The 60,948-nt window shown below is 45.5% G+C and overlaps 4 protein-coding genes, 1 long non-coding RNA gene and 2 pseudogenes across 5 annotated transcripts in view; 5 read left to right on the top strand and 2 right to left on the bottom strand.

The window, feature by feature from the left end:
* Positions 1-5,379: 5,379 nt before the first annotated feature.
* On the bottom strand, positions 5,380-6,676 carry LOC120654400 (F-box protein At1g67340-like). The gene is made up of 3 exons (XM_039931927.1): positions 6,492-6,676; positions 6,213-6,375; positions 5,380-6,129 (listed from the first exon to the last, which is right to left on the bottom strand). The coding sequence occupies exons 1-3, from the start codon at positions 6,674-6,676 to the stop codon at positions 5,380-5,382; spliced, it is 1,098 nt and encodes a 365-aa protein (XP_039787861.1).
* A 9,699-nt stretch (positions 6,677-16,375) lies between these two features.
* Positions 16,376-26,120, top strand: LOC120654394 (annotated as a pseudogene).
* A 1,653-nt stretch (positions 26,121-27,773) lies between these two features.
* LOC120654384 (cyclin-L1-1-like) lies at positions 27,774-28,879 on the top strand. The gene is made up of 5 exons (XM_039931907.1): positions 27,774-27,798; positions 27,873-27,992; positions 28,062-28,121; positions 28,221-28,346; positions 28,442-28,879. The coding sequence occupies exons 1-5, from the start codon at positions 27,774-27,776 to the stop codon at positions 28,588-28,590; spliced, it is 480 nt and encodes a 159-aa protein (XP_039787841.1). The 3' UTR covers positions 28,591-28,879.
* Positions 28,880-32,301: 3,422 nt separating this feature from the next.
* On the top strand, positions 32,302-32,697 carry LOC120653703. Its single transcript, XR_005666845.1, has 2 exons — positions 32,302-32,372; positions 32,474-32,697. It is a non-coding gene; the product is annotated as an uncharacterized LOC120653703 (long non-coding RNA).
* A 3,987-nt stretch (positions 32,698-36,684) lies between these two features.
* LOC120653693 lies at positions 36,685-39,866 on the top strand (annotated as a pseudogene).
* Positions 39,867-53,726: 13,860 nt separating this feature from the next.
* On the bottom strand, positions 53,727-55,541 carry LOC120653624 (ankyrin repeat and SOCS box protein 5-like). Its single transcript, XM_039931327.1, has 3 exons — positions 55,075-55,541; positions 54,610-54,699; positions 53,727-54,381 (listed from the first exon to the last, which is right to left on the bottom strand). Exons 1-3 carry the CDS (start codon positions 55,201-55,203, stop codon positions 54,169-54,171), a joined length of 432 nt encoding a protein of 143 aa, XP_039787261.1. The 5' UTR covers positions 55,204-55,541; the 3' UTR covers positions 53,727-54,168.
* A 3,841-nt stretch (positions 55,542-59,382) lies between these two features.
* Positions 59,383-60,948, top strand: part of LOC120654376 (protein STIP1 homolog) — a 3,025-nt gene continuing 1,459 nt past the window's right edge. Inside the window, exons 1-2 of the mRNA XM_039931897.1 lie at positions 59,383-59,493; positions 59,635-59,736. Coding sequence (XP_039787831.1) covers positions 59,383-59,493; positions 59,635-59,736 — 213 coding nt within the window. The remainder of the gene's footprint in view (positions 59,494-59,634; positions 59,737-60,948) is intronic.

Here is a 60,948-nt window from a genome sequence, read left to right as displayed (position 1 = left end):
TGGGAGAGAAGGGGATTTATGGGGGAGTGCTCGGTTAGTGCCGGCTAGCCTTACCAGCCGGCACTAACGTGCCCTCTGTGACGTCACCTGGCCAAGTTAGTGTCGGCTGGTAATTTTAGCCGGCACTAACGTGTGTCGGCTGGTAATTCTAGCCAGCACTAACGTGTGTATGTTACTGCCGGCTAGAATTACCAGTCGGCACTAACTTGTCCCACTTGGCGGGAACCAAAATTTGCCCGCCCCAATTCTCTTTTACACAAAATTTTTAATATTAGTAAATTTATTCGTAATAGGCTTAATAATTAGATTAATAAAACAAAAATTGATATCTTAATTTTTTAAGTATATTGTTAATTATATCTACACAATAATAATAGTAATTGAAGTAAATGAACGAATATGCTTGCATTATCAATTATGTGTAGTTTATAGGGTTTATATGTATATATGCTTCTGTTATTCGTAATAAATCGAAAACATTTCATTTTTATCCATGCAAAAATATTCAAAAAACTTTTCAATAATAGCCTATACAATGATGTAATCAATTAGCAAATTACTTGATTATTTGTTTGTAATTTAATGTTTCAACGCTTCTAGTAATGCAAAATTAGTGAAAGTAAATAATATTTATACCATGAAAAAATATAATATTATCTGAAGATGATATTGTGTCCTAATTGCACGAATAGTATCGAGAATTGAGATAAATACGACACGGTGTGTTACATTACATCACTTAATGAGAAAAATACAATATACAATTTATATAAAACTACTACTCATTATTATTATCTACTGCAACATTGATAATCTTCCTTTTGACGAAAGTGCCTTGCGCGTGATCACGGCGTAAGTAAAGCGTGTCCTCTTTGGATAAGAGGATGCTGGGGTCAACGTCAACTGAGAATGGAGGAAGGTCATCAATCTGGTCATAATCTTCCGAATTGTCCGAAATATCCTCAACTCCAACAACTTTTCTTTTTCCTGGATGAACAATGTGCCGTTTCGGCTCATTTCCAGCCTTGTCTGCTTTAGGCGTCTTATTCGACTTCTTCTTCAGTTTGCTCGATATGTCCTTCACATAGAACACTTGTGTCACATCCTTGGCTAGAACGAATGGTTCATCTTTATATCCAATCTTTTTAAAGTCAATTATGGTCATCCCATACCGGTCCTTCGTTACGCCTCCTCCAGCCACCCATTCGCAACGAAACAGAGCGACAACTATGGGTCCATATTCAAGTTCCCATATCTCCTCTATGACACCATAGTAATTGTTCTTTTCTCCATTATTGTTTACTATACACATACGGACACCACTGTTTTGGTTGGTGCTTTTTTTGTCTTGAGCTCTTGTGTAAAATGTATACCCATTGATTTCGTACCCTTGGTATTGCTGGACGGTGATTGATGGTCCCCTAGCAAGCCATTGAAGTTCTTGATCAACTGTGTTGTTGCCCAATAATTTTCGTCTAGACCTGCCGTCAAAAGTTTTTATATGTTGGCGTGTAATCCAAACAAGATTCTTCTATGGATTTTCAAATTGTATAATATTCATGTGCTCGTCAATATATGGAGCCACCTTGGATGAATTCTGAAGAACCGTGAAGTTCGCTTGGCTGAATTCACTACAAGGGATGTTCACATTACATTTCTTTCCTAGTGTGCCTTTTCCCTTTAGTCGCCCCTCATGGTGTGACACAGGGAGCCCAATCGGATTGAGATCAGGAAGATAGTCAACGCAAAACTCAATGACCTCCTCTGTTCCATAGCCCTTAGCAATGCATCCTTCTGGCCAAGAATGTTTACACACGTACTTCTTCAATACTGCCATGAATCTCTCGAAAGGAAACATATTGTGTAGAAAAACAGGACCTAGGATAGTTATTTCTGTCACAATATGAACTAGAAGGTGTGTCATAATGTTGAAGAAGGAAGGTGGGAAGACCATCTCGAAGCTGACAAGACATTCGACAATGTCTTTCTGCAGCTTTATTAGATTATTTGGATTAATTACTTTTTGTGAAACTTCATTCATGAACGCACAAAGCTTTACAACTGTCAATCTCACATTTTCCGGTAGAACACCCCTCAGTATAACCGGAAGTAATTGTGTCATCAGGATGTGGCAGTCATGGGACTTTAAGTTTTGGATTTTCTTCTCTTTCACATTTATTATGCCCTGTATATTTGAGGAGTATCCAGACGGGACCTTGATACTGTTTAAGCAATCGAACATATTTTCCTTCTCCTCTTTGCTCAGGTTATAGCTGGCAGGTTTTAAATAGTGGCATCCTTTGTCTCTCTTCTCGGGTTGCAAGCCTTGACGTCCAGCTAGCTGCTGCATGTTGCGCCTTGCTTCCAATGTGTCTTTTGACTTACCATACACTCCTAGGAAGCTTAGTAGGTTCACGCAAAGATTCTTCGACAGATGCATCACATCAATTGCGTTGCGAACCTGTAAGACTTGCCAATAAGGTAGGTTCCACAATATAGACTTCTTCTTCCACATTGGAACATATCCCTAGTCATCCTTGGGAACAGGTTGGCTACCGGGACCCTTTCCAAATACTACCTTCACATCCTTGATCATCGAGCACACACGCTTTCCATTACGGAACAGAGGCTTAGGACGAGTTTTGGGCTCTCCTTTGAAATGATTCCCTTCGGTTCTTAGGGGGTGATCGGTAGGAAGGAATTGGCGATGGCCCATGTATATGCACTTCTTACAATGTTTCAAATAAATGCTATCGGTCTCATCATAACAGTGGGTGCAGGCCATGTATCCCATGTTCGACTATCCCGAAAGTTTTGCAAGTGCAGGCCAATCATTGATGCATACAAAAAGCAAAGCTCGGAGGTTGAAGGACTCCTGTTTATACTCATCCCACACACGTACACCTTCTTCTTTCTAGAGTAGTAAGAGATCATCCATCAAGGGTTGCAGGAACACATCAATGTCGTTGCCAGGTTCTTTTGGCCCTTCTATAAGCACCGGCATCGTGATGAACTTACGCTTCAGGCACAACCAAGGAGGAAGGTTGAACATACATAGGGTCATGGGCCATGTACTATGAGCGCTGCCAAACTCACCGTACGGATTCATTCCATCCGCACTTAGAGCAAATCTTATATTCCTTGGGTCGTTGTCAAATTGAGGATACTCTCGGTTAAGGTTTCTCCACTGGGACCCATCTGCTGGGTGTCTGATCTTGTGATCCTCCTTACGGTCTTCTTTGGGCCACCGCATCAACTTAGCGTTATCCTTGTTTTTGAAAAAGCGCTTCAGACGTGGTATTATAGGGAAGTACCACACCAACTTTGCGGGAACTCTCTTCTTTACCGGCTGCCCATCAATATCACCTAGATCATCTCGCCTAATCTTATACCGCAATGCGCTGCAAACAGGACAAGCTTCCAAGTTCTCGTATTCGCCACGATACAGGATGCAGTCGTTAGGACATGCGTGAATCTTTTGCACGTCCAATCCAAGAGGGCAAACCATCTTTTTAGCTTCGTATGTTGTTGACAGCAGTTCATTACCCTCAGGAAGCATGTTCTTTACAATCTTTAATAGCTCACCAAAACCCTTATCGGTGACACCATTAGTTGCCTTCTATTTTAGCATCTCCAGCATGGTACCCAACTTCTTTTGCTCCGGTTTGCAGCTAGGGAACAACGGTCTTTTGTGATCCTCCAACATCTTCTCGAACTTTAATGCCTCCTTCACAGTCTCACTGTCTTTCTGTGCATCAAGCAATGCCTGACCTAGCTCGTCAGGTGGCTCCTCTTGTGCAACATTTGCTTTACCCTCGTCCATTGGTTCATCTTCAAAGCCACATGCTTCATGAACCCATGCCCAATCTGGAAGGTTATTATCATCATCGGCATCTTCTTCATTATCTTCCATCATAACTCTAACTTCGCCGTGCTTGGTCCAAAGGGTATAGTTACTCAAGAATCTATTCAAGGCCAGGTGATTCCATAGAGTATCTCTTTTTTGGAATTCCTTTTTATTTTCGCAAACACTGCATGGACAACACATTAAACTCTTTGGCGACCTATTTGCCATTGCCGCCTTGAGAAAAGAATCTAAACCCTGAATCCACGCCGAGGTGCTCCGGCTGCCGTGCATCCATTGCTGGTCCATCTGTAATTAATTACCGCATAAAAACAAAAATCAATTATACATATCTCAAAACAAGTTACTATGAAGTAATTCGAAAAAAAAATTGTAAATGTGTCATAGGCCAGCTATCTAGTAAACCTAAAGTAAATAGCAAAATAAATTGGCACAATAATATATACACATGTCACCATGAAATAATTCGAAAAAAATCATTCTAAATGTGTGATAGTCAAACTATATAGTAAACCTTCTTTAAAAAACAACAAATAATTCTACCTTGCTCAAATTAATGAACAAATTGATAAATCATGTTCATTTTCCCTCATCCTTAAAATCCTTAAAATTTTGCATAATAACATATAGACATGTCCCCGTGAAATAATTCAAAAAAATTAATCTAAATGTGTCATACTCAAACTATCTAGTAATCCTTCTCTAAAACACAACAAATCAATTCTATTTTGCTCAAATTAATGAACAAATTGAAAAATTATGCTCATTGTTCCTCAACCTTAAAATTACTATTTTCTTTACCTAGAAAGCATGAAACGAAAGAAAAAACACCGTGAAAGAAGAGTGGAAGAATCTGCTAACCTTTGGTGCACTTGGATGGGTGAAATCCTCACAAATTTTGGAGAAAATGGGCAGCACCTCCCCTCTAACACGCCATGGGAGAGAGGAGAAGCTCGGCCAAATGGATGGGTCGGGCTGGGGAAGAAGAGAGGAGCCAGTATATATGGGGCAACTTAGTGCCGGCCAGTATTTTGAGCCGGCACAAACTGTCGACGATTAGTGCCGGCTGGAACCTTAAGCCGGCACTAACCTGCACCGTGCCAAGTTACTGCCGGCTGGGAAGTCCAGCCGGCACCACTACTACAAAATAGGCCTTTCTTCCAGGCCATTTGTGCCGTTGGGGGGTGACACTTTAGTGCCGGCTGTGGAGTCTAGCCGGTACTAATGTGACCGTCGTGTAATGTACATGCATGTTAGTGCCGGCTCCTGTGTGACCGGCACTAAACTGCTGGTACCGATAAGCGTTTCTCCAACAGTGAACATAGTGCAAAGCAAAACAGCGAATTCTTGAGCGGGCTGAAAGAACCAGTTCCTTTAAGACCCAGATGCACACATATATATGTTCAAACTTCAAACGCAACCACAATATAAGTAATTAAACAAAAAACCACAAATAGCCATTACAGGAACGAAAGCACAACAGAAAATGACCCATATATATATGGCTCCTGCCTCTAGATAGGAAAGCCGGCGACATCGCCAGGCGCGGCAGCAGCAGCAAGCGCGCCGTTGACGTGGGCGGCGGCCTGGTTGGCCATGGCGGCCAGCAGCCACTGGTGCACGGGGACGCACTCCGCCCGGTGCCCCATCCTCCAGTGCAGCGCCTGGCACGCGCGGGAGCAGTAGCGCGCCACGGCGCACGCGGTGCAGCGCCGGAACTCGAACTGCCGCGTCTCGGGCCGCCCGCAGGTGGGCAGCGAGCACAGCAGTCTCAGGCGCGCCAGCGCCGGCGCCTGCGGCCGCGCGGCGAACCACTCGCCCAGGAACCTGTTGGCCGGGTGCGCCCACTCGAGGCGGCGCGGCGCGGCGGCGAAGCACCCGAAGTTGGTGTTCAGGCAGCCGGGGCCGCTGCCGACGTGGGCGAGGGCGGCGTCCCGGGCGGGCCCCTCGGGGTGCCTGGCGCGCAGCTCCTGCACGTTCGCCCAGACGGTGAGGCGGCGGCCGGCGGCGGGGTCTGCGGGCACGCCGAGGCCATTGCTCACGCAGAAGCCGAGGTCGCGGAGCGCACCGATGTGGCCGCCGGTCGCGGCGCGCAGGAACAGGCCTGCGGCGGCGCGGAGGCCTCGGTCGTCGACGGCGGGGCAGCCGGCGGCGTTGAAGCGGATGACAGCCGCAGCGAAGGTCGCCTCCGCGTGGCCGGAACTCACGGCCGCCTTGATGCGCAACCACCCTTGCCGCAGCCGCCCGAGGCAGTAGAATTCGATCTGTCAGCAGATCGATGACGCCGAGGCTTCGATTCGCGTAGAAACAAGAGGAAGTTATTAGTAGTTTAGAGTTAGACGCGCACCATGCCGAGCAGAAAGTTGGCGTCAGCGTTGCCGGCGTCGCCGCAGCGGCGGAGGAAGCTGTCCGCGGCGGGGCACCACCGGCCGGCGCGCACGGACACGCACGCTGCGGACGCCACCTTCAGCACCTGGGGCGTCATCACCAGTTCGCCGAGCTTCTTGCACCTGCGAGCGAAGCCATCACAACTTGGGCATCCGATCCTTTCCGGAGAGGGGGGGGGGGGGGGGGGGGGGCGGGGGGACACGATCAGAGCACACAATAATCCGGCCGGCGCACTTACACAAGCATGGCGGAGAAGAGGTCGGCCGGCTTGTCCGCCGACGACGACACGGCGGCGAGGATGGAGAGCACCAGGTCCTGCGGCAGCACGTCCAAGTCTCCCAGCTGGCTGCCGTCGTCCGGCTGCGCCGCCTCCACCCTAGGCCTCTTCCCCTCTGCCTTCTCCTGCTTACGCACAGCCTCCATAGGTCTCTCCCTCTCTCTCTCTCTAGCTACTAGATATCTGATCTTCCCGACACTGCGAGCTAGTGAAGAATAATCTCTGATCTCTCCGACACTGCGAGTGCTTCTTCACTTGGAAGAAGATTGCTCTGGACTTTGATGGGGACAAGAGCAGCCAAGCCGCGAGCGCTATTTATAGGAAGCGGGGCCGGGGTTGGTGAAGCGGCGGCGGTGACGAGTTTGCCCCCAAAGAACTTGAGAGCGCGCCGCTAACGGAGTGAGAGAGGGCTGCGCCGTTAAATCGGCAGCGGCGTGGCCTGCCGTTCTATAGATGTTCCTTGAAAATCTAATAAGTATATACTCTCTATTTTTTCTATTTTAATAAATATACACAGAAACGTAATTAGCATGAATTCTAGAAAACACCATCATCACAACAACTACAATCCGCAACATATGTCATGGGAACATTACAAAAATTAGAGGAACAACAAAAATTTCACTTTGGAGGGAATGCAATTTATGTGTCACATTAGAATATTAAAAATAATACAATTGAGCTCTAAAAAAACTAAAATTTAAACATGCAAAAATAGATGAAGTTTCATACAATTTCAAGAACTTAAAACAAATAAATGAAAATGAAATATCTCCTAATGATCTTTGATGCAATGGTTGCGCCACGTGGGGTGCCACAGTGGGGTGAGATGCTCTTAGCTAGATTCAGTTTCCATAATATCCATCAAGGTGGACCAGATTTTTACCATGGATAACACTCTTCATATCGATAACATTTAGCTATATATGTCATATAAGTCCATAAACCATTAATTTGTAGTTTTAGGTCCTTGAACTTGTATTTTATTTGAATCCTATGATAGGTATCTCTACCTTTAGTCCACCATTGTACTTTATTCAAATCTTATAAGAGGTATTGATGACTCTTACGACCTAAAAGATTCCATGATTCACAACATGAGAGATCAAATTCATAAAGCACTGTGATATTTAGATGGAGGGAGTAAGTATGTAGAAATGTCTAAATCTTACCAAGGGGCGTCGGATGTGAGCGTGGGCCATCGGTCCATTTTGAGATACGGGGCGTCGGAGGTGAGAATGGGCTATCGGTCCATTTTTGGTATAGGGGTATAAAGCGCCTCACATCATGGGCCTCCGCCGGCATGCATGTTTATGGAAAAGAAGAATCCTAGACCAAAATGGGAAGTCGACGAGTGGATGAAGCATCATGAAAAGGGGGCCTTTCGGCTATTTGGTCTGATGGATTGCCGGTCCATATGCGGGCTCAATATATGATTGATTGAGCATAGGCGGCCTATTGTTCTTTTCCGAGAACAAGCTCAATAAGGGAAGCAATGAGGGGTTCCTCATATGGGCTAGATCTGGAAGTTTTCGTATATGTATGTGCACCTAGTAGAACTTATATGTCTCCTTATATATCATATTTTTTGTGGCATGTCGTATGCATAAGTCTTTCGCCTTGTGGAACATAACACGGTCCAATTGCAACGAATGGTCGAGGGAATTGAGGTAGAGAGGCCTTTGTGCAAATAGATTTGGAGAAGCGAAGATGGGCTCATAATGATTCCAATCATTTGAACGGGAAATAGTGGCAGATCTAAAATAGAGCAAGGTGGGGCTAGCCCAGATCTGACGCCTGGGGTGCCCTTGCGCAGGTAGCTAGGCAACTGGTAGTGAACCATCTAGGGTTTGAGGACGTTGATTCTCAATAAGGATTATGGGGGGCAAATGACCGGCAACAATTTGAAAAGAAATAAAGCAGAGGTGGTGCGAGCACGTGCGCTCATGTGTGTTACTTATTATATTCTAGAATTATATTGATAATTCAATAAATGCATCTCATAATTTTATTCTTTCACCTTTAAGTATACGGTCATCAGTAGATTTAGTGTTCTATTATTCTTCCAACTTGCAAGCTATCTCTTCTAACGACTGAGTTAGAAAATACGAGTCGCTCTAGCCATAGAGAGACATAGACGAAATGAACAAAGAATGGAGAAACTAATTCAATCTTTGTTCCTTTGTATTATTCTCCACCCAAGGTATAGCTACACCTAACTAATTATCGAACAAAATTTTTGATAATACTTACTCCGCATAATTATTGAACAAATTATTATCATTATTTACTCATTTTTAGTTTATTAGAAGATCCCGTTTAAATTGTCGCAAAAAAAAGAAGATCCCGTTTAAATTAAAGTTTCGGACGGGCCGTGTGACGGAGACTGACGGGGCCGAAGCGATGCGGTGACGCGCGGCGCGTCTGATGGGCGGCGCGGGTTTGAGTGCTGGAAAGCCGGAAACGGTTGGCAGCTACAGATGGATGGAGGGCGCAGCCCTCACCGCGTGCTTGCCTGCGGGCTGCGTCATCGCGTCTGCGGCGGCGGCGGCGGGGGGGGGGGGGGGGGGGGGGGGGGGGGGGACTGCAGGCTGCATGCACGCAGCCCTTGCTTCGCTCCCCTTTCCAGTGGCTTTTCCCTGAGCGGCGCGCGCGGCGGGACTCCCCGGCCGTGTCTGCAAGCGTGGCGCAGCGTGTGCTCCATCGTCTCTATCTGTCACTCGAGACAAGAGGTTGTTGAAGCACCACCAGCAAAAGTCTTTAAAGAAAGATTCCGTGCAGTGTAGAACAAGTGATGCTTATAAACTGAAAACTGACTTCAGTTCATTGGCGATTTCTTTTTCGATTACGCCTCCCCAATTGTGTACTCCTCCGGATCGATATCAACTATGGACATGTTTATTTTCAGGCAAGATTTTTTTTGCGGTAAGCGAGATTATATAATCTAGCTTATAGGCGACGGATTACATAATCTAAATATTATATATTATTTGAGGTCTAGATTACTATATATAACTGAAATAAGCATGTTTTCAAAAGCTTATGGATTATTATAATCTATAGGTGTAGATTATTATATAATCTGATGAATAAGCTGGAGTGTTTGTTTCCTTGTGACATTATTTTTCTAATTTTAAGCTGGATTATTTAATCTCATGGCCATGGGCCAACAAATTAAATAGGGCGTATGTCTTCCTTGGAGAAAGAATATATGACAACATGGCTTGGCCAGTAGCGCCACCAGCAGCCCTTGGACTTTCCAGTGGCTTTTCGGTGGGCGGTGCAGAGGATTTGCTTGCATGACACAGCGTCTTGCAGCTTTACTGCACGAGACAAAAAAAAAACTATAGAAGCACAAGCAGAACTTTTTTTAAAAAGAAAAGACTCCTTGCCATGTGATCTGGCTATTGTGTTTTATTTGGTATGTGAAGTCCCTAAAAAGTATTACCCCTAATTTCATGCATGGTCCTCTCATTTTTGTGCACGCCTCTAGACATCAAATATGCGCATCTTTTTCTCCGAGGAAGACATATTTGATATCTAAAGCACGATGGGAATGTGTAATTGAAATATTGCATAAGAAGCAAGAGGGCTATGAAGTCAGGCAATAATCAGGTCGGGCTCTGGGTCAAAGTGGGAGGAGCAACACCTTAGGACCCATGCCGGAGAGGGGGCACAAGGGGTGGTCTTAGATCATGATCTTAGTATTCTCTTCACAATCCAACTTAGCCCTTATATATATTTTTATATCAAAGTTGTATAAGATAAGAAACTGATTTTTTATAGCTTGGCACTTAAATTATCTATGCTAAAATTTGAGCCCTTTTACCACCCTTAGTAGCAAGACTTCAGATGTTGTACACCTCATATGCATTGGGATAAGAACAAGATGTCTAGTCTCTGTATTTTAGCCTCATTAGCACCCCTCAGCCCAATATTCTGCACCCCCACGGGCTTGGTAGCCCAACTTTTGATTATTATCCAATGGTTTATCGACTTTATTTTGAAGTTTGTACTAGTGTTACATGTTGCTACTGCTACAGTTGAGAGGTGTTTCTCAACCATGAAGATTGTGAAAACACATTTGCGCAATCACATTGGTGATAAGATCATAAGCAATAGCCTTATTTGCTATGTGGAGAAAGAAGAGATGCTCAAAGTTACCAATGAGACTGTTCGTTCATCGCTTTATGAAAATGCAAGGTCGTAGATTTGATGATGAAGATTAAAGGTAATGGATTGTAGTTTTCTAATTTGCAATATTCTCTGTTCTTGAAAAATGTTATTCAATTGATTTATGAATCATTTGTTTTCTCTTCTAGTCCATTAAATCATCGATTATGTTGAAGATTTGAAGACAAATTGATGTGTTTTGCCTATATTAATATTATTTACCAACTTATTAAATATTATTAGTGGATTTCTTCATTTTGCTAAAAAAATATTCTTTTTTCATTGTTGCACCCCCTCCATTCTAGTCTAGTTTCGCCACTGCAGCTGAGTGCCGAGGCTGACCGTCCTACAACTAGCACTAACCCTCCCAACTCAGTGGCTCCTGCAATCCTGCTCCTTCAGCATGGCCATCAAGATTCAAGTGATGGTTTGATCTTGCATTCCATATTTGGAATTGTGACTAATGAGTTAAGAGTATCTCCAAGAGCTCTTGTATCTTGGATAGATTGGCTAAAAAAAGGAAAAGGAGACAAAAAAAAACCCCATCCAACAGATAAGCTATCCATCTCGTCTTCTATCCTTGTCTTGTATCCACGGGATTTCGCTAGGCAAAGATGCCCAGCCCATCGGCTCTTGTATCCTGCCCACATGGCCCCATCCCGCCTCTTACGCCCACACTCGTGACCCATCGGAGCCTCTATTTCTCACTCCGAAATTACAGATGTCATCCTGCCCGCTCTATTTCTCACTCCGAACTTACAAATGCCATCCTGCCCGCCTGAGTCCTCTATTTCTCACTTCGAAATTACAGATGTCATGCTGCCCGCCTGAGTCACTACCGGATTCACTGGCTTTGCCGAGTGCCGGTTACACTTGGCAAAGGCCAGTTTGCACTCGGCAAACTCTTTGCCGAGTGTAACACTCGGCAAACACCACTCGGCAAAGCCTCCCACGGCACAGTGGTCTTTGCCGAGTGTCGGATTTCGGGCACTCGGCACTCGGATTTCGACCCACTAGGCCACTACTAATTTTAAATTAACTTCGACCGATTATTCCCTGCACACATAAAATTAACAGAAAATAGTAAACCAATCAATAAAAGTTTTTTATGTTAGTAGGGATTAAATTATCAAATTTAAGTAGGGAGAAAAAAATTTGAAGGACGAAAGAAATTTTTTTAACCAAATTTGCCGAGTGCCTTATCTCCAGCACTCGGCAAAATTACTCCTTTGCCGAGTGCCAGGTGGTGGCACTCAGCAAACACTTGACGCCGTCAGCCCCCCCTAACGGGCGGCGCACGGTGGGCGCGCATGCTGGGCACGTGCGCAGTCTTTGCCGAGTGCCGCCGGGCCAGCACTCGGCAAAAGGGACATGTTGCCGAGTGCCACTTTTTGCCGACGGCCGGCACTCGGCAACGCTTGGGCATGCCATGTGGCAGATGTTTGCCGAGTGCTCGTTGCCTGGCACTCGGCAAACCATGTCTTTGCCGAGTGCCCGTGTCTTAGCTCTTGACAAAGGCCGAGACACTCGGCAAATTTGGGTTTTTCGGTAGTGAGTCCTCCAATGCTGGCCTCCGATAACATGATTGGTGGGCCTCCATTGACACCAGCCCGGTGCATTGTTATCACCTATCTGCACACCACCCTCCTCGACGATGTGGGCCCAGGTCGGGTACGAGCAGCCAAAATTGGTGAAGATCAGACCGACCAGTCAGTCCGAAGTTCATTTTTATTTTCCAGGTGTAGTAACTTAAATACGCGATTGACATTACTCGCCATCAAAAACATCATTTTTTTTAGTTTCTCGTTGGGAGAAAAATTCATAGATGCAACTTACAACACTTTTAGCTATGCAATTAAGGGGCTAACCTAGCTTGCCAATCAAAAGTGCCTTATTGTCTAACAAAAAATTGACTATGTTAAGATGATAAGGCAATATTCTTACACAGGTACGGACCTGTTTATTATAGAGAACCTTAAAAAAACAACCACTTGAAGTCAAGTAAAAAAAAGAAAACTAGAGGCTTGAAAGTATAACATGATAGGTGATAAGCTTTTGACTAAGCATCTCCAATAGTTCCCAATATTTTCTCCCCAAAACTTGATTGAAGGTATAAGAAGGCAAAAAAGAGTCCATCTCCAATAGTTTCCCATTTTTACTTCTCAAGATGAGAAGTTGTGGCCCCACAAGGATAATTCCGCAGGAAACGGTACGGGGGAGTGGCGATCTGGAGGGGAGAAGTGGTGCGTAGGCCAATTTGTCAATTGTTAGATGATGAGGAACTATTGGAGAGTGTTTTTCCCCTTTTTCAAAAAAAAAGATGAGAAAGAGAGATTAGAGATTGTTTGAGATGCTCTAAAACGACAGGCAACTTTAATTTCTTTTGCCTCCTGAGCTCTGATCTGTTTTGCTCCCGTTCTTTCCACCTCCCTTTTCCGCCCCTCAAATGTCTTTTGTCATCTCCGGTAGCATTCCTACCATTCACCATTCAGAGTTTGAAATTTCAGTGAAACTCGGGGATATTTTTAGCGAAATTTGATTGTAGTGGTGGTATTTGTTACTTGTTATTTTTTTTGGCTAGAATTCATCCTTAGAGTTTCAAATAACAATCAAAATTTACCAAATTTCAAAATATTAGCATACTAGTGTTACGGTCCCGTCGGATTTTTTATTAAACAAGTAGCTTGAACACTACTAGCATTTTTTTTGCTGATAAGCACTACTAGCATTAGTGGCTTCTCTTTGTCAAATCAAGGGCAAGGTGGCCTTATACCCAAAACATATATTGAGGTCTTGTTTGGGAAGGCTCCTTGGGTGGCTCCTTGAGGAGCTTTAGGCAAAATTCGCCCAAATGATGAAAAATGATTTCGGTACCGAAGCTCCTTCCTACTCCCTGAAGTTATTTGGTAGAGTAGGAACCCAGAAAACTTGCTCCTATGGCTCCTCCTCATCTATTGCTGTTTTTTATCTCTGGTGGAGCTTGCAGGTGGCGCGGGAGCCCGAGGCGGGGCTGATGGCCGGTGATAGGGGAGGAGGCGAAGCAGCGGAAGGTGACGGGCGCTATGCGAGGAGGAGGAAGAAGATAAGGGGGGGGAGAGAGAATGGGATGGAAAGAAAAGAAATGGAAAATAAATAGCAAGAAAAATAAAAATAGAAAAAATATGGGCAATATGGACATTATATCTTTTCTATAATATAATCATTTCATCTTTTCTATATATTTTAATATTCCAAAGAAGCCATTTACCAAATGTTTTGCCAACCAGACAATCCGGAAATGAAAAAAATCCATTTTGCATGAAGAGCCACAGCCGGAGCCTTGCTAAACTAGCCCTGAGTTAGGGCATGTTTGGCAGGGCTCCAGCTCCTAAAAAAAGCTCTGGTTCCAGCTCCTCTGGTGGAGCGGTTTCTCTGGTGGAGTTGGAGCCGTTTTGAAAAACGTTTGGCAAAACGGCTTCACCTGTTGGATTGAGGCCGTAAAAAGTCTAAATTGCTCTTTCCTATAATTTTTCTTTACCTTTTTTTCTTTCTTATTTTCCTTTTTCTCCTCTCCTTTTCTTTTTCTCTTCCTTTTCCTTTCTCCTACTCTCCTCCTTATCCATTCGCCCCACCTCCCCTGCACTCGCGGCCCCGTCAACCTCCGCCCGCACCTCCTGCCGCTAGCCGCGAGCTCCGGCTTTCCGCCACGAGCTCCTGCCGTCTGCCGCCCACAACTCCTCCTCCTGCCGCCCGCGCCTCCTCCACTTGCCGTCACCCACGCCTCCTCCCCCTCCCGCCCACGCCTCCTCCCGCCATCCACGCCTCGCCACCACCGCGAGCTCCCGCTGGCCGCCGGAGGAGGTGTGAGGAGGTGTTGCACGGGGGGGGGGGGGGGGCAGGGGGCAAGCGACTCCATGGAGCCGGACGGAGCCACGTTTTTTTACTCGGCCTCCCCAAAAGTGCTCAAGAGAGCATGTTTTTTCTGGGGCTCCGGAGCTGAAGCCGAGAGTAAAGCACCCGTTTGGCAGGGCTTCGGCCAGAGCCGGTTTTGGAGCCGCTCGTGGAGTCCTGCCAAACAAGACCTTATTATCAATCCTTCGTATACTTGGCTGGTGCGGCCTGCATCTCAAACCCTCTTATTGCCTTAGAGAAATTTAAATATTTGTCATCGTTACAGATGGCACTCCTCTAGATGCCATCTTTAGAAACACTCAGGGGCGGATTTACAGGGGGTGCTAGGGGGGCTCTAGCCCCCCCTACTGTCCAAAACCTCCATTGAAATCAAAGGAGAAATATGAGAAAAAAAGAGAAAAAATGTGAAGAAATGAGTGGAGATAGGGAGGAGGAAGAACCAAGCCCCCCCCCCTAAGTTGAAACTCTGCGTCCGCCACTGGAAACGCTCCTATGTATTTGCCACCGCATGCAGTTAAACTCCTACGCTTTTACCATTTTAGCTGGGCTGGAACACCACGCAGTCAGCAAACGTGGCCGTGCTTCTCCTCGTGCCGCTGGTTCTCTCTACATCCACTCGCTGGCATGTGGGCCCTATTGGTCAGGGTCTTCTTCAACCTCTTGCTTGGGCCACGCAGTGAGGGAATGGGGAGGTAGCTGCGCGACCCTTGCCCTGCGCGAGGCACATGCTGCGGAGCCCGGCGAGGGCCGGCGTGCACATGGCCCTGAACTCGGCGACGAGCTCGAGCCACAGGCGCAGGCGCTGGACGAAGGCCGCGGGCGAGGCGAGCACGCACGTGGCTCTCCAGGTGGCCTGCCGGCACCCACCGGAGACCCTTCAACGCGGCAATGGGGGACTCCAGGTGGCCCTGCGCATGCGCACTGTCTGAAGCAGACCGAGAGGCGAGAGCCATGCGTTGTGCGGCGGCATTAAGCTCGGAGTACGTCACCGTGGCGTACGACGATGAGCCGTCACGCCGGCCGTCGTCGTCAGCCCATATGAAGGCAGGCTTGGGGCCAAAACGCCGGCTTCCAAGCCCACACGTGGAGGTATTGGTCGACCACCGGCTGGTCGGGGTAGCAGGGGTCGTAGTTCTCGGTGGACTGCCGTGCCACGCTCTGTGCCACCGCCGTGTGCTTGGTGTGCGGGAGCATGTGCGATGCGGTCCTGTATTTATAGAGCCCATGATGCGTGTCATTTCCATGTACACTGATTGAGCAGGCGCAGCTGCTACTCGACATGGTTTCAGCCCTTCCCGCCAGAGGTTGAAGACGACCCGACCGATGGGGCCCACATGTCAGTGAGTGGATGGAGGGCAAACTAGCAGTGGGAGGAGAAGCGTGGCCACGTTGGCTGATTGCGTGGCGTACCAACTCAGTTAAAATGGCGTGGCGTACCAACTCAATTAAAATGGTAAAGGCATAGGAGTTTAATTGTATGCGGTGGCAAATACATAAAAAGTGGCATCTGGATGAGTGTATATTTAAATTTCCCTTGCCTTGACCCTTGTTGAAACTTGGGTACCCCGCCGACACCCGACCACCAGGAGCCATCCACGGAGTGTCCCTTTTCTCTCGTTTTGTGTCGGGTGCGCTTAGCAATTTTCCACCTTCCATTCCGTCTGGCCTGTTTAATTCGGTCCCCTTCCTCCTCCGCTCCTCGCTCTCCATTTCCCTCCAGAACCTCCTCCCCTTCCCGCCTCCTTCCACTCCCAAAGCCCTACCAACCTCCACCGCCAGCCATGGCGCCGCCCCTCACCAGTGGTAAGAGGCACCATATCCCAGCCCCGGACCTGCCTAGCTCCTATCCCTAACCCTAGCTAACACGCCCGCACACTTTCTGCTGCAGGATCCGGCACGCTGGAACGGCGGCTCCTCCACGCGGCGGCCGACGGCGACCTCCGCCGCTTCAAGGGTACGTGCGCGCGGGCCGCGACCCGCTCCCCCTCCCCCCCGTGGTTTTGCGCTGGCTTGCGTTTGTCTATGCCTGGCAGGGACCTGATTTTGGGCAGTTCGCTGAACCGTGCCTCAGGGACTGCGAGCGCGCTGGACGGCGGGAAGGGCCGCATCGCGGAGGCGGTGGAGGCCGTCAGGGACTGCGGTGCCGGGTCGCTGCACGTCGCTGCGGGTCGCGGGAGGATGGCGGTGTGCACGTACTTGGTCGAGGAGCTTCACTTGGACGTCGACACCACCGACAATTCAGGTCGATTGTTCGTCTCTCTCTCTCTCTCTCTCTCTCTCTCTCTCTCTCTCTCTCTTCCATGTTTTTAATTCAGGAATGTGTGGAATGATAGAAGCCTTGCTCTCAAGGGGAGCTGATGTTGATTCCTTTTCTTATTGTGGGACACCACTGCATGCTGCTGTTATTGGAAAGCATGATGCTGCTGTGAAGATTTTGTTGGACCACCACGCTGACGTGAGTATTTTCACACGATTCTTTTATGCCTATATCTTTGATGTAAGATTGGTTGGTGTTATTTGATTGGCTATATTTGTGACATGCTTTCATTTGTTATTTTTCCATATTCCTTCACCTTTTTGGAAAAATCAGTTCTGTTTCATTGAATGGGACACTTTTTTTTAATAAATACTACTTCCTCCATTCCAAAGTATAGATTGTTTTAGTATTTCCAGGTGCATAATTTTTGCTATGTATCTAGAAATAGTGTAAATTTAGGTGCATAGCAAAATCTATGCATCTAGAAATGTGAAAATATCTATAATTTGGAATGGAGGGAGTACCAATTACTAAATGATTTTGGCACTTCACTGTTATTTAACTTTTCCACACCAAATTTCTGTGCTTGCTGCATGCCTGCAAACTTTAATCATCTAAGGGTTACTACTTGTGTTTTATTGACAGTGTAACAAGGCAATGTCCATTCATTATACACCTATGATCGCTGCTCTCCATGTTCGTTCACTGAAATGTGTGAAGCTTCTGATTAAAGTAATATACATTCTTATTTAATCCAATTGGTATTTGTTTTGTCACTCTTGGGAAGGAAACATAAGACATTTGAGATTATGCAAATTATGACACTTATTTTGGATATGTTTCTGTAAACTTCTTTTGTATCAGGCGGGTGCTGATGTGAAGGGTGTTGGTCAACTAACCCCATTAATTGTCGCTGCAAATGAGGGCTTAACTGATTTCTACAAGTGCTTACTGGATACTGGTGCTGATCCTGATGTTCGTGATGATGTAAGGATTGGTTTCTCTTGTTCCTCTTGTTAGATATATATGTATCTTTTGTAGTTTCTCCATTGTATAAGGGGTTTTGTGCATATGTCCTAATACATGTACATGTATATATATGGGCCTAGAGCCCTCTTAATGAATACAAGTGCTATTCATAACATGGTATACAAAGCCAAAATTTATGGTTAGGGTTTCTTTTCTCTCTCCCAATTCATCCTCTGCACGTCGCACTTGCATGCCGGTTGCTTCGTTGTGCAACCTCTTTGTCGATCCTCTGTTCGCCCGTGGCTGTGCCGTCTCCTCCTTGGCGTCGGGCCACCGGGATCCTCTGCCGGGCCGTTCAGGATTCGAACGCTGCCCGCCGTCACCTGGACGCCTCGATTGGTGGTGGTGTTGCTCGTCGGCGCGGCCGTTCGTCGCAGTCGCGGCCTCCTCCCGCTGCCTCAGGTCGTGCGTCGCCCTGCCTCCGGGTGCGCGCCGCCCCACCTCCGGCCGCGCGCCGCCCCGCCAAGGGCCACGCACCGCCCGTCCTGTCGCCTCAGGCCATGCACCGCTCCGCCAGGTGCATTCCCGTCAGGGAACTCTATTTTTGGTTCAATCGAGCCTTACACAGAGGTGATCCTCTCGTATTAAAAAAAAAAGAAAAAGAAAAGAGGACTACTGTTGTGGTCTGGTGGCTGCTGTCGACTCGTTTTGTTGCTTTACTTTGCCCCGGACTTGTTAGTAGGGTACTCAATAAAAAAAACTGCTGCCGCCGCCGCTTTTCTTATGCGCTCTCGCTGTCGACCGTTGCTTTTCCTTTGCACTCTTGACGACGACCGTTGCTGTTTGGGATGGCGTCTCCTTCCGTTCCGTCATCTGGTGGTGTGCAGATTATGTGATGTCCGGTGCTTTTCAATGGCACCAACTATCGCGACTGGGTTCCTCGTCTACGCTAGCACATGCGTGGTCTTCGTCTTTGGGAGTTCATTACTGGTGATATACCCTTCCCACCTCCTCCTGTTGCTCCTGTCAAGCCCATTATTCCTGATAAGGCTATTGATGCTGAGAAGACAAAGATACTTGATGATTATGATGCCAGTATGGAGTCATATGTGTTTCAGTTTGCTGCATATAGGACATGGTTGGATGAGGATGCTCGTGCTGGTGCTGTTTTTCTACAGATATTGTTGGTTTTGAGCATGCACATCAGATGTGGGCCTTTCTTCGTGAGTGTTATGAGCCCACTGGCCAGTCTACTTAAATTGCTGCTCTACGTCAGGAATAGCTATTGCGCCAGGGTGATTCTACAGTTGATGATTTCTATACTCAGATGTCCGCAGTGTGGCGTCAGCTTGACTCTATTAGTCCTCCACTATCACCCAGCACTTGTGACTCATGTAAGGCTCAGAAGGTTGCTCTGGAGACTAGGCGCACTTATGATTTTTTGATTCGTCTTCGTGATGAGTTTGAGCAGCTTCGAACTCAGCTGGTTTCCCATGTGCCCTGTGTTTCTCTGATGGAGGCTCTTGCTGCTGTTCGCAATGAGGAGCTGCATCTTCAGAATGCTGGTCAACTGCAGTCTTCTTCTTCTTTGTCTTCAGTATTGGCTGCTCGGTCTTCTTCGTCTCCAGCTGTCGCCCCTCCACCTAAGGCGCCTCTTCCAGCAGCCTCTTCTTCTGAGGGAGGAGGGGGTGGTCGTCTTAATTGTAATTATTGCGGTAAGAAGACTCATGTGGAGGCATTTTGCTTCAAGAAGAAGGATCAATTTCGCCGAGGTGGTAGTGGTCGTTTTTCACAGGATACAGGTGGTGCTGGTGGTTTTGGTACTGGAGGCTCTCAGCGGAGTTCTGCTGGTTCTGAGACACAGGAGATGCTCATGTTACTCAGGAGCTGCTGGTTCTGTTACTCAGTCCTCTGCACAGTCAGATGCTGCTACTGCTTCTCAGTCTTCTTTAGGTACTTTACCATGTATTCTTGATTCTGGTGCTTCTTTCCATATGACTCCTGATCGTACCAGTCTTTCTTCTATTAGTCCATCATCCCTTCCTATCACTGTTCAAACTGCGGATGGATCGTCTTTCTCTGTTGCAGGGCAGGGAACTCTTTTGTCTCCCTCTTTTCATGTGCCTGCTGTTTCTTATGTTCCCAAACTAACCATGCAGCTTATCTCTGCTGGCCAGCTCACTGATCATGGTTGTTGTGTCATTCTTGATTCTGACTCTTGTTGTATTCAGGATCGCATCACGGGTCTCCTGGTTGGTACTGGCCCTCGTCGACGTGATTCTCAGCGTCTTTGGGGGGAGCTTGACTGGCTTCGTCTTCCTTCCGCTGCTTCTGCCAGTCTTGTTGGTTCTGCTCTGTCCATGTCATCCACATCGTCTTTTGCTCAGTGACACCATCGTTTGGGACATCTCTGTGGCTCGCGTCTGTCTACACTCGTTCGTTGTGGTCTTTTAGGGTCAGTCTCTGGTGATGTATCTCTAGAACAGTGTCAGGGTTGTCGTCTAGGGAAACAGCTCCAGCTTCCTTACTATTCTAGTGAGTCGGTGTTGAAACATCCTTTTGATCTTGTTCATTCTGATGTATGGGTCTGGCTCCCTTTGTCTCGAAAGGAGGCCATCGATATTATATTATTTTTATAGATGATTTTTCTCGCCACACATGGGTTTATTTTATGAAAAATCATAGTGAGGCTTTGTCTATCTATAGAAATTTTGCTACTATGATCCGTACTCAGTTTGATACCTCTATCAGGGTCTTTCGTGCTGATTCTGCTAGGGAGTATTTATCTGGAGCCTTTCGTCAGTTTCTTTCTGAGCAAGGCACTCTTGCCCAATTCTCTTGTCCCGGTGCTCATGCTCAGAATGGTGTTGCTGAATGTAAACATCGTCATTTGCTTGAGACTGCTCGTGCTCTTATGATCGTCTCTTCTATTCCACCACATTTTTGGCTGAAGCTGTTTCCACTGCCACTTATCTTATTAATATTCAGCCTTCATCCTCTCTTCCTGGTGGGATTCCGTATGAGCGTCTTTGTGGCAAGCTTCCTGACTATTCTTGTCTTTGCCTTTTTGGATGTGTCTGCTATGTGCTTCTTGCACCTCGTGAGCGCACTAACCTGACCGCTCAATCTGTTGAGTGTGTTTTTCTGGGATACAGTGCTGAGCATAAGGGGTATCGTTGTTGGGATCCTGTTGGCCGTCGGATGAGGATTTCACGGGATGTTACTTTTGATGAGTCTCGTCCTTTTTATCCTCGCCCTTCCCCTGATGCTTCTCAAGCATCTGTCATTGAGCCACTCTCTTTCCTACTTTTTCCTGATACTCCTATTGCTCCTATGTTTCCTTCACACATAGTCCCTTCTTCTGAGGCTCCTGTTGAGTTGCCTGTACTCCCTTCACCTGAGGAGCCTTCTTCTGCGGTCCCTTCACCTGTGGTTCATTCTTTTTCGAAGGATATTCCACAGGTTCCTATGGGTACTACTTATGATAGTAAACCGCTTGTCACACATGTCTACACACGTACTCGGCGGGCTGTCAGATCATCTTCTGACGAGCCATCTGCTCTTGATGAGCCATCTTCTTCTGCTACACCTTCTGATGCTGAGCCAGCTCCTTCTGATGCTGAGACAGCTCCACGATATGTTCTTCGTGATCGGCAGTCTCTTCGGTCTCCAGATAGGCTTGGTTTTGCCGGTACTGTTCTCTCTGAGCCGACTTCTTACCGTGATGCCATTCAGCATCAGGAGTGGCAGCATGCTATGGCCGAGGAGATTGCTGCTCTTGAGCGCACTGACACGTGGGATCTTGTATCTATTCCTGCACATGTCCGTCCTATCACTTGTAAATGGGTTTACAAGGTTAAGACCCGCTCTGATGGTTCTCTTGAGCGCTACAAAGCTCGTCTTGTAGCGCGTGGTTTTCAGCAGGAGCATGGTCGGGACTATGATGAGACATTCACACATGTGGCTCATATGACCACTGTTCACACTCTTCTTGTTGTGGCTTCTGTTCGTGAGTGGTCTATATCTCATCTTGATGTGAAGGATGCCTTTCTTAATGGTGAACTCAATGAGGAAGTGTATATGCAGCCGCCACCTGGGTATTCGGTCCCTAAGGGTATGGTATGTCGCCTTCGCCGCTCGCTTCATGGCCTCAAGAAAGCTCCCCATGCTTGGTTCTAGCATTTTGCTTCTGTGGTCACTGCTGCTGTTTTTTCTGCCAGTACTCATAATCCTGCGCTCTTTGTTCACACTTCCTCTCGTGGTCGGACCCTTCTCCTCCTTTATGTTGATGACATGATCATCACTGGAGATGACTCTGAGTATATTGCCTTTGTGATGGCACGTCTCAGTGAGCAGTTTCTTATGTCTGATCTAGGTTCCCTTCGTTACTTTCTTGGGATTGAGGTTTCTTCCACACCTCAAGGTAACCTGTCCCAAGAAAAATACATTCAGGATCTTCTTGATCGTGCTTCTCTCACTGACCACCATACTGTAGAGACTCCTATGGAACTTAATGTTCATCTTCGTGCCATTGATGGGGAGCCCCTTCCAGATCCCACTCGTTATCGTCATCTTGTTGGGAGTCTTGTTTATCTTGGTGTTACTCGTCCTGACATCTCATATGCTGTCCATATCCTGAGTCAGTTTGTCTCCGCTCCCACTCAAATCCACTATAGTCATCTTCTTCGTGTTCTGCATTATCTTCGTGGGACTATATCTCATCGCTTGTTCTTTCCTCGCTCTAGCTCTTTACGGCTTCATGCATATTCTGATGCTACTTGGGCTAGTGATTCCACTGATCGTCGATCTCTTTCTGCTTATTGTGTTTTCCTTGGTTGTTCTCTCATTGCTTGGAAGACTGAGAAGCAGGTAGCAGTTTCTCGTTCGAGTGCAGAGGCTGAGTTGCGAGCTATGGCTCTTGGGACAGCGGAGGTTACTTGGCTATGGTGGCTACTTGAGGATTTTGGTGTTTCTGTTTCTGAGCCGACTCCTCTTTTGTCTAACAGTACAGGTGCTATTAGCATTGCTCGTGATCCGGTGAAGCATGAGCTCACTAAGCATATTGGTGTTGATGCTTCTTATACACGAGCACAGGTACAAGATGATGTTATTGCTCTTCAGTATGTGCCTTCAGAGCTTCAGTTGGCAGATTTCTTTACTAAGGCACAAACCAGAGTTCAGCACAAGTTCTATCTCTCCAAACTCAGTGTCATGGATCCACCTTGAGTTTGAGGGGGGGCTGTTAGATGTATATGTATCTTTTGTAGTTTCCCCATTGTATAAGGGGTTTTGTGCATATTTTTTAATACATGCACATGTATATATCCGGGCCTAGAGCCCTCATAATGAATACAAGTGCTATTCATAACACCTCTTTGCTTCTATGTGCATGTTTTTCACACTGTGGAATGATTGTTTAGACTGGATGTTTACTCTAGGTATTCAGGCTTATGAAAGGTGGTCTATTTCCTAGTGGATGTTACTATTGATATTTGGTGTCCTACATATTGTTGTATCTTAGCGTATTGACAAAAGGCTTGTAAAGGTGAAGCTTATGATATATAATCTCGATAATATCCTACACAATCCTCCATGCTCTTATTTTTCTATTTCTTTGTCCTGAAAAAAACTTAGTATATAGTTTTGGACACAAACATGATAATCTTCTGAAATCTTTCCTAAGTTCATGTTGGTTTCACGGAGGGGCATACAATGGGTTTATCAAACCTAGTCTTCGGATTATAATGCACATATATTGAAATGTGTCTTTCCTTATTCTTAACAGGGGGGTCACCTGCCAATAGAGATTGCTGCACACAACAATAGACGAAAAGATGTGGAGATCCTTTTTCCAGTAACATCTCGTATTCCATATGTTCATGACTGGAGTGTTGACGGGATCCTTGCTTATGTAAAATCAGTGCCAAAGGAGGAGGTAAGAGCTTGAGCATCGATGACATATTTAGCAATTAATGGTATGATTAAATATTTGGACAAGATCATTTTCTGTTTTTAAAAATCATCAATGCATTCCCTGACTGGGAGGGAAGTATATGGAAATTTAAAACTCATGCCTCCCCTTTCCTAATGCAGCAATTAAAAATTAATTGACTGAAATATGAAGTAGTAAATTATGTTGATTTATAAGGGTTTAGTAGCATAGTAGGAGTGGTGGATGAGTAGATGAATGCCAATTCGACATATGATTTGTGTCTTATTGGATTTATTTCTTTAATTCTGTAATTTTAATTCTTTGCTATTTGAAAGGGTTTCATTCACAGTTTTGCTGTCACCTTTCGTTTGTTTCTGCACTTATAATTCACTTGGAGTGACTAACCTGGCAATACCAAATTGATATGCATACAAAGAGCATTGCAAGTCAGGGCTTTTACAACACCCCCACCCACCTCTGGGTCAAATTCTTTTTCTTTCTTCACCATATGACGTGCTATTCACAATTCCCCCCCCCCCTATATGAGCTCAATTTTCCCTCAAATTGAGTACATTTATCTTTCTTCCTGCTGATGTTCAGGTGGGAGATTTGTTTTTGCATGAACTTAAACAGTGTTTAAATGTTTCAGAATGACCCGCTGTACAAAATGGACCCAGCTTATCTGAAATCAGAAGGAAGCAAGGCATACAAGAGAAAAGATTATGTTTCTGCAGTAAATTTCTATTCCATGGTATATTTTATACTTTCCTCATTTACCATACTCCTAATTTATCATTGCCTGAATTATTTTTCCTAATATGCTGTTGTGGTTTGTCAACTTACAATTGAGTGACCTGCACCATTTTGATTGTTTCGGAAGGATACAAACAATAATATGATTCATGTGATCAGTTTATGTCTCTTCCTTCCAAGTTTTAGTTTCCCTCATGCGTTCACATCTAAGCTGTAAAGAAAAGTGTTACAGATCGGGTTTTGCCGTTTTGGTAACAAATGTTATAGTCATTAATGGGTTGGCATGGTTCTGGGACCTTGTCAACTAGCTGCCACCACGGCAAAGGGTTGTGCACCAGAGGCGTGAGAGAGGAAGGGGGTAAAAAGGACCTCGTTTGTGCTTAATCCAAATGACAGAGGCCTAACACCTTTAAATTGATGCTTGAACCTAGCAAAGTTATTTACTCCAATCTAATAATGAATCCTAACCCACCTAAGATATTATCTTATCAAGTTCCTAAGAACACAAGTACACAACTTAATAGGCCGAGCTAGTAGTGGTCGTAGTCCCAGCTCTGTTGGTTCCTGTGCCTTCTTCATTGTCATACAGATCGAGCTGACTTGCCCTGCCTCTGGTAATAGAGCCCCACCATTACAAAAAGCTATTGTGATTTTGTAATAGGCATACAGCAAGGGATGTTTTCTTCCTCCTATAGGGTCTTCTTGCCTCACCTTCAATTGAGTTTTGAATTGGACCTGAATAGAGGTCAACACCAAATTTGCATTGGAGTTCAGATATAGGGGAAAAGCTATTTTCTTGATGCTTGATGGATGTGATAACCAAATTTGCATCCTATTATAGTAAACTTAATTCCTCCAATATTTCAGATCAAGTTTACCATCTTTCTAGCAATACAACTGCCAGCTGGTGTGTACAGGCTTAAGTAAACAGTTAAGTCCTGTATGCAAGTGGTAAATAGATGTGATGGTTGATAGTGTGACTTGTAGGCAATCAAGCTCGATCCTTCTGATGTTATCCTGCATTCAAATAAGAGCCTTTGCTGGATTAACTTGGGTGATGGAGACAAAGCTTTGTTGGATGCTGAGTTTTGCCGGATGATGCAGCCTGATTGGCCAAAGGCCTGCTACAGGCAAGGGGCTGCTCATATGTTACTGAAGGTTAGACAAAACATTATAATACATAGCTGTTGCTGTGGCGAGTCCATTTTGTCCGATAACATTTTGTCTTCAGAACTATGAAAAGGCATGTGACGCATTTCTTGCTGGTCTCAAGTTGGACCCAACAAATGTTGAGATTGAGAAGGCATTAAGGTACCCCACTCTACTCTGTGTGTTTGAAGTGCAAACCTCATTCTGGTTTCCATTACTCGTCATAATAGTACCATCGATAATTTTATATTGCAATAAAGAGCTAAAACTACTTATTTTATTTGTTAGAAATGTATCACCTAGATCATTGTCTCGTGATGGAATCTCCTAGCGTCACTTATGCATATGCCATGCATGTTGCTACTTGGACCCACTTGTATGGCAGTTTAATTGTCCTAATTTCTGATTATGCAGGGAGGCTTGCAATTCCTTGAAGATATCTCTTGGTACCAAAAGGGTTTCCTAATCATTGATTTTTTTCTAGGAATTGTCAACAGTAAAGGTGTGTGGAGTTGAAAAATTCCACATGGTCCTGTATTTGCAAACTTATCTGGCTAAACTATCTTTTGGATGCTGAGGAATTTTCCCAATTTTCTCCTTGTACATACTCCGTATATATTGCTAAAAACAGCTAAAACAACTTATTTTACTTGTTGGAGACACATGCATTACATCAATACTGTCTCACGAGTCACGACGGAATCCTCAAGCAGCAAAAGCATCACCTACTCGTGGCAGGCCAGCACGTCTGCACGTGTATGTTGCATGCTTGCATTCATGCACGGAGCCATGGCCACGTCTCAAACAGCCGTGTCCACTTTGCTTTCAACATGGTCAATCTGGATGTCAATTTTGCTTTATCAAGAATATGGTACATTGCAATTTAATGTAGATGTACTATTTGACATCACACAGAAGTGCACAAGATACAATATTTTGCTCATGTCTATAGATACCTGTTTTTGTTTCAATGGGGAAATATTATGAGTCATCTACATTACAGCTTGTCATTTTACTGCGGCAAATACTTACCAGAATATAGAGTCAAAATATTGTTGCAACAACAAGTCAGAGGCCAGAGGCTGCCACCCCGAGGAATGGGCATGGGGGCTGAGATTTACCGGGGGGGGGGGGGGGGGGTCCGTCCATCGCTTTACCAGAGACGAGCTCTGGTTGCCAGCCTCGCACACACGCGGACTGACCAACTGAGCTGAACCCCACTCCCTGTTGCAACAACAAGTGCTGCTGATACTTTAACAGGAGCTGATTTCTGCTTCCATGCCATTCCTATTTAGGCATATATTCACATTTCTTTTTGAAGCATTGTACGTTCTGCAGGGATTTCATCCTCTTTGACTCTGATATTTTTTGCGGCTGTGCATTTCATCCTTTGTTGAAGGTATTTCAACACATGTTGTTCCAAAGTTCCATTTGTTCCAAAGTCATTTGGTTTTCGTTCCGTCCGCCCCAGCCCGCCCACCTATCCCGCAGCCTCCGTTCAACAAAAAAAAAAAGATCTCGATCCCTTCCGTTCCTCCGCCCGTCGCCGCACGCTCCTCCACCCGCCGCCTCGCGCGTCGTCATCCGTCCGTCGCTGCACGCGCTGCCCTCATCCCGCCGCCGTGCGCGGCCTCCTCGGGTGCGCGCCCGCCAGCCGTCCTCCAAGCGCGCGGGATCTCGATCCCTTCCGTCGCCGCCTCTGCGATCTCGCACACCCAGCGCGTCGCCCTCCGCCCGCCGGTGCGCGCCGTCCTCCGCCCGTTGCCGCTGCGCGCCGTCCTCCGCCCGCCGCCACACGCTCCTCCACCCGCCGCCGCCGCGCGCGTCGTCCTCCGCCCATCGCCGCGCGCGCCGCCCTCCGCCCGCCACCGTGTGCGCCCTCCTGCCCCACGCCCGTCCTACTCCACGCGCTCTTCTACCCGCCGCCGCGCGCGTCGTCCTCCGAGCCCGCCGGCCGCCGCTCGCCGTCCTCCTCCCGCCCGCCCGCTGCTGCGTGCGGGCCTGCCGTCCTCCGAGCGCTGGTGGGCGCGCGCCCGCCGTCGTCGTCTGCGTAGCCCCAGACACGTCGTCGAGTTCGGCGTTCTACGACAAACGAAATCGGTCTGGTCTGTGTAAGCGGATGGGTCCTGCAAACAATTCCAAGGGTACTTATTTTTCTTTCATTCAGTAGTAGCGATGCCAAACGTTGGTCAGTCCGGACATTGATAATCCTTTACAGATGATGAGAGAGCCTCTTCTGCTGCGAGGACAGATGAACAAAGACAGGAAAGGAACAGCAAGGGTCGTGAGTCATATAAGAGGAATAAGGGTTATGCAAACAAAAAAGAAAACGAACGAGGTTAGCACTTGTTGGAGTTAACATTTATTTATTTTTTCCCTTTTGACTTTGGTTTTGAAACTACTACAGATGGGAATGCTAATGATTCTGATGCCGGTATTAATTCTAAGTCAACTCAAGATCACACTGGTATGAGTTGGCATCTCAGTCTTTCACTTCCAATTTTTTTCTTTCGAGGTTTTATTCTGTAGTTTTCTAATGCACTTGACCCGGTTTCAATGTATTTAGGTGATAGGATATTGAGTGACTTGAAGTCAAATGAACAAAGAGAGGAAAGGAACAGGAAGCGGCGGGAAGCTTATCGAATGAAGAAAGATGAAAGTCAAACCAAAAACAACAAGGAAAATGCACCAGGTTAGCACCTGGTGGAGTAGCTGTATCCATCTGCTCTTGTGCACAGCAAACTTTTTACTTTTTTCCTTTTGACTCTGGTTTTAAAAATACTGCAGATGTGAATACTAATGCTTCAGATGCGGGTATTATTTCTAATTTATCACAAGATCACGCTGGTATGAGTTGGCATCTCATTCGTCCACTTACAATTTTTATCTTTCCAAGTTTTATTATACAGTTTTTGAATGCACTTGACGGATATTGACTGAACTGAAGTCAGAAGATAAAAGGGAAGAAAGAAACAGGAAGCGGCGCCAAGCTTATCGGATGAAGAAAGACGAAAGTCAAACCAAAACAAATTCTGCAGTTTTGTGCTCAGATGGGCCAATAATTCAGCTACTGTTTTCTGCATAAACAAAGTTCAGCATTGCTGTTGTGCGGTTAAAAAGTACACGTATCTTTGATGATGTCGCAGCTGAGCGTCATGTACAGTAGAACCCGTAGCTGGCACTTCTACAACGCGCGAGGATCCCATCGGAATTGGTAGCTTTCCTGGTCTTACTACATTTGTATTAGGTTTTCAAAAAGCTAATTGTAAAGTACCTTTATTCTCAGTGGCGGAGCCAGGGGGTGCTGGGGCTCCAGCCCCCCTACTGGCCGGCAGTCCATGGAGTTTTTTGCACTATCATCTTATCTTCTAAGCAAATAACAGTGCTTAGTCCCTCTAAATGTGATATCAAGATTGCTTAGTCCCCCTAGCAGTTCACTCTGGCTCCGCCACTGTTTTATTCTTGATTGTTGTCGCAGTTGTGCACCACGTAAAACCCGTCACCGGCACTTCTACAAACATCGAGGCTCCCATTAGTATGAGTAGCTATGCCTGTTCTTACATTTGTCTTAGGTGTTTCAAAAGCTTAACAATTACAACAACTTATTGATGGCCATTAAAAATTTCATTGTATCCAGCAGCCGAACACCATGGTGCATCAATCATGGGCACGCCTACCGTTGACGAGCATGCCGCAGGTGTGTGGCTGTCCCGTGCAAAAATACTATTGAATGGAGTGTGTGTGGTCGCAGCTAATTATTTAAACGCTCTTTTCAAAGTTGAATTATCCACAGGAGCTATGCAATATGGTACACCCACAAACTACAGTCTTGCGTTCACCGAGCATACTGCAGGTACATAGTCCCGATTGGAGCCAGACACTACTAGGGGCTTTGTTCCAACACATTAGTCCCGGTTATTATTGAACCCGGGACCAATAATACTTTTAGTCCCGGTTCTAAAATCTAGGGCTACTGGGGAGCAGAAAAAAACTTTTTATCCCGGTTGGAGATTCCAGCCGGAACTAAATAGTAGCCTTTAGTCCCGGGTCGAGTCACCAACCGGGACTAAAACATTTAGTCCCGGTTGGTGACTCCACCTTTTAGTCCCGGTTGGTGACTCCACCCGGGACTAAAGGATATTATTTAGTCCCGGTTGGAATTGTCACCCGGGACAAAAAGTGCCGGCACCGAACTCTCTCAAGTTCTTAACTCCTGTGACTCCTCTCTCTCAACCTTATCTTCTTCCTCTCTCCCTCAACATCTCCCAGCCACCCACCGACAAAAGCTTCTCCTCCATCCCTCCTTCAGCTTCTCCCTCCCACCCTCCCAGGTGCGGGCGGGGGCCGGTGAGCCGCACCGCCGCACTGCCTGCCACAGGCGCGGGTGAGGACGAGCGCCGGCGCGGGCCTGGCACAGGGGCGGGGGCCGGTGAGCCACGCCGCCACGCGGCCTGGCGCAGGCGCGGGTGAGGACGAGCGCCGGTGCGTTCCTGCGACCCAGCGCTGCCACGCGGCTTGGCACAGGGGCGGGGGCCGGCGAGCCACGCCGCCGCGCAGCCTGGCGCAGGCGCGGGCGAGGGCGAGCGCCGGCGCGGGCCTGCGACCCAGCGCCGCCACGCGGTCTGGCACAGGGGCGGGGCCGGCGAGCCAGCGCCGCCGCGTGGTTTGTTTGTGATTTTTTTCCCGTTTTTGATTGTGCTGGTGAATATTTGTATGATATGAATCAAATCAATCTCTTGTGCTGTGAATCAAATCAATCTCTTGTGTTGTGGATTAGATTTGTGCTTTTTTTTTTTACTTGTGTAATGTGTGAATCAAATCAATCTCTTGTGCTGTGGATTATATTTGTGCTTTTCTTACTTGTGTAATTTGTGAATCAAATCAATCTAAAGTTTATTCTAGATGTGGTTGCACACCTTTGTGATGGTCTTGGAACTGGAAGAGGAGGTGGTGGTGGTCGAGGCGGAGGTGGAGAGGTGCGGTGGGATGAGCAGAAATGAGCTTTTTTTTCTCACTCTTTGTTCCCGGTCGAGAACTTCAACCGGGATATAAAGTTGCTTTTGTCCCGGTTAAACCACCCGGGATAAAAGATTGGAACCTTTTGTCCCGGAAGCGTAGTCCCGGTTGGAAAACCGGGACTAAAGGCAGTTTTCAACCGGGACAATATGCGCTTTCTGCAGTAGTGAGAATATCTACCGGTGGAAGTTCACCCATGTTGGGTATTTTAATGTCACGAATAAATTCCTAAGCGCACGGATATCATTGTAGCTTTCACCTCAGAGTATTCCAAGGGTTATCGAATCCACAAGGAAAGTGTGTGCACTCTCTTCTATTCTAATCGATCCAAGGACACACCAAGATAGGTAGAAGGGTAGAGAGGATTCCTAAGATAGTGTTACTGCTGGGTTAAAAAGTCGATCTCTCGGGCACAATACTCGCTTCGGGCACCGACTTACAACTGTTCTGCCAGTCGACTCCGGCCAACAGCTCTACGCTATATCCGAACATAGAGGATTATGAAGGACCAATAGGACTGTCACCACCTATGGCATACCTCTAACAAACCGTGGGATATAAGGAAAAGGAAGGATAACCCCTAGCCTAGACACTACGTCTACGCTATTGATTACTACTGCAGTCTAACTACGTTTGGGCCACCGTAGCAAACTACAGCACTCTGTACGAATACAGAGCGACGAACCCGCGAGTAAGAGAATTGATCTCACTCAACTGCAAGCACTACTAGCATCAACTATATCAAGTAAAATACTAGAGATAGGAACCACGAATACTTACAAAAACCCGAAGAATGTAGCAGCATCCATAGAGGTACAAGCTGGGGTAGAGTGTTGACACCTCGGCACTTCTCCCGAACTACTCTCTCACTCTCGTAGAGATACAAAATGGAGAAGAGCGCTGAAGACCAGCGCCCCTCCTGAGTACCTCTACCCTCTCCCTAAGTTAGGAAGCTCTAAACCAAAGAGAAGGCTTGAAGTTGCACTTGGTGGATGTCTTGATTCCTACCCCCTCCTCTCATATATATAGGAGGGAGCCATAGGCAGCACGGCAACCTTTAGCAGCTAATCCTCCAAGAACCGACCTTGTGAGCTAATGGGGAGCCGCCACGTCAAAGGGGGTAAGTCGGTGCTGCAATGGGCTGGTCGGCCGACGGCCCACTGCCACCAACCGCCCCCAACTTCTTCTATTTGCTTGTCCTAGAGGCCCACATGTCCAAACAAAGGTGCTAGGCCTTGTCCTAAGCCGATTTGTTCTGGTATTTGGGCCTCTTTTGATCCAATTCAGCCTGAACACGTGCTCTGATTGGTCGACGTCCTTTGCCTTGGTTTGAGGAGTGTGTTTCCATGCTCTTGAGGTGCACTTTCTACTGTATTTCACATGCATATAAATATTTACCAACACTCGTGGAATTGGTTAGTAATAAACCCCTACCACTAGGTTGATGTTTACATTTTATGCATTTATGCAGGATTTGGCGGCTTAAATTTGGTAGTTAAGAGCCGTCAACAACCCATGAGAAGGGTATTGTTGAAGATGACAAGCAAGGGTGAGTTATTATAGATTACTAGTTGTTATTAGCTTTTACTTACACTATACAACAATATGATTGATATGGAAGCTTCACAGTTATTCTACGGGCTACCTGGTTCTGCAATACATGTCTTGGTGGAAAAGTGCCCGGAGTGTGGAGATTTGTAAGGTGAGTATATTGCTTTGTGAAAATAATTTCTTGTGATCTTCAATAATTGTTGCTATCGGTCACATATAGGATGTTTACTTATGTGTCCGAATTGTTCACAGGATCACGTTAAGATGCGGCAGAACTTCATCATCGATCTATTGTCATCGGACTTGAATGCTTATCGAAAACTGCTTCCTGCTGAAGTAAAAAAAAATTTTAGCAACATCAATGGATGGGATATAAAATAGAATTCACTATAGTTTTGTTTATATACGAGTGTGCTTCAGTGACAATGACATATCTATGGATTTATTTGGAACTATATGTTATTTATTGGTATGTATACAGAATGCCCGTGCGTATCAAGTATATTTAAGCATTTATAGTTATCTCGGTCGCTGATATATTTGTTCATGAATTCTTTTTGCCCGTAGCAATGGACGGACATGAACCTAGTAAGGAAAAAATGGCTAGAGGAAGCCGATGGATCCATTCCACCCTATGTTATGCTGCATGCTTGGCACTTGGTTTTGCAGGGAGAGCGTTTTACTTACGGAGAGACGAATGAAAACAAAGCTAAACGAAGGCAACTTAAGGCCAAAGAACTCCATCTTTTTCCATGATAAGAAAGTTTCTTGATGGTAATAAGCTTCCTGGCTTGACATCCGCCAGGATCGTTGCGACCTCGCTTTGTTGTTCCAGATCTACACTAGTCCACCAGAAATGTTTCAGCAATGGGTACCGTGTCCATTCACTGCTACACGCATCAGAGTAGACCTGACCAAGTAAGCACAGCTACATGCATCAAAGTAGACCTGACCAAGTAAGCCGGTGCCAGTAGCTTCAGATATTCAGTACCCTGAATGGCTTTGCTTCTAACTGAATTGAAACACCAATTATTACTAAGCTTAATATGTATTTTTTTTAGCTAAAGGCAGCTTAATTTTGGGAGTTGCTATAGGCTGGCTGACTGATACAAAGTTTATTTGCAGCCAACTCCGACCCAATAATAATTAACCATCTCAGGATTTATTTTCTTCTCTGAAACAGAGCTGGCTCTGTGTCGAAATACTCATATACTATTGCTCAAAAGATGTATGCCACACGATCATAAACCAACTTTACTTTGTTATATATCTGTTCTACATCATTGGCCAGCTCTGAATTTGGTTACCAACCAGTCCTTATATTTACGAAGAAAATTCAAACACCATAAGTCCTTATAGTGAGGGCTAGAGGGAGTACATTACGGTAAGACAGCAGAAAGTTACAAACTTCTGAAACAGGTAAGCTCCAAAAGAGGAATACTCCAACAGAAACTCCCGAAACAGGAAAATTTTAGAAATTATACTTACGGTATCCATGGACCATAGCGTGGTGGTTGACCGTCAAAATCAACAGAAAGTTTCCGTTTCAAATTAGGAAGATGATGTGCTCAACTTGCGTTTTAGGAAAACTCTAGAGAAGTTTGTGTTTATTAGCCCTTGAAGTTTTAGGCATTTTATCTTATTTTCAGAGAAGTCTGAAAGAGAATTTTATTTTCTTAGTTATTTTTTCCTAGGCGGTGGGAGCTTTACTTGCATGCATATTGTCTATTGAGGACACAGTTGTGGATTATTCATTGCAAGACTATACGCTCGTAGTGTTTCATGAAAAAAGGTTGATGCATAGTTTCCTTCTCCAAGCAGTGGCGCTGAGGTGATGAACGCTCATCGGCTCATGTGACATATATAGTAGGCACGACCTGAAGACTGTGCTGGCTACCCGCACCAAATCTAAGAGATGATGAACAAAATTATTTACTTCAAGACTATACAGTCATTGTCTTTTCATGAAAAAAATGTCGATGCATAATTTCCTTCTCCAAGCTGTGGTGCTGAGGTGATGAACGCTCATGTGACAAGAGGCCCGACCGTGCTGCCTGCCCGCACCGTACCAAATCTAGGTGAGAGCAACTCCAACAGATTGATCTTTCCCTTTCTCTTTTCTCACCATATAAGAAAATCTCCTTTCTCAATTTCAACATATATGGAAGAAGTGCTCCAGCAGATTGATTTCCCCTCCTTTCTATATGGAAAGAGAGATTTAATGTCTCCCCTTTTTATTGGAGATTGAAGAGAAATTATTGGGATTGAGAAAAAATAAAGAGAAAAATGAGATGGAAAATCAATCTGCTGGAGTAGATTTTTTCAACATCAATCCCCTATATTGAGAAAAAGTGGAAAGGAAAAAGAGGAAGATCAATCTGTTGGAGTTGCTCTGAAGACGAACAACACGATGAAGCTGGTACCAAATCTAAAGAATATGCCTGAAGACTTCAGATGTTCTGCAGTTTTTATTTTCTGCACTAGCTGGTACTTCAGGGGTTTATTTTGTTTTCTGAACCGGACACCTTGAACGGAGTTGAATGGTTAAGGGAAAAAGCTTCTGTTGAGTCCTGATCTTCAACTCCTGTATGTTCTGGCACGCGGTCTACACCACTACACATTGTCGTTTGGGTGCCTTGTTTCCTTCCGGGTTTTCAATTTTTTTTTGCGGTGCCAATTCTTTGTCTGGAGATGGCAATATAGCCATTTTGGTCCCTTAACTTTATTTGAAAGGTCAAATTTATCTCTCAACTTTTAAATTGGTCAATATAGTCCATCAAATTTTATTTTAGAGTCATATCTGACCTTATGCTAATATTATACTTCATGATAACATGAGATTAAAAAAATTCCTTTTACCTTTAGCTTCCTCTTCCCCTCTTTAATTTCCACTCTTCATGCACCCACAATACAATATCGATGTATGGATAAATAAAATTTTATGTTCCAAATTAAACGCTTATGATGTTCAGCTCCTACATGCAGTAATGATCATACCACTACATTGATTTGTTTGCATTTGTTAAATATTTTTTTAGTAATAATAAAGTGTTGAGGAATTTAGAAAGAGGAAGGAGACAAAAGTAAAGAAGAATTTTTCGTATAAATCTCATATTATTACGGAGTATAATAAAGCACAAGGATGAGTTTGACTAAAAAATAAAGTTAAAAACTATATTGGCCTATCTGAAAAGGGAATATATCATGTGCAAACCAGTCTCTCCGTGCGCACTATGGAAACTTTAATCTGAGTCATTGGATCAACATCCAATGGGTACGGGGGATTGGGTAATTTTACAATCTGGACCCGCCCTTAGATTGGATAATCACACTTTTGCAAATTCCCCCTCCTAACCTCTCTGCGCGCCCTCCCCTTGGATGTTAATCTGATGACCCAGATTAAAGTTTTTATAGTTTGCACGGAGAGGTTGGTTTGCACATGATATGTTTCCATCTGAAAATAAAAGAATGAATCTGACCATCAGATCAAAGTTGAGGAACGAAAACACCTATTTTGCCATGAGAGATAGCCATGCTTAGTTCTCAAATTTTATTTTACAATACACATCACATCGAATCTTTAGACACATACATAAAACATTAAATGCAGTTGGAAAAATAGCTAATTACACAATTTAACTGTATACGATGAGATGAATCTTTTAAGCCTAATTAATTTATAATTAATTATTAATTATTAAATAACAACAAAAGTACTACAATATTAAAACTTAAAAAGAAAAACTCACAAAATCAGTGAGAAGTCTAGAACTGGCTCCGCAGGCCCAAGGACCAAAGCGTCTTGGCGGGAGATTAGGGACCTGGATTCGGCAAAGCAGCCAATAAGCAGCAGCCAGCTGGACATTCAAGCTTTCAAAAAAGAAGCTAATTTTTTTCAAAAGAAAGGCAGCGAACTTTCCTCCTCCAGTCCTATTCAAAGCCAACTGGTCAATGATCTGACGCGTGGGACCCAAGGGAGTCACAAGTCTCAACTCTCAGTTTCAACTCTCAGCTTCTGGGACAATATAATCTCAACTTATCTCCTCTCACATAATACTATTTATTTTACTTGCCGAATACTATTCACTGCATCAGCGGAACAGCCTAAGCCCGGAAGCCCCTCTGCTAGGTGCTTTCCTCCTCCGCGGCTGCCAGACAGCGTCACCGGAGTCGCATGAGCGTAGTCTACGCGCACCGGGTCTTTCAATTTCAAAACCCGGCGTCGCACGGTGCCGAAGCACCGGTGGAACAAGCTCACGGACAGACGGATTCCTTTTCCCCTGCCACCCCTGTTGGTCCCACGTGAACCGAGTCCTCGTGGACCAGCCCACTACCCTCCCCAGCTCCCCTCGACTTCTCCGGCAGGCACCCTCACCGCCCCCAGCCGCAAACCCTTTCTCTCCCGGCGGTCTCCCCTTCTCCTTCCACCACCGGCGACCGGCCGCTCCCCTTATCCTTCCAAAATGCGGGTCCTGCTCCGCCGCGCCCTCTCCGCCTCCGCCTCCGGGGCCCGCGCCCTCTCCACGGCCGCCTCGCGCCCTGCGTGGGCGATGATCCGCAACGTGGAGGAGCCGCTCAGGTCGCCGGCGCCGCGCGCGTCGTTCCAGCTCGCCGATCCCCCGCGCGCCTCCCGCCTCCGCGTTCCCGAGCACCTCGTCGACCCGCGCCCGCGCCCCGACCCCCGCAGCGACGTCCTGCCCCTCGTCGGCGGCGGCGTCCGCGCCGCGAGCGGCGACGGCCTCCTCCTCCTCGACTTCATGGACGCCCGCGCCACGGCCCCCGTCGTCGCCACGCTCGGCTCCGGTCAGACGCGCCGAATCACGGGCCTCGACATGGACCCTGACAAGACGCGCTTCGTCTGCAACCCCCTCACCGGCCAGCTGTTCCGTCTCCCTGACATCGACGGCACGAAGAAGACCGCCCACTGCCAATTCCTCGGCATCCTCACTCGATCTGAGAGCCCGGGCGGGCCGCCGGACAGGTACGCGGTCGCCTGGCTCAGCGAGGAGCGGGACCGCGGCGGGGTTGAGGCGAGCTTCGTCATGCGCCGGTTTCTCTCGCAAACAGGCAAGGGGGGCGAGCTCGTGGGTTTGCCGTCCCCGCTCCCTCTCGCGTGGCGGATGGTGGTTGACCACGAGGTGGTGGCCTTCGCCGGCCGGCTGTGGTGGGTCGACGTCAGCTGGGGCGCCGTCTCAGTCGACCCATTCAGCGACCGACCAGAGCTCCGCTTTGTGGAGCTGCCGAGGGGAAGCGTGACGGAGCCCGTGACGGGGCTGCGGCACCTGGGGACGTACCGCCGCATGGGGGTCAGCGAGGGGAGGATGCGATACGCCGAGGTGTCCCAGAGGAAGCCTTTTGTGCTCAGTTCCTTCCCTTGACGACGACGGCAGCTGCTGGACGCTGGAGCACCGGGTGGCCCTCAACAGACTAGGGGGCTGGGCGAATGGAGGCTACCAAGGGCAGGAGAAGGAGGACACACCGCGCATTGGTGTTATTGATCCACTAAACGCAAGCATCGTGATTCTCATAATCGGCAACCATGCTGTCTCTGTAGACATGGACATGGGTAAAGTACTTGGTTGTGCGCTGATAGATGGCTCAATTCCACAGTTCTCTAGTTTTCTTACACCACGCGTTCTCCCAGTGGCTTGGATCAACCCTGATCCCTTGTGCAGGTTATCGTCTTTCTCATGTTTTCTTTGTGTTGCATTATTTGATATATGTGGTTTGATTATGCATATTATACTTGTTAGATTGAATATCTCCTTTTACATGCCCTTTTAAATTTATCTGTGTGCTACTGCTTGGAGGCTTGTCTGTAGTTGTATGATCTGTTTTATAAATCATCTCTCATGTTAAATGCTTACTAGCACGTACTACCGGACTCAAGGTCTTTGCCAAGTGTCTGAAACACACGGTAAAACACATAAAGCACTCGGCAAAGGGTTTGCCGAGTGCGACACTCGGCAAACCCTTGACTTCGCCGAGTGTCTATTTTTTGCCGAGTGTTTTATTTTTTACACTCGGCACGATGGAATGCACTTGGCAAACCATTAGACACTCGGCAAACGTGGGTTTTCCCGTAGTGTAGGTCCTCGTGTATAATTTGTGATTGTAATCTGGAAATTTAGGTAGGCATATATGTCAGATCTTGCCAAAAAGAAATGATATGCTAATTTTCAAGGCCTGAAATCCTCTACTTTTAGTCAACGTGTATAGCCATTATGTTTGTAGATGAATGTGTGTGTGATCTGTGGTATACTGATCTCTGCTAATTCAATGGGGCAAAACTGTGAGAAGGTAAAGGAAAAGGAAAGTGTTTTCAGTCAATTAGGCCAAACACCGTTCGGTGTTTAAACATGGTATATCTCTTTTGAGTATGTTAGATATTTGGAGGCTGTGCTCTTGCGTTTGATATGCGGTTTAGAGAAACTTTTACTACAATTTCTCATATTACAGTTGTTAAATTTGAGAATCTTCTACTTATTTCTCATGGTATAATTGTTATAATCCCTGTATGTAGGAAATCATGCAAGCGCCAAGTCCAATGTTAAAGGCAAGACTTTGTCAGATATACTAGTTCGTGTAGATAGGTGCAAGAAGAATTGAGGTGCTCATGCGTCATTTGGTACTTTCCTTTTATATTCTTGTTTAATCCGTCATCTATTTCCTTTTGCCCTTTGTGTGTTGGGAGATCACATTCATGAATAATTGAATAGTCAATTTTTGCTTCCTACAAATGGTTGTATCTTCATTTGTGAAGTTTGCTGCAAATTAGTGAAGACTAGTTCAACTAATTTACTACTTCAGTTTTGGCGCAACCAGTGACTAGTTTTGTAGTAGCAGTTTATAGTTCACTGTGCAGGAGTATGCTAACAATCATCTCTTTCCTGTTATACTCTAGACAGTTATATGACTTGGTACAAACAGCATGTTGGTCCACTGAAACGTATCACTTCGGAAAATCCAGAATATAGCCTGTAATCTTGTTAACTTCTTTAGTTATTGTCTATATTGCTTCCTTTTTCTTGTGCAAGTGGTCTTGTCGTGAGGCTTTGCTGCAACAAAAAAAATGGTGTATAGAAACTGAAGATGCAATGCTTATTTCTATTAGAACTGCAAATACCAAATAGGTATATGGGGTTTACTTTTGTTTCTGTTTACTAGTGTTCATAAATCATAATGAACCAAGCAATTCAGTTCTTTATCATATCATTCACTCCCATCAGATGATCAATGAAATGTTTCTAATGTTTACCATTTTCTTTCTAGGTTTCTGGAATTTAACAGGCGAAAGCTGTTCTAAACTTTTGACGGAGAATTTTCATTTTGGGAAAACATTGGCTGAACACTGAAGTTTGATTTTTGCTGATGTTTTTTGAACAACTCAACTTTAAAATCAGCTAAGCAGAGAGTCACCAGGTGAATTTGAGCTGCGGGCTCTCAGATGTTTGAATACAGCAGACTGTTAGAGTCGCCAGGTGGCAGGAATCTGGTAAAAGCTGAGCAGAGTCCTTAGATGATTCTGAGCAACACTTTGATGCTGTTTTTTTTGGAAGATTCACAGCTTTGTCAGTTAATTAGCATTCCGGACGTGATTGTCTGATTAGTGTAAGGAAACTGCTAATATGTCGATGTGTTTGACACCTCGTGGCTGTGTGATTTGTGCAGTTCGCATGCTCTGTCAACACTTGGAAAATTATGTCTTTTGCATTGCTTTTTTTGGGGACGGCCCGTGTGTTGCTATGGGTGCAATATTTGGAGCACAAGTAACATGGTTTGATCTTAGCAACATGTTGCTTGATGCTCATTCAAAAAATAAGCATAAACATATGTCAAGTACAAACATAATACAAGAAAATCCCTACTTCAAGCTCGCACATTCAAAAAAATAAGCATAAACATATGTCAAGTAAGTACAAACATAACATGCCAAAATCCCTACCTCAAGCTCATAGTTTGGAATTATATTAAAAAAAGGTAAATATGCTATTGAAGTACATCACGCTTGGCTTAAACTTCCTCAGCTTGGCTTAAGACTTAAACTTCCCAATTGGGTAAGGACACTCACCACTAAGTAGACAGCAACATATCGATGAGTTAATCAAGTTAGTTGCAATGATCCATCGCCTTTGCTTTCATTCATCTGTTTGTTTACCATGGCTCACAAGTCACGCAGTGCCCTTAGTTATTCTCATCAGGGCTTAGACAAATCAAATCCTACTCAGATCAGGAACGACAGAAACGTCATGTTCAATGTCATCTATGTCACTACTCCCAGCTCACAGAAATGTCTGTCTTCGATGGAACAGCACCAAACTTGCAGGGAGCTCTTCAAACATTTAAAGATGATTATCACCTATGGCAAATGTATGAACAACAATGCCTTGCCGAGACAGCGTCACGCCATCACCCCCTTCAAACAAAAGCCTTGCATTGGAGATGGGATGCGCCGTGGAGATTGAAGAACAGACAACCATCCTGTTTCAAACCCTTTATATATCGCAAAAAATAGGATTGGAAGCATACAAATCACATTAATCACATTCAATTATATATATGTGAATTATGGAAAGTGAACAAAACAGTAAGAAAATTCTTCAGCAATGTGCTAGGAGCATTTTGCCTTGGATCCAGCGTTAAAACAACAGGCAGAGGAATGCATGATCCACTAATTAAACACAGAAGTTAGCTGACTTAAGCGTATGTGTACAACAGTAAAAGCGTATAAATAACTAATCTACCAAAAGGGAAAGCTTGCATTGCCTATACCATATATCCTGCTCGCTATCTGTAATATATACTATTTTAGCGTACTGGAAGTATTATTACAACACCAGTTGAAAGGCATATGGGTTAATTAAATTGGATCAAAAAGTGCTATGCACGCACCCATCCAAAATGCTTCTAGAAATTAAGCCAAACATCACAAACAAGGAGTACCTTGTAGATGCCAAAGCAAAAATGCAAAATCTATGTGGCTCAGATAATGACATCATCAAGGCACTACTTGGATGAGCACAGGCACAAACACAAACACAAACACAAACACAAACACAAACACAAACTGTGCATGCGCTCATCCAAGTAGTGCCCAAGGTTTTTTGGGGAGTATAGCTGCTAAGAAAGCACCTAATGATCAGGGGCATGACCCAAATGAATGGCGAAAGCCAAGTGATGTACGTGTAAATGGAGGATGCATGCACCATGATGCATGTACGGGGTCCCCATTCTCCGCAGTGGAATCTGCGCCCCTCCATTAGTCACTCTCATTTTGTTAGATTTAACAGACGAATTAACATGTCGCACTGGTGGTAATTTCATTAAAAAAAATCTTGGAAGTACATATAGGGTTGGGTTACGAGAGCGTATATTCATAAGGATGAGTATACGTGCATGTATATGTCAGCATCTACATCTGAAAAAAATACTATGATATCAAAAGATGGTTTTTATAACGGAAACTAGGATTTATTGCTTCGAGTAATAAAAATTGAAAAAAAATTGCTCCCACCCCACAACGGGCTCACCACGCCAACACCATCATCCATGTGGATACTTAATTAATTTTTGTTCTTACCGCTTGTGCTCCTTAATTCACTCTTAAAATAGTTCAAACACATTTACTACTCCCTCCATTTCAAATTAGTTGGTCGTTTGACTTTTTAACACTATGTTTGACCACTTGTATTATTCAAAAAATTTGTGCAAACATAGTCAAATTTAAATAATTCTTGAAGAACTTGTATTGATAAAGGAAGCTACAACAAAAAAAGTGATATTTTGCATAATTTTTTTAATAAAATGATTCGTCAAACTTGAGGTTGAAAAAGTCAAACGACCTATAATTAGGAACGGAAGGAGTACTTGAGAAAGGAGCGCCTAACATTTTTTATTTGCCCGGCACAACAACCTAGGCCATCATACGAGAATGAATTAGACCAAAGACCATTTGGCTCCTCTTTATAGAAAGCAAAATATTGTTTGCTGGGTTACCGGCTTATTACAAAAAAGGTTTAGGTGTTTTGCCACAACTATACTACTCCCTCTTTTTTTTGTTGTTGTACTCCCTCCGTTCCAAAATATAGGTCGCTTTGACTTTTTAGATTCATATATTTTGCTGTGCTCTAGATATAACGTATGTCTAGATATATAGCAAAATATATGAATTTAGAAAAGTCAAAACAACCTACATTTTGAAACGGAGGGAGTATTTCTCTTAGACATACATCTTCTCTCTCCCAAGGGAACTGCGCCCAGAGGCCCACTCATGCATCATCTCGTTAACTGCCTCATCTCGTTTACCGAAGCGATATCTAAAAAAACTGGAGGGAGTATGTTGCAAGTGATACTTAGATGTGGATGCTTTATTCCTAAGCTCTGTTGATTGAGAAGGCTAGCTGTGTCAGCAATGGTAACCATCTTTCCTCAATTTGTACACGTACGCTGGATGCATCGGTCTTCCTACATGCTTGGATCACCTATGCAGCATGGTTAACTTTACATGCATGGTTGTACTTGTAAGACACATTTGCTGACCACCAGCATGTTAATACAGGGAGGCAGATTATCTAGTAGAACTGTTAAATATTAAAATGCAGCAAACGGGTACTGCAACTTCTCGTCTGATGGACATTCAATGTTTGTGCTTGTTATTGGAGGGCACAGCAATAGTGGCTCCCTGTTTCTTCTCTGAAATGGCAAATGGCAATATAACTGTTGACACAGAATCACGCCAGCACACTCGAGTGCACTAGAACGCTCAAACGATCGTCAAAACGATCAACACCCGCGAAACCCTGGGCGGACCGGTCTGACTGGTGCAGGCAGGGGCTCACTGGAAACCTAGAACAGCGAGCTCGGGAGGGACCCCGTCGGAGCTCGTGATCGTAGGGTTGCTCTGAGGTCGGCAGGCCACTCAGAACGCCATCGAACGCCGTGGAGACGAGCGAAGAACAGCAGATGGGATTGGAAAAGTTAGGGTTTAGAGGTAAAAGGTAAAGGATAAGTGTGTGAATTGATTGGGATTACCCTCAATCGGCCATGGCCCTTCATATATATAGGGTGGGGAGGTCTGTACCCGTTAGGAGTCGGAACCCTATCAAATCCCGTGTCAAAATACAACTCCTAACTCGGACTGGGCATTTCGGACCGGTCTGACCGGTCTATGGACCGGTCTGACCGCTCTGGACCGGTCTGACCGGTCTGACTGGGGTGCAGGTCTACTGGGAGGCATAACTCTCTCATCCGGACTCCGAATTAGACGTTCTATATATGCATTTCCATCGTCTCGACGGGATTTACGCAATGGTGCAGTCCAATTTGCAATTTGACAAACTTGTCTAGACTGGTCTGACCGGTTCAAGGGAGAGGTCTGACCGGTCCTGCCCAGATTGTCCAGAAAACCTTCATCGTGCCAATTTTGAGTGTCAACATATGCCCCCCTGTTTCTTGGTAAAGCTTGCGTACCAAGAAACATATCTCCAAGCCCAAAAATGCACTTGAACAACGAGAAGCACCTACGCACCAATCATGTCTTGCTTTCAATGACGATAGTGTATATGGCCATGTCATCTAGTGCAAGTAGAATAAGCCTGAGTATAAATTATCTCGGCTGTGAATCATGTTCTTCAAAAGAATCGCTTCGGTCCATTTAGTAGAATAATCTATAGCAACTACCACGAAGCAATGTCTTTTTGAAGATAGAGGACTAATTTTAACAATAAAATCCAATCCTCAACCTCGGAATGACCATGATTTGATAATAGGATGTATCAACACAGTAGACAAACCGCTGACATTCTTCACACCCCTTATACTGCTTGAAAGAATCAGACATCATGGCAGGCTCGTACAAATCGGCTCTTTTAAACAACTACTTCATCTTTGGAGCCGATTGATGTATACCACAAATATCTTCATGAACGTTCCTCATGGCAACTTTGGCCTGATCTGAGCTCAAACATTTAAGAAATAAATATTCGGCTATTCAACGATAGAGCTTATCGTTGACTAAAACATTTTTAAGTGTTATCCGCCAAACATCCTTTTCTGCACCACGACCAAGATTTTTAGATAGGAGATTACAGGAACCCTCTAGTCCTGATCTTCGGCTTTAGTGATGAATCACCTTTCATAGCTGAATTGGTGTCTCCAGCAGTCTGGACGGTCAGACCGGTCTCATGACCGGTCAGACCGGTCTAGGCGGTCAGACTGGTTGCATCGACCGGTCGGACCGGTTCGTCCAGATCCTGCAACTTGGCTTTTGCTTGCATCGGCTTTCGAATATGAAAATATTTTTTCATAATTTATTAGCCAGATGCTTGCTTAGCCATAGCAATAGCCTGCCCATTCTCTTCCCTTGGTATATATCTTATAACAAATTCATTGAAGGAAGAAATAATATCGAGGTATTTGCCAAGATATGCATTTAAATATCCATTATATCATTAGCATACCTCAAATACTTACTGCACCATCAGAAATGAATCACCAAAGGCTTCAACACGTTTCACGCCCATAAATTGCAAAAATTCCAAGCCAAATAAGAGGGCTTCATACTCAACTTGATTATTTATGCAATCCTCCTTTGATCGGTTTGAGAACTCAAAATACCACCACTTGGAGAAATCAAGACAGCACCAATTCTTTGATCATCATCACAAACCGATCTATCGAAATATAATTCCGTGGTGTGCAAGTAACATAGCCGACTTCCAAAGCATGCTTATCATTAATCCGATGCTCAACAATGAAAACCATTATGATTTGGCCTCTCATAGATTCCAAGGATTCACAAGCCAAATCATATTCAACTAAAACATAAGCTCACTCGCCGATTCTATCACTTAAAATCGGCTTTTGTAACATACGCTTGAACACATCGGTTTGACATACTACTATGCAAGTACTAGATAGTAGATAATGCTTCAATTTGGTACAAGCATAATAGAGAGACAAACATAACTTCTCAGTAAGAGTATACCTTGTCTCCGCATCAATAAGTCGTCGGCTTATATAAGTGATAGCATACTCCTTGTCTTTGGTTCTTGAGTCAAAACAGTCCCAATGACATTATCTTCAACAGCCACATAAAGCCTGAAAGGAACCCCTCTCCTAGGCGCCTTGAGCACAGGTGTTGAAGACAAATAAACCTTGATCTTTTCAAAAGCCTCTTGCTGTTCTGCCCCCCAAGTAAATTCGGTTTCATTCTTTAACCGAAGAATAGAAGTAAGAGCATCAATATGCCTTATTACAAATAGTTTGCTAATTTTCTAGCTCGAATTGAAAAACTTCTAATTCGGCTTTTATCCGCTGATGTTGCAATTTTCAACCAGCTCAAGACCTAAAATACATGATCAAAGTCTTGAGAGCCCCTTGCAAACTAATCTGTTGCATAGAAACTTCATGAGGTAAATTATCATTTGCCAATATTTTGCCCCCCGAGCACTTAAATGTCGTCGAGCTCCATATTGCTGCTCTTTTGGTGTAGCCTCATGATCCACTAGCTCCTCATTGCCTTGTACCGAGAATGTTAGCGGTGTTTCTCCATTGCAAGGAACCGAAACAGGCATTGCCGATTCGGCTTTCTGTTTTGCTGGAACCTCAACCGGTCTGACCGGTTGCTCTGGGCGGTCAGACCGGTCGCTTGTACCGGTCAGACCGGTCGCCTGACGCGGTTTGACCGATCGTGTTGGCTGGTCAGCTGTTTTGACCCTCCATACCTTGCCTTGAGGGACCATTAGTCTGTAATGGTTGGATTGTTTGTCCCTCAGCCTCTCGAACTCTTTTTTCCTTCTTCTCCTGAGCACGTAGACGCTGCAGCTTCCTTCTTTGAGTACGAGTCAACCCCGAAGGACACCATCTTGGTTGAAAGTACTTTGATGTCGAGTTACTCCTGCTAGCCTCATGATCATTAGCCATGATCGGCCTTTGAATAGAAAGATTGACCGATTTACCAAAAACCATCGGTCTTGTACTCGCATCATTGACAACCTCTTTGATATTGCCGATTTGCACAACATCAACGGTTTTAGCTTTCCCTGGATCAATAGTGGGTTGTACCTCTTCTTTCTTCTCCTTGACACGGTAAACCTGTCTTGGAGAATGAATTTTGTCCGGTCTCTGATGAGACCGGTCAGTGGCGACCGGTCTGACCGGTGCAGGCTGTCGCCTCTGACCTGATTGGTTGGATCTCAATCGGTCATGTACTGGTCGTGCAACCTTGCCAAACACAGGCCTTCTGTGATCCTCCTCCCGTCGGTGAGATGGTGGGTGTAGCATCGGATAACAATACATCCAAAATCCTTCATGTTCCCATGCAGGATAAGAAAATCCCGATGCCGGTGGCGCCCATGGTGTAGTAGCATACACCTTCTGAGGAGGGAACATTGTAGTGCTATCTCTCCTATGCTTGCTGGATTCTCTCCTAGGAGAATAACGCTTGCCTTGACGTGGAGATGAACTTGATTCTTTTTTTAGTGGCCGATCTTTTAGAACGGCCTTCGTGTACTTGTTCAATAATTGATCAAAGGTAAGTTTCCACTTCTCAACCTTTTCCTGCACCTTTGATTCATTAATCTTCCAAGTACCAACTTCCGGGCTCTTAGGCTTGAGAGTTTTGGGTCGGCTTTTTGGCTGACCGGTCTGACCGGTAGAGGCGACCGGTCTGACCGGTCGTGCCTGGACAGCAGGCCGACTCGAGTCTCGCGAGGAACTCTCTTGCCCCCTGGGTCTTGAAGCTTTGACAGTAATTTTTAATAACTCCCTACCATCAGGAACCTTCTCCAATGTCACTTCCCAAGCCAGAATCTTGTCATTGACATTCTTCGGCCTTGGCTCACCAATGATGACATTTTTTCCTTTAGCTCCTTCGGCTTGTTCTGGCCGAATGAGTATCTTGGCATTATCTAGATCAATGGTATGAACTGGGGATGACGCCTTATCAACTTGCATCTCATGCATTTCCAATCGTCCTTCATTAATGGCCGATTGGACTCTTCGATGAAAAATATTGCAATCATTAGTTGTATGAGAAAAAGAATTATGCCACTTGCAATATGCATGCCGTTTCAACTCCTCAAGCAGCGGTATGACATGAGACAACTTAATGTTTCCGCTTCTAAGCAATTCATCAAATATACGATCACACTTAGAAACATCAAAAGTGAAACGAGCTTGTTCTTGCCGATTCTTTGGAATCGGCTTAAGCGATGAACAAGCGTATGGCTTAGCTTCTGATGGCCATATGAACTCAGCAACTTCCTTTTTCTCATCGTCCGAATCAGATTTACAATCAACATGTATGGACTGATGATTCTTGAAAGTATCCTTTGCATTCTTAAATTTAAATTCTAAACCAATGGCTCTCATTTGCAAATGATTAACGGTAATAAAATCAAAACCATCGAGTTTTTCTTTCAAGTAAGAACGCAAACCATTGTAAGCTAAGTTCGCCAAATCTTTTTCAGAAATTGTCAAATTAAAGCATCGATTTTTTATAGCTTTGAATCTTTGGAAATAATCCAAGACTGACTCATTTTGGCCTTGTCTAACCGATGATAAATCTGACAATTTAACTTCATTGTGACCAGCTAGATCTTCTTTTAATTTAGCAAGATTGGCTTTGCATCTACCACTCGTAGATGTTTGTGATGCGGAATTAAGACGATGTGCTATGGGATCATCTTGTTCCATCGTCTGAATCGAACTCACCGGTGCACGCCCCAAAGAGTTTTCATATACATTATCAAAAATCGGTTCATGTGGAGAACCAGATTCTTGTAAAAGCAATGGCGACACAAAATTTGTCAACTCATTCATTCGGCTAGGAACTGCCGAACACGGAATTGAAACAATTGGCGAAGTGACCACCAACGAACCGGTCTGACCGGTCTGTTGGACCGGTCTGACCGGTCCAGCCGTGCTCGGCTGTGACGCTTGCAATGGTGGTGTTTGTCCTACAAAATAGTTCATCGGCATGCCATATGGTGGTTGTTGAATAGATTTTGGCAGAGCCGATAAACTAGACACAACAGTTTGAAAAGAACAATTACCATCTATAGATTTGCCTCTTTTCAAGATATCTATTTGACCTTTTAAATTACTGAGCAAATCATTCGTGGGCTTATACATATCAGCAATTTTCTTATCCATAATAGATGATAATTGGCTAAACAAGTCGGAAGATGAAGTGTTTACATTGATTATTACCTCGACTTGCTTATTCTTGAGCGTGAAGGAGGGCATCACGAAGTCTTGAACCCTCGTGACCTGGCCTTGCTGATTTTTCTTGAATCCCTTCAAGAATTGTGCTTTGAAGTGCTCCCTGACCACCAAGTACTCTTGGCGCTCCTCCTCGCTGAGTTCCTCGATAGATGTGGAGATGTTGCCTTCATCGAGTTCGGTGATGACGCCCATCTTCTTTGAGAACTAGATTAGATCGGTTTAAAAACCAGATTAATCTGTCCCCAGCGGAGTCGCCAAAAAGTGTGTTGACACAGAATCGCGCCAGCACACTCGAGTGCACTAGAATGCTCAAACGATCGTCAAAACGATCAACACCCGCGAAACCCTGGGCGGACCGGTCTGACCAGTTTCGCCGACCGGTCTGACCGGTGCAGGCAGGGGCTTACTGGAAACCTAGAACAGCGAGCTCGGGAGGGACCCCGTCAGAGCTCGTGATCGTAGGGTTGCTCTGAGGTCGGCAGGCCACTCAGAACGCCATCGAACGCCGTGGAGACGAGCGAAGAACAGCAGATGGGATTGGAAAAGTTAGGGTTTAGAGGTAGAAGGTAAAGGATAAGTGTGTGAATCGATTGGGATTACCCTCAATCGGCCGTGGCCCTTCATATATATAGGGTGGGGAGGTCTGTACCCGTTAGGAATCGGAACCCTATCAAATCCCGTGTCAAAATACAACTCCTAACTCGGACTGGGCATTTCGGACCGGTCTGACCGGTCTATGGACCGGTCTGACCACTCTGGACCGGTCTGACTGGTCTGACTGGGGTGCAGGTCTTCTGGGAGGCATAACTCCCTCATCCGGACTCCGAATTAGACGTTCTATATATGCATTTCAATCTTCTCGACGAGATCTACGCAATGGTGCAGTCCAATTTGCAATTTGACAAACTTGTCTAGACCGGTCTGACCGGTTCAAGGGAGAGGTCTGACCGGTCCTGCCTAGATTGTCCAGAAAACTTTCATCGTGCCAATTTTGAGTGTCAACAATAACTTTCCTAAAATAACCACCGGGTCAGTCGGAAACAGAGACTCCAGCTAGGGGTCAGGAGAAGGAGTGGAGGAGGTGGAGTAGGGGAAATCCGACTCGTCAAAGACGACGTGTTGGGAGCAGGGTTAATGAAACCGGTGGAAACCGGTCAAACCGGTCCGGCCCGGTTACGGTTTGGGCCGGTACCAAACCGGCCCCAATTCAAAATTCAAATTTGAATTCAAAAAAAATAAAAATTTCCAAACCGGTCATACCGACCGAAAAACCGGTCAAACCGGCCGGTAAACCGGTCTACCGGCCCCAATTCAAAATTCAAATTTGAATTCAAAAAAATAAAAAATTCCCAAACCAGTCATCCCGGCCAGTAAACCGGTCATCCCGGCCGGTAAACTGGTCAATATACCGATCGGAACCGGTTGCACATGCGATTTTGAATTTGGATTTGAATTCAACCGGTTTCCGGTCAAACCGGTCCGGTAAACCGCTACCGGAGGGCGGCGGTTTGACCGGATCGGTCGGATTTGTAAACCCTGGTCGGGAGATCAGGACGCGGCGAGAGGTGAGGTCAAAGCATCGGTACCCCTTGTGGTCAGGGGAGTAACCGAGGAACACACAACGAGTCGAGCGGGGCGCCAGCTTGTGAGAAGCGGTGGCGGAGGTATTAGGGTAACACGCACACCCGAAGACCCAAAGGTGGTCGTAGCGAGGAGGGGTACCGAAGAGAGCGTGGTGTGGAGTGAGAGCAGGAGAAGTAGTGGACGGAAGGCGGTTGAGCAGGTAGGTGGTGGTGTGGAGGCTCTCAGCCCAGAAGCGCGGGGCAGAGAGGCCTGGATCAGAAGGGTACGCACGACGTCGTTCGTCGTGCGAATCATCCGCTCAGCCTTGCCGTTCTGAGGAGAGGTATACGGACAAGAAATACGCAGCTGAACACCCCAATAGAGGAAGAAGGAACGGGAGGTGGAGTTATCGAACTCCCGCCCGTTGTCACACTGGACGGCCTTATCGGTGAGGCCGAACTGAGTGGACACCCAGGCAAAGAAGTGGAGGAGAGTGGGGAAGGTCTCAGACTTGGCGCACAAAGGGAAAGTCCAAGAGTAATGAGAAAAATCATCCACCACGACCAGATAATATTTATAGCCAGACATGTTGAGTACAGGAGATGTCCACAGGTCACAGTGAATAAGATCAAAAGCATGCGCAACATGCGAAGAAGAAGAAGAAAACGGAAGTCTAACATGACGACCTAACTGGCACGCATGACAGAGGTGCTCAGCAGGAGCCCTAGTGCATGAAACATCGGTACTACGACTGAGCTGAGCCAAAACATCGCGGCTGGGGTGACCAAGCCGGCGGTGCCAGGTGGTGGAAGAAGGCGTCACGGCAAAAGTAGCAGACGAAGAAGAAGAAGCCGAAGGCGGAGCAGCGGAAGTAAGAAGCCGAAGAGTGTAAAGGGGCCCCAGGCTGTCTCTTCGGAGGAGCGGATGCCGGAAAGCCGAAACCTTCACAATAAGACCAGAAGAGTCAAATTCGATAGAACAGGAGTTGTCAGCAGTAAACTGGCGAATGGAAAGAAGGTTGTGAACCATTTGAGAAGCAACAAGAACATTAGAAAGACAAGGAGCAGAACCCACGGCGGTGACAGGAAGGCAAGACCCATCACCAACCATGATGAAAGAAGGACAAGAGGGGTGTGGGGGTCGGATAGAAGAGAGGATACCGGCGTCTGGGGTGGTGTGGAAGGAGGCACCCGAGTCGGCGATCAACTCGGTGCTGACCGACGGCATCAGCCCTATGGTGCTGAAGGACTGCGCCAGTGCGGCCTAGTCCCACCCCCCAGGCCAGGTCGGCTGCTGGCTGGGCTGAGGGCAGAGTCCAGGACGGCGCGAAGAGGGGAGCAGCACCGGTGACCATGGCCGCCGGCGCCCCGCCGGACCCTGGAAAGGCCACATCGAGATGTGCCCTGACCATGGGTTGCTGAAGGATGGCCACGGCATACCTCCAGGGGCAGGAGCAGGAGCAGGAGCAGGAGCCGGAGCCGGAGTCGGCGGAGTCGGCGTGCCCCGACGGCCCCCACCGGTACCGGTACCCCCAGAAGCAGGGCCACCTGTGCCACCACCACCACGTCCCCCCCGCCGACGACGTCCATGCCCCCCACCTCCGGTCTGCCTGGCGGGAGCAGCACCAAGGAGAGATGTGGCAAGAGCGGCGGAGGAAGCCGGTGGAGCAGCGACGAGCGCGATGGGGGTGGACGGGGATGATCCGGGCACGAGACCCCTGGTAATCTCCTCGAGGGCGAGGTCGTCCCGGATCTGCAGGAAGGAGGGGAAGGGCCTCTGGTGGGTGATCCAAGTCTTCAGGTGGTCATAGGTGCTGCTTAGGCCCCGCAGGACATTGAGCACCAAGACTCGATCGGACACCGGATCCCTGAGGTCGTGAAGAGCATCGGCCATGCCCTTTATCCGCCGGCAGTACTCACCAACGGAGAGGTTCCCCTGCTCGAAGGTACGGAAGGTGGCGTCGAGCTGGAGGGCGCGGAACTCGGCGTTGCCGAGGAACTGCCCCTCGAGCGCCATCCAGGCCTGTCGCGCAGTGCCGCCGTGGGCCCTGACGAGGTACTGAAGATCTAGGGAGATGGTCCCGAAGATCCAGGACATGGCGACGCTATCGAGGCGCAGCCACACCACGTCCTGCGCCTCGATCGGCGTGTCGAGGAGGACGTGGTCGTCGAGGGCGTAGCAGCGGAGGGCGAGCAGGACCTGGTCCCACCAGCGTCCGTAGGAGGAGGATGTCGGGTCGAGGAGGACGGTGACCAGGGCCCTGATGTTCTGACGCCTGCGGCCTGGAGGTGGAGCTGGGCACCATCGGGTCGGTCGGGTCGTACCGGGCTCCAGATCCAGTGGGCGGGGCCTGGTGGGAGGAAGAGACGCTGGGCTCGGGGATGACAGAGACGCGGAGGAAGTGCTCCGCCTCGGTGACCCAGAGAGCGGAGGCTTCGGCCGCGTTGCACTCACACTCCTAGGCGAGGGCAGCCATGCGGACCTGCTCCTGGGCCGCCGAAGCCTCCGACTTGGCGGCGAGGAGGTCCGCGGCGAGAGCGGCGTTGGCCTGCTGCCCGCGGAGGGCGGCTGCAGAGAGCGGCGCATCCGCAGGCGACATCCCGAGCCCGGTCCACGCGGCATCAGGCGCGGCGTCAGCGACGGGCTGCTTGCCCGCAGCGATGCGGGCGGCCGGATCGACGGCAACGGCGCGCTGCTGGGCCCCCGCAGCCCCTGAGCCAGCAGCAGCAGCGGCGGCGTCGGGCACGCGCAGGGGACCTTGGGCGGTGGTATCGTCGACCAGCTTCTGGGGCGGCACGGGAGGCCCCTGCTCGAGCAGCAGGGGGCCGGTGGCAGCGTCTGCAGCGCTGGCACCGCCCGCGGCGGCGTATCCCACGGCCACCGCGGCGGCGGCGGCCGCAGCACCATCCAGCGCCGGCTGCACGGCCACCAGGGCTGCGGCTGGGAGCAGAGCAGGTGGCGGCGGCGCAGATCTGGGCACGCCCAGCGCAGAGGAGGCTGAAGCAGAGGAAGAGGAGGGAAGGGGAGGGAAGGAGGAGAGAGGAGGGGGGCGCCGACGGCTGGCCATGGCTGCCGGCGGCGGCGGCGGCTGGGAGGAGGGGAGGGTGGAGAGAGGAGGGATCCCTAACCCTAAGCTAATGATACCATGATGGAGAGAATAATGGCTTGTATTCCTCCAAACCCTAAAAGGGTGGGATATATAGTTTCTATACATGAGCCTCTAGATGGGCCTCTATACATGGGCTCAATATACACCAACAGTTTCTAACCACAATGGAAATGAAATACAAATTATCATGGTATCACTTAGTAAGGTCTTGTATGGAATGCAAAAAATTTAGGAGTCTAACATAAGCCAGTGTAACTCCTACATAACTTCTATCAATTCCATCTGTTCCAAACAGGCTATAAGCATAAGTAAATTGTAAAGAGAATAGAAGCAAAAGAAGAATAAAAAAAGGGGTGGGATCATTGGAAATGTGTCGTCAGATTTTCTTAAAAACAGACCCAACAAATACCTATCTTTAATTTTAATCAATTTGAAGTATTTCAATCATTGAGAATGGTTACCCGAATTATTCCCTTTGATCGTACTATCATTCTATGTAGAAGTATGAAATAAAGAGTAGAAAAAAATTGTTTTGGCATAATTGATTGTTCAAGTTGACCATTCATGATGCGCCATTAGCCAACAAGAGCGTTTGTGTTTTTAGCGAATTTATAATCGGCAGGAATCCAACCAGAATGCTGAATATTAAACATTTCTCTTCTTCTTAAAATAGAAAAGGGTGAATTCGTTTTGTTACTTTCTACCGCCACCTTAGCAACCTGTTCAGCATTCTTGGACAAAGTAACAGCTTGCAAGCAGAAGAGCTATTAAATAAATACAAGAACAAGAATAAGTAACCCTACAAACATCATTAATAGCCTAGGCACCAGGTATCATACGTATCATATATTATTACAAACAAAAGAGAACAGATAGCTTGGAATCATCGTGCCACATCGCAAAGCAAAATAACTCATGTATAAGGTGCCTTTGCTAAGTTAGGCAGACTGGGGTTCCATAAGGAAAGATATCGAGTACATGGATCATGATAAACAGATAAGGCGACAACAAAACTATGAGTAGGAAACAAGTAACATGCAGTCAATTATCAAATAATTATGCACCAAAGTTGTAAGACTTGAAGAGCTGCAGTGTTTACTAGTGACAAAGAGGAGAATCTTACATCATTGGGAGTTTTATTACTGGCGCCGGCAGCTCTAGCCTCCAGTAAGCAATTCAAGCACTCTGATGAAACATCAAGTCCATTTATAGACTTGAAAAATGCACTGAACATACATTCTTCATTGACATCGGCACCAGCCTACCACAAATACAAATGATACAGATAGGTCTTGACTTAGGCAACATGCAGTTTCAGAATGATGGCCCAAAATAACAATGTGGGGTGCACCAAAACTGCATCACATACCTAGATACTAATCAAAGGAAGTTATATTTTCCAAACTTAGGCATTGAAAAATATGTAATCCCAACAAACAACCCCAATACAATTCTAGGTCACGACAAATCTAAGATGAAGATACATTACCTCAACCAGGAGCTTCGCACATTTATCTGATCCAACATTTATAGCAGCAAAGAGGGGTGTTACACCAATTATCATGTCAGTCTTGTTGCACTAACAAAAAGTAAAGAACATTAGTTGCTTAATGATAGTTACTGGATGCGGGAAAATGATTATATTTTTATGTCAAGCTTTCAATTATTTTAAAAAAAAACTTCTTAAACTGACGGTATGAAAAACTTTGTGTTTATGCAACAGTCTATACCTGGCAATCTTGAAGAATATAGGAGCAACAGGGAAGAAACAAGTAACATTTAAAAATCCAATTATGATGTACCATTTAGCTAGTCATGCTTAAAAACACACTAAAACTTACATAGAAAATCTCAACACCATCAAGCAACCAAAAGGAAAATACAATGGAGCATGAGAACGAACCAGAGAGAGAAAATGCATTTCAAGGTAGAAATAGCATGCACTTATGCTTACATCTGCATTATGCTCCAATAAAATCTTCATGGTACCATCCTGCCCTCCAGCAGCAGCAACATGTAGTGGTGTGCCACCAATAGCTACCGGGTCAACATAAGCTCCTTTTGCAAGTAACAATTCTACCATTTCACAGTCTCCTGCACACAAAGGCAAAAACAAGACGTGATCATTACATGAGGTGAAAATTTTTTTGGTGACAATCTTCGCTTTATTTGAAGCAGGTAGGCCTCATTTTGTCCAGAACATGGGCTGCAACAGACACGATAATTAAGGGGAAGATGTTCCACAAGGAAAGGTCCTTCACCTAGTTAACAAAATGACTGAACTGATCATAAATTGAGAAAAGTATCACATTTTGCATGTAGGATTATTTTCATATCAAAAGTTACCTTTGCACATAAAACTAAACACATAGCAAACCATTAGACTTGTGTAAAAGACTTTGAGACCATACACTATCTCTATCTGCCATGCTCTAGCTTTCTATTGTACACGTAATTTCATTGAGGGAACTCAGATCAAGTTTCATTTGAAAGGGTTAGTACACACCATTTTCTTACATGGTCTTGTTTAAAGATACTTTTTGGTTTCTACTTCTCATGGTATTATCTAGGCTTAAACATGCTTAGCAATGCTCTCATGCTGTATTATTGTAGTGTGCTTGTACAAGTCTTACTTTGCTGTGTTGATTGATTTTATTATTGTTTAGCTATTAATGCACACCATGTTTAGCTGTACGAGAATCTGAATAAGTCTTACTTTGCAGGTTTGATTGTTTTCTTTATTATTGTTTGTGTTTAGCTGTATGAATATCTGGTAATGTGTAGTTCATTTGTTTTTGCAATGTTATATGTGCTTACATTTTTTTCCACTTAATTTTTACTGAAATTTGCACTCATAGATCACAACAACAGTATTTGTTTGACATTCTATTTACTAAACCTTGCACTCGATTATGCATGTTTTATTTTGATGTATCATTCATATGTTGGATTTCTTATTTTCTTGATCTCTCAACAGCATAACAAGATAGTTTATGTTCATTTAAATGTGTGAAGCTTCTTATTGAGGTACACCATTCTTAGCTTGCATCAACTTTATGGTTTACAGCACACTAACACAAAAGAGTTACTGCCTTGAATTTATGTTGAAAATTTTGGATCAGAGGTTATGGCATTCACTAATTGCACTTTACATATGTTGTTCAAAGGATTCATTTAGCACTAACTTTTCTTGTTAGGCTGGTGCTGATGTGCAGGGTATTGGTACAGAAACACCCTTAGCACTTGCTGCTACTGATGGCTTAACTGACATCCTGAAGTGCCTAGTTCAGGCTGGTGCAGATCCTAATGTTCGTGATGGAGTACGTTTTTTCCCTTACTTTGATGCTGCAGAGATGTTCTTTATACCTTATAGCATGTAATAAAATCCTAGTGAAGTGACTTCCCTGCATAAAATTCTAGTAAAGTTCTCTATACCATGTTACCATATTCGTTACACCAATGTTGTGATATCATTGCACAGAGTGACTTCCGTCTATAGTTTCTGCATAATGTTAATCTTCTTAATTGCTCATGTTAATGAACTATATATCATACTTGTGATCAACACTAGTCTATCTACCTTTCATGTGGGTACTATTCTGCTATTTTGCTTCGCCCTTGAGCAAGTGCAGCAGTTAAGTTAATTCTTTTTTTTGATAGTTTGGATTCACTCCGATAGAAAATGCTGCACGTTATAGTAGGAGGGAAGATGTTGAGATACTATCAATGTTTTCAAATCGTATTATCGAACCAAGTCGTAAGACCACCGATAAGATGATTAGTCACGATTAGTCGTCGATCACCTCGATTAGTCGAGTCTAGTCGGTTCTAGTCGTAGTCTAGTCGTCTTGTATATTCTATGATCTTTACTATACATATCGGATCCATATTCCATATAGTATGTTATTTAAAGTATATATTAATATAATGTTGATGGTTAGATACTCAGATGGTCACTAACTTTGTAATTTATGAGTTTTAAATTGTGAAATAGATCAAAAGAGCACTAGACTAGAGCTAAAACAACAGCAAGATAGAGGAGATACACTGACCATCAGAAAAATATTGCTGCAAAATCAAAACTCCAAAGTATCCAAACACAAAAAATCAGGTTGGCAAGTTGTTGCTGCTGAAATAACAAATTACCAGCCCAAAAATTGTCTCGGCAAAAAGTTGCTACACACTAAAACTTGTCGTCTACATGCTAATCGGACGATTAATCGTGGTTAGTCGATGATTAGTCGGACGACTAGAGTTCTAGTCGAGGTAATCGAGTCGGTGGCTCTTATCGGTAGCAGCTGACCGATAAGGATGATTAGTCACGACTAATCGCGATTAGTCGGACGACTTAAAAACATTGGATACTATTTCCAGTCACTTCTCGTATTCCTGGCATTCGTGATTGGAGTGTTGATGGAATTATTAGTTACGTAAAATCAAAGCCTGCACGCAAGGTATTCTCAAAAACACGACATTTTGTATTTTTGTCAATTGTCTGAGTGTTCATGTTTGCTGGTTCAGTGATTCTCAGTGCTTCTGGAATCAATTTTCCTAAATTGGATGCAAATGCTTGAATAATAAACTTCAGTCTCCCCCTTAAAGGCTTAAATGACACTTGACAAATGTAGACATACCATTAATATTTAGTGTAGTATTCTAGCTGTCCGGCTGCAAGAAGTTATTTGTAATGATATAAAAATGTGTGACTTGGCATTCATATACGTATTGTGGCCAAGTCATTTGTCAGAATTTATTTGAGAGAAGCATATACCTTTACCTGTCTTGTAATGTTTTTACAGCTCAATAGTGCTTATGTCGTAGCCATTTTATTTATATGTTTTTACCGCTGTGCTTCTCTCTGTAATAATAAAGGTTTTACCATTGCAACTTGGACTATATGTGATTTTTGTGGCTACTTTGTATAGTGGACTAGTGGTGAGTCTTTAGATTATTTTTGTTAGGCTTACCCCTACGGTATGTTTGCGAGCCGTGGGAAAGAGCATGAAAAATTTGTGATGATAGTTGACATAACGAATTGAGAAAATTATTTTCTTGTGCCTAAAAAAAGTTGTGCTTAGTTTCTTGGCCCTTTTTCTCTTGAACTTGGCTATTTGGCCTCCAAAACAAGTTTCGTTTAGTTTCTTGGCTCTTGTGTCACCTGCAGTTCGGTCTACAATCTTATTATGTTCAAACACATCAGTTTAGATTTTTTAACCAGGAAAACAATAACATAAAGGATTTTCATGATTTTTTGGTATTTTTCCACTAGTAAAATAATCTTTAGGCATTTATTTATAAATCTATTTTAAGTTTTTAAATTACAGAAAATTCCAGGAACATGGTAAAACAGTGAAAAATTCACTGGAGTCATATCTAAGCATGCTGGATCCAGCAAAAATCACTAACATGCCATTTGAGCTACTGAAAAGTAGATATTATTAATAATAAATCACTAACTCGTTTTGGGGCCAAATAGCCAAGTTCATGAGAAAAAGGGCCAAAAAACTAAGCACAACTTTTTAAGGCCAAAGAAATAATTCTCTCTAAGGAATTCCCACAGGAGTTAGACTTCTTGTCCCAATATCTTTTTTTGTCTTGTGATGGGAATTAAGATGGAGAGTTCCAAAAAGAATTTTTATCCCCTGTTTGGTTCTGTGTTTGAGATTGTGAAATTGTACAATAAGTAACGATGAACGGTTGAGATCCATCAATCTTCACTTAAAAGCACAATTCACACCCCTCTCCCTGGCAAGTCATTGATGTGACTAAACTCCCATTCCCCATCCCACCAAAACTATTATTCCCACCAAAGAAAAAAAATAGACTCTAGGCTCACTTCAAAACTTGCATTCCCTCTCAACAATTTGCCCCAACAAAATGAGCCGCTAGAGTTGATTACTTGATGTTGATCCAATTCTGATGGAGATGATCATCCAGTAATTTAGATAAAAGATTGCAGAGGAGGAAACGTATAGTTGTCATTTGATAAGATAGGGTAGGAATGTAGGGTAATATTAGTCATATGTTAGGGTGGGTTGGGACTTAGGGGACATAGTTTTGCTTGCTCTTTTTCCATTATGTTTTTTTCCTATGCTGGTTGTGGCTAATTCACAGGGTTTTTATGGCTAGGATTTATACAATGTCAGTTTCTTGTTCCTTCATGTGTCAATATGTGAACTCTGGCCACTAATAAATTGGTGGAGAGGTTAATATTTTTAGCAACAAGTTTATTGTTGAGATTCTCTAGACTATAGTATACCACATGGGAGGTAATGTGGATATGCAGATTAAGCGAAAAGAAGCAAAACTAGTCGAAAAGTACTACCATAGTTTTCAAAGTGTTGAAGTGAAGCAAATTGAGGAGATACATGGGGTGCTATGTCAATATTCGTGATTTCACAAATGGTTAAATTATGAATTGACTTCTTGCCATGATTTAAGCAGGGTGCTACTTAGCATGGTTAAAATGTTGATAATGAAATTTTATTTCTTTTATTTCTTATCTGTGTTTTAGGGCGAGGATTGGTATAAAGTGATGCTTGCTAATTTAAAGTTTCAAGGACGTGAAGCAGTTAAGAACAAGGATTATCTTTCCGCAGAAGAAATTTACACTAAGGTACTTTTTGCATTTCACTTGTCCAATCTTTCCTGTGTTTTTCCTTGTTTACCTTCCCTCTCCACGTTTCTGACTAGGACAACAGAAAACATATAAACCAATAATTGCCATTAGCACTAGGTTAGTAGAGAATTCAACCTTAAATGGTTTATATACAGTTATTAGCGTTAGTACAGTGACGAGTGTCAGTAGTTAGTAAGCATTTTCTTGTTATCGACAGTTTTGTGGGCCGCAAGTACTACAGAAGGAAGAAGCAAGGAGCGGCGGCTGAGAAACAAAGTGGCTAGCGGAAGTCACGGCGCAGCAACAGAAGAACGGGAGAGTTCCTTAGTTTCAGGGATTAGTTTGTTTCCTTAATTCATGGAGTTGTAATCATCTAGTGCCTCATATAAAAGGCAGCCTAGGGTTCAGTTGGAACCATCGAAGAAATAAGGCCCTCTTTGGTAGGGCTCCGGCTCCTGCTCCAAAACCGGCTCCAGCCGGAGCCCTGCCAAACGGTGGATTTCGCAGCCGCTCTACATCCGGAGCTGCACCTGGAGCCCCTCGCGGCCTCCACGCGCGAGGCGGAGCCAGGAAAAGGTAGCTCCATGCGGCTCCTGCTGTCCGTGGACACTCTTGTCCTCCGAGGGAAGTGGACGGTGGGAGCGAGGCGCGGCGCATGCGGAGGCGGGCGGGGCAGGAGCGCAGCGCTCGCGGCAGCGTGCCGCACCACCGCGAGACGGCCTGCTTCACGCGGCCCAGCGGGGAGGACGGCAGCGTAGGGACCTCGCGGCGGCGGGGCGGCCGGCGGCGGGGCAGCCCGAGGCGCGGCGCGGCGGGGCGGAGAGAGCCTAGATCACCGGCGAAGGGGAGGTGGGGCGGGCCGCCGGAAGGGAGGAGGGGCGGCGGCCGGTGGGGCCGAAGCTCGCTGCGGCGGCCGGCGGGAGGAGCCGGCGGCCTGCCCGAGGAGGACCAGGAGGTGCGGGCGGCAGGAGGGAGGTGGGTGGAGAAGATAAGGCGTGGAGGAAAAAAAAGAAAAGGGAGAGAAAAAATTTAAAAAAAGGAAAAAAAGAGAGGGCAAGTTAGACATTTTACAACCTCAATACAACATGTGAAGCCGTTTTGCCAAACGTTTTTCAAAACGGCTCCAACTCCAACAGAGAAGCCGCTCCACTGGAGGAGCCAGAGCTAGAGCTGTTTTCGGAGGAGCCGGAGCCCTGCCAAACAGGCCCT

The sequence above is a fragment of the Panicum virgatum genome, chromosome 1K (assembly GCF_016808335.1).
Source record: "Panicum virgatum strain AP13 chromosome 1K, P.virgatum_v5, whole genome shotgun sequence".
Lineage (NCBI taxonomy): Eukaryota > Viridiplantae > Streptophyta > Magnoliopsida > Poales > Poaceae > Panicum > Panicum virgatum.
Note: the sequence above shows the minus strand (reverse complement) of the source record. Positions and strands in the feature narration are given on the sequence as shown.

Coding starts and splice junctions, on each gene's coding strand:
- LOC120654384 (XM_039931907.1), top strand. CDS start 27,774: ATGGGTCCTGCAAACAATTCCAAGG. Junction 27,799..27,872: donor TCCTGCAAACAATTCCAAGG/GTACTTATTTTT, acceptor AATCCTTTACAG/ATGATGAGAGAGCCTCTTCT. Junction 28,347..28,441: donor CAACAAGGAAAATGCACCAG/GTTAGCACCTGG, acceptor AAAATACTGCAG/ATGTGAATACTAATGCTTCA.
- LOC120654400 (XM_039931927.1), bottom strand. CDS start 6,676: ATGGAGGCTGTGCGTAAGCAGGAGAAGGCAGAGGGGAAGAGGCCTAGG. Junction 6,376..6,491: donor CTCTTCTCCGCCATGCTTGT/GTAAGTGCGCCG, acceptor CTTCGCTCGCAG/GTGCAAGAAGCTCGGCGAAC. Junction 6,130..6,212: donor CCAACTTTCTGCTCGGCATG/GTGCGCGTCTAA, acceptor ATCTGCTGACAG/ATCGAATTCTACTGCCTCGG.
- LOC120653624 (XM_039931327.1), bottom strand. CDS start 55,203: ATGGTAGAATTGTTACTTGCAAAAGGAGCTTATGTTGACCCGGTAGCT. Junction 54,700..55,074: donor TATTGGAGCATAATGCAGAT/GTAAGCATAAGT, acceptor ACTTTTTGTTAG/TGCAACAAGACTGACATGAT. Junction 54,382..54,609: donor GTGCGAAGCTCCTGGTTGAG/GTAATGTATCTT, acceptor TATTTGTGGTAG/GCTGGTGCCGATGTCAATGA.